The sequence below is a fragment of the Falco peregrinus genome, chromosome W (assembly GCF_023634155.1).
Source record: "Falco peregrinus isolate bFalPer1 chromosome W, bFalPer1.pri, whole genome shotgun sequence".
Taxonomy (NCBI): Eukaryota; Metazoa; Chordata; class Aves; order Falconiformes; family Falconidae; genus Falco; species Falco peregrinus.
Genome location: NC_073743.1, coordinates 8,972,483 through 9,044,571, shown reverse-complemented (window position 1 = coordinate 9,044,571; position 72,089 = coordinate 8,972,483). Strand labels below are relative to the sequence as shown.

Below are 72,089 nucleotides of genomic sequence, written 5' to 3'. Positions count from 1 at the left end.
ATAAAGAACAATTTCACACCTGAGACTGAAGGAGCTGATTACGATCATTTTGATGTGCCTTTTATATATTTGCAGTGGTTAAGAAATACTTTATGGTTTGGAGCATGAGCACTTTAGAAGGAATCAAAATTACTGAAGAGCTACAAATTTTGTGAAGTGCTTCAAATTGTTAATGACTCAAGAAGCACTGTAGTGAGTTTTGTCGGGATTTTAGTAAAATCATATGCATAGCCTATACATTTTCTTGTAATCTTCCTTAGGGTTTTTTTTTCCCCTTCTCTATGTCTTTGGTGCTGTTGCTAATAAGACTCCCTCTGTTAATATCAGCATTTCTATTCAGTAGGTGCACACTGCATACAGCCTTAGTCTGGACCAGGTGAAATGGAGGGAGATCATTGCAATGCTACCATAATAAAAATAATCAGAAATTGGTGTTGGCATAAGTCGCATTAAAGGCAATCACCCCCTTGCTGTGAAAAAAAGAGGGTACATTTTCACTCTTGTGTTTAAAGACTAAAAAGTTTGAGAAACTGAGATCAGGAAAAGCTTTTACTTTTAAAAAATATCCTAGGAAAATTATTGAAAATAAGTGTCTACTAAGTTGTCTCTGCTTTACTAAGACTTATGGGCATGAAATTACTTTTTTCGACAATGGACAAAATCTTATTCAAAGTGGTTTTAGGTATTCTAAAGGAACTGTCTCCTTATAGGACAATATGATTTGGTTATTTTGAGCATAAATTGTAGTTTGTGTGCATTCTTTCCCTTATTTTTTCTCCTCATTTTGCAAAGCAACTTGAGAATTGTGGATAACTGGCTAGCTGAAAAAGTTCACATAGACATAGTCCAGCTGGCTGGACAAAAATGCACATCGTTCTCAGCTTATCTGAAGTAAAGCAAAAATACACTGTCTTTGGCTGTTCTTGTTACACAGTAACAGGAAGATTTCAGTGGGAAAAGAATGTTGCAGGTGGGAACAGAAAACTACAGAAGAGAAACTAGGGGCGGGCTTGGTATTTAGGCAACTAACCAATAATGAGCTTAACTTTTGTAATATGTATGAGCTAATTATAACAAGGCATAAAAGGTGACTGTAAGGTACAATAAACGAAGTCTGCTGATTGGCTAAGCTCTAAAGGGTTACATTTTCATACGTCCTCCTACTTGCGGTTTCTGCGGATAGCTAGCTACATATTTTTTTTTCCTCTCTTGTCTACGCGAATTCCTCAAAGTTATTTACAACATTAGGCACAAGGTCAGTGTGTTTTCTCAGCTTCCTTATCAGCATGCCTCAGCATAGCTGCAAGGCCTGCTTCAGCTAACTTACGCTAACTTTGTTTCACAAAGATCTTTAAGGGAGTCATGGCCATGATCACACAGCCATTCTGCAACAGAGAATAATTCAGTTTCCTTAGCAATCTCAAATTTTCATTCTAGTAAGGAAGTAAGGCTTGAAAGTTGTGGGTTTATAATGGAAAAGTTTTGCCTTAAAATAACAAGGGAACATTCATGTATCGTATCCCACTTATCATATTTGTCTTTTAGTTTAAAACCATTACCTCCTGTCCTATTGCAGCAGATCCTAGTACAAAGTCTGTCCCCATATTTCTTAGAATCCCCTTTAAGTACTGAAAGGCCACAAAAAGGTCTCCCCGGAGCCTTCTCTTCTCCAGACTGAACAACTCCAACTCTCTCAAACCTTTCCTCATAGGAGAGGTATTCCGGTTCTCTGACCGTTTTTGTAGCCCTCCTCTGGACCCACTCCAAAAGGTCCATGTCTTTCTTGTGCTGTGGACCCCAGAGCTGGATGCAGTACTCCAGGTGGGGTCTCACAAGAGCAGAGTGGAGGGAGGACAATCACCTCCCTTGACCTGATGGCCACATTTCTTTTGATGCAGCCCAGGATTTGGTTGGCTTTCTGGGCTGCAAGTGCACATTGTTAGGCAATGTTGAGCTTCTCATCCACCAGCACCCCCAAGTCCTTCTCTGCAGGGCTGCTCTCAATCCATTCTCCACCCAACATATACTGATACTGGAGGTTGCCCTGATCCAAGTGAAGGACCTTGCACTTGGCCTTGTTGAATTTCATGAAGTTCACACAGGCCCACCTCTCAAGCCTGTCAAGGTCCCTCTGGACGACATCCCTTCCCTCCAGCGTGTCGACCGCACCACTCAGCTTTATGTCATCAGAAACTTGCTGAGGGTGCACTCAATCCCAGTATCCATGTCATCAACAAAGATGTTAAACAGTGCCAGTCCCAGTACCGACCCCTGGGGAATGGCACTCATCACTGGCCTCCACTTGGACACTGAGCCATTGACCACAACTCTTTGAGTGCAACCATCCAGCCAATTCTTTAGCCACCTAGTGGTCCACCCATCAAATCCATCTCTCTTCAGTTTAGAGACAAGGATGTCATGCAGGACAGCGTCAAATGCTTTGCACAAGTCCAGGTCGATGACATTAGTTGCTCATCCCTGATCTCTCAACGCTGTAACCCTGTCAAAGAAGGCCACCAAATTTGTCAGGCATGATTTTCCCTTAGTGAAGCCATGTTTGCTGTCACCAATCACCTCCTTATTTTTCATGTACCTTAGCACAGTTCTCAAGACAATCTGCTCCATGATGTTGCCAGGCACAGAGGTGAGACTGACTGGCTGGTAGTTTCCCAGGTCTTCCTTATTTCCCTTTTTTTAAAATGAGGGTTACATTTCCTCTTTTCCAGTCTGTGAGAACTTCATGGGACTGCCACAACTTCTCAAATATGATGGACAGTGGCTTAGCCACTTCACCTGCCAGTTCCCTCAGTACCTCATGCCTCTCATCAGGTCCCATGGACTTGTGGACCTTCAGGTTCCTTAGACGGTCTTGAACCTGATCTTCTTCTACAGTGGGTGGTTCTTCATTCTCCCAGTCCCTGCCTTTGCCTTCTGCGACTTGGACAGTGTGGCTGAAGCACTTCCTGGCGAAGACCGAGGCAAAAAAGTCCTTGAGTACCTTAGCGTTCTGCATGTCCCAGGTAACCAGGCCTTCCGTTTCCTTCCAGAGAAGGCCCACGTTTTCCCTAGTCTTCCTTTTATCACCAACATGCCTATAGAAGCTTTTTCTTGCTGCCCTTGATGCCCCTGGCCAAATTTAATTCTATCAGGGCTTTAGCTTTCCTAACCTCATCCCTGGATGCTCGGACAGTTTCTCTGTATTCCTCCTAGGCTACCTGTCCTTGCTTCCACCCCCTGTAGGCTTCCTTTTTGTGTTTAATTTTGTCCAGGAGCTCCTTGTTCATCCATGCAGGCCTCCTGGCTCTTTTGCCCAACTTAATCTTTGTTGGGAGGCACTGCTCCTGAGCTTGGAGGAGGTGATCCTTGAATATTAACCAGCTTTCTTGGGCGCTTCTTCCCTCCAGGGCTCTATTTCACGGTACTCTACCAAGCAGATTCCTGAAGAGGCAAAAATCTGGTCTCCTGAAGTCCAGGGTAGTGATCTTGCTGTGCACCATCCTTGCTGCCCTAAGGATCTTGAACTCCATCATTTCATGGTCACTGCAGCCAAGGCTGCCCTTGAGCTTCACATTCCCCACCAGCCCCTCCTTGCTGGTGAGAACAAGGTCCGATATAGCAGGTCTCCTCATTGATTCCTCTAGCACTGGGAGAAGGAAGTTATCACCAATGCATTCCAAGAACCTCCTGGATTGCTTATGCCCTGCTGTGTTGTCCCTCCAACAGATATTGTGGTGGTTGAAGTCCCCCATGAGGACCAGGGCTTGTGAAGGTGAGGCAGCTCCTATCTGCCTATAGACGGCCCCATCCGCTCAGTCTTCCTGGTCACGTGGCCTGTAGCAGACCCCCAGTATAATGTCACCTGTCCCTGCTCTCCCTTTAATCCTGACCCATAAGCTCTCAGACAGCTCCTCATCCATCCCCAGATGGAGCTCCATGCACTCCAGCTGGTTCTTGATATAGAGGGTGACACTCCCTCCTTGTCTCCCCTTCCTCTCCTTCCTAAAGAGCATATATCCTTCCATCTCAACACTCCAGTCATAAGAGTCATCCCACCACATCACCGTGATGCCAACAAGATCAGAGCCCTGCAGGCATGTGCACGTCTCTAACTCCTCTTGTTTATTTCCCATGCTACATGCATTTGCATAGAGGCATTTAAGTTGGGCCCCTCGATGAAGCTGACTTACTGGCTGGAATGGCTGGAATTTCTTTGTGCTGCTCTTCAGGTGCTCTCCTGCTGCCCTGCAATTCCTCTCTGGGCTCTGGGCATCTCTTGCTAGCACTGGCACCAAACTCATAGGAGTGGGAGGGACTGAGGTTCCTCTCCCCTGGCAACTTTAGTTTAAAGCCCTCTTCACCGGCTTGGCAGGCCTATGACCAAAGATGCTCTTCCCCTTCTCTGTCAGAAGAACCCCGTCAGCCCCAAGTAGACCAGGTTTCTCAAAGCAAGTCCCATGGTCTAAGTAGCCAAACCCCTGGCTGTGGCACCAGTCTTGTAACCAATTGTCGATTTGCCAGATTTGGCTGGTCCTTTCAAACCCTTTCCCTTTGAAACATGCAAAGGAGCAGGCAAAACAAATGTTAATAGCTGCCCACCATGATATCACAGACATAAAATAAAATCCTGGAATGTGTTCAAAAAATAGTCAGACATATCTGGTGGGAGTCCCTTTTAGGATGGTCTCTACTGCTACAGGGATATTGAGCATCACACTTCATCCCTCTAGTTGTTAACCTAATTTTGAACGGTTTCTTACTTGTTCTAGTCATCATATTATATATTTGTACTTGGGTTTTGGCCTGCACTATTCTGATGGTTTCTAAACACACCACATTATTGACTGCCTGTTGCGACGGAGGGAAGACGCAGTCACTCAATATGAGTGATCAGCCGACTTCCTTTATTGTACCTTACAGTCACCTTTTATGCCTTGTTATAATTAGCTCATACATATCACAAAAGTTAAGCTCATTATTGGTTAGTTGCCTAAATACCAAGCCCGCCCCTAGTTTCTCTTCTGTAGTTATCTGTTCCCACCTGCAACATTCTTTTCCCACCAAAATCTTCCTGTTACTGTGTAACAAGGACAGCCAAAGACAGTGTATTTTGCTTTACTTCAGATAAGCTGAGAGCGATGTGCATTTTTGTCCAGCCAGCTGGACTATGTCTATGTGACCCTTTTCAGCTAGCCAGTTATCCACAATTCCCCCGTTTTTATTTTGGGTGACATAGGCCTGGTTGACCATTTTCAATAACAGCGTTTTAACACAGGAAAATACACAGCCAACTTATAAAATCTCAGTTCAGAAGTATAATTCCTGAAATACTTGAAAAATAAAGTTAGCTTGAAGCTTTAATTTAGATGCTCTTTCTGTTCCAGTGATATAAAAAGTTTAAAAAATTCAAAGGTAATTTTAAAGTTCTGAACATGGACTAATGCAAGCTCAAAACCCAAAAAGAAACCAAACGGATGTTTGACTAGGAATATTTGCAAATATTTTAGTGGAAAATCCCTGACCATTAACAATTTTCTGTCCAAATAACAACTGCCCTTATGCAACCAACCAGTCCATACATTTTCTGAAGAATACCTCATTGATATCAAAGAATTAACAAAGGGGAAAAATTAGTTCTAAGCTATATACATTCATAAGTGGATTTTTCAATAGTTACATACAGATTTACACACTAAGCCATAATGGCTTGTAGGCGATACACACAAGAAGAGTACGTTGCTTATCTGTCTGAATGTCTATGCTAAATTTGACAACTATGCCACAAGCCAAGCCTACATGGGTGCTGTATGCTATGCACGTTCCTTAACAAACAGAAGTATAATAGACAAATTCCCAAGATCTAGTCCCCAACCTAATTATATTATTTTGTAGCCAATTAAGGAAAATAACACAAATGTGCATATCTACATGTGCACACACCTTTTAGTTCAGAACCGATCTGTGATAAAAGGCCTTAGCCTTATGGCATCATCGAATCTTAACGAGTACAGTAATTAAAAATGCAGTCTTACTGTAAGTGCGATTTATGCTGACATTCCCTCAAATGCTACACGTGAGTATTTCTCGCTCAACTGCCTCAAGTTAAAATAGTAGTATTTGTTAATATGTATTAAAAAATCATTAATTCTCTACAATAGCAGTTGACTTCCATAACACTATGTAAGCAAAAGAGGCTTAAGATGGGTTTTCTGAATACTAACAATTTATTTTAGACTGTCTAAACTCAGGTCTTGAAAGATTTCACTCTGCCAGACGTAGAAACACTGTTGCACTCCAGTTGTGATATCCCTTTTCCCAAGTTGTCACATGCACATCTCGCTCAAGCAACATTATTGTTAAAGTTTCTCTCTGCTACATAAAAGCATATTGCACTTGTAGATACAAAAGACAGCACCCTTACTTAGATTATTACCTTATTACCTCATAACTCTTAGTATACCTTGTATCTCTGATTTCATCACTTCAAAAATTCACCAGAAGGAGATAAAACCACAGCATCAGACTAAACTACATCTTAACTGCTGATTCAAATAAAGGCATTCTCTTCAGATATGCCTAATGCTTACAAATAGTGTTGGCTGGTTTTGATCAAGAAACTATTATTACAATAATGATCAAAAATAATAATCCCGTTTGCAAAATGCCTTTAAGCCAGCCTCCTAGTCCCAACCAATTTCCACATTCAGAATACAGCATAAATACAGAATACAGAATAAATTATCTCCATCAAGGCAAAAAGGCTTCTCGTTAAACACAGAGATGTTTGCTAGTTCAAGGCAGAAACCCATTTCTTGTAGGGGACATCTGAAGCACTTTTTTTTTTTTTTTTTTTTTTTTTTGTGGGTTTGTAATCAAGTCCGTATTTTTCCTTGAGAAGCTTAAGCTGTTCCTCTTGTTTCAGGAGAGTTTCCAACTCTGATTTGTCGAATAGGTCCGTATTTCCCAAAGATATCATACATTTCCTCCGCTGTGATTTTATACGGCAGGTTCCGAATATAGAGGGTCCGATTGACCTCTGGGGGCAGCCAGATGTTAGCTCGCTTGGCCGCTTGCATCGCCATGGCGCCGATCGGAGGGGTGGGGTGGGGGGTGGGGTGCCGCCTTGGAGAGAAACCGCGGCCGGGAAGGGGCCTGCCGGGCCGCGCGCCGCCGCTCGCCGCTGCCGCGGGGGTCACGGACGCTATCCCATACGCTAATAACCCGAGGAATTCCTTTTTACAATCTATGTCCTGAACGCTCCGCTTCTCTAAAAAGCATATGAGCGAATCGTACGTCGCTTGTCTCTCCATACCTTCGTCAGCGCTGTTGCAGCCTTTGCGAGACTTCGGCGACGCGTGGCCGGCGGGACCCTCTGTAGGTGCTCCCGGGCGCGGGGACTGTGCCCTTCCGCCTCCTGCGCTGCTTTCAGCACCGGTACCCGAATCTCCGTCGAACCGTGGCTCGCAGGTTCAGCCCTCTCTAGGGTCCCTGTTCGGGCGCCATTTGTCGCGACGGAGGGAAGACACAGTCACTCAATATGAGTGATCAGCCGACTTCCTTTATTGTCTCTTACAGTCACCTTTTATGCCTTCTTATAATTAGCTCATACATATTACAAAAGTTAAGCTCATTATTGGTTAGTTGCCTAAATACCAAGCCCGCCCCTAGTTTCTCTTCTGTAGTTATCTGTTCCCACCTGCAACATTCTTTTCCCACCAAAATCTTCCTGTTACTGTGTAACAAGGACAGCCAAAGACAGTGTATTTTTGCTTTACTTCAGATAAGCTGAGAGCGATGTGCATTTTTGTCCAGCCAGCTGGACTATGTCTATGTGACCCTTTTCAGCTAGCCAGTTATCCACAACTGCCTTGACTCAATTTAACCCTTCATCACTCCATGACCAAAGTCCCCTCTGTGCCTCACACCCCCGGGGAGGTGGGAGGTGTTGACATCAGTGTTGGCCTTGCGGCACCATGACAAGATGACCACCCTTTCCCACACTGAGTCACATAAGCAAGAGGTGGAAATGTGGGACTAGTATTGCCTTATATTTCCAGGACTGTGCACACCAAGGGCAGAACTGGCACAGAGGGGGAGCAGAGGTGGAATGTGTCAATTGGTTAACAAGTCCAGATAGTGCTTCCATGACTCAACCAAGGAGGAAAGTCTGATCAGGGAATTTGGAATTCCCCAAGCGTGTTAGCTGGTCCAACTCACTCATCTGAAGAAGTCTCACCATGCTTCCTGCCAGCCTGCCTCATAACCATGCTTATATGTCTTTGCACATCTTGATATTAAGATTAGCCCAGTATTGGTGAATTACTGGACTTACTGTCATTTTGACATGGTTAATTGTACTGATGATTTGTATTTGTTACTGTGCCGTTATTCTGAAATAACAGTAAATCTAAAGCTGTTGGTCTGCTGTCTGTAACAGTATCCCAAACCTATAAATTGACTGGGATGCCTTAAGGCCCTACACAGGATCTTCACAGAGACCTTGCAGAGATAAAAGTCTAAACCCCTAACTGCCCAGAAGGCAAAGCAATCAGAGATTGTGTTTGAGTGGCAAATGGAGACTCACAGTGTAGAAGGCTGGAGGCATATGACTTCAGGCAACAAGAGGAAGGATGCTTCTCCATCTGCAGATATGCAGTGGCAGACTAGGTTCAATGCCCTGGTAGGGGATGATGGAAAGCAAGCCATGTCTGGAGAGATATCAGAGCCAGCCAAGCTCTAACCATGCACTGGCACCAAGAGGAAGCAGCAGGTGGTAGTAATTAGACTCCCTCCTGTGAGTGACAGAGGCCCCCATCTGCTAACCTGACCTGCTGTCTAGGGAGGTTCATTGCTTGTCAGAAGCTTAGATTTGGGACAGTATGAAGAGACTGCCAAGGCTTGTTTGTCTCTCAGCAGTCTATTATCCCCTGTTGCTTATCCATGTAGGCACCAATAATACTTCCAGGGGAGACCTGGAACATAGCAAGAGTGATGACGTGGCTCTGGGGGCCAGGGTCAAGGGCATGGGGGCCCAGGTGATTTTCTCTTCCATTCTGCCAGTGAAGGAGAAGGTCCTGAAGAGTGGATGGATCCTGTGGATTAACTCCTGTTTGTGCAGCTGGTATAGTCAACGGGGATTTGGCTTTTACAACCGTGGGACCTTTGAGGATCGAGGACTGCTGGGGAAAGATGGGATCCTGTAAGGGATGAAAAAAAGTTGACCTTGTAGAGAAACAAGGCTGACTTGGCAGAACTGTTAGTGTACAGATAAGCACCCAAATTTGTCAGTGAAACTGCAAAGCAACTGCTTTGCTACACATAGACAAATTCCCAGGTGCTCTGCTGCACGTAGGCACGTTCCAGGGCAGAACGTGGGTAGATAAGCGATTATATATAACCAGCACTTATGTATGCAATAAATGATCTCACTTCTTTACTGACTTGGGGTCCATGTCTTCATATGCCACAGGATCCAGCTGAGAAAGTGGGGCAAAAGCATCTTTGCCAACAGTCTGGACAACCTGGTAAGAAGAACTTTAAAGTAGGAATGATGGAGCAAGGAGATGCTGCCAAGTGAGGAATTAGTGAACCAGGTTGGCAAGCAAAGGGTGCAGTGTGATGGGTACAAGAAAGACCTTGGGAACAATAAAACAGGGCAAAAGGGGGCTTATCTCAAGTGTAGATACAGAAATGCATGCAGCTTGGGTGTACTGGGTCTGGTTGGGATGGAGTTAATTTTCTTCATAGTAGCCAATATGGTGCTGTGTTTTCGACTGGTGATGAAAACAGTATTGATAACACACTAATGTTTTAGCTATTGCTGAACAATGCTTGCATAGCATCAAGGTCTTCTCTATTTTTCACTCTGTCCACCCTGGGGAGTTGGGTAGGTGTGGGCAAGAGGCTAGGAGAGGACACAGCTGGGACAACTGACCTGAATGGACCAAAAAGATATTCTATAGCATATGATGTCATTCTCGTCAATAAAACTGGAAGGGGATTTTTTCCAAGGTAGCTGTTGCTCAGAAACTGGATGGGCATTGGGTGGTGACTGATTGCTTTTGTATAACTTTTTTCTTCCCCCCCCCCCCCCCCCCCCCCCCCCACACACACACACATTGGCTCTATCACATGATCACATGGGGGAAGCTTCTAGCAATTTGTCACGGAAGCGACCCCTGTAGCCCCCCTTCTACCAAAACCTTGCTAGAAAAAACAAATACAGTGAATCAAAGATCCTGGTTCTTATGGGGGACTTAAACCTCTCTGACATCTGCTGGAAGAGCAACACAAAGGAGTGCAAGAAGTAATCTCTCTTCCCACATCTCTCAAGCCCCTGGAAACTCAAGACAAGGACTGGAAGAATTAAGTTCCTCCCATCATAGGACAAGATCAGGTTTGAGGTCCACCTGAGGAACCTGAACATACATAAGTCCATGGGACCTGATGACATACATCCCAGGGTCCTAAGGGAATTAGCTGATGTAGTTGTCAAGCCACTCTCCATCATATTTGAAAAGCCATGGCAGTCAGGAAAAATCCGCAGTGATTGGAAAAGGGGAAACATTACACATTTTTTAAAAGGGTAAAAAGGAAGACCCTGGGAATTACCAGCCAGTCAGCCTCACCTCTGTGTCTGGGAAGATCATGGAACACATCTTCCTGGAAGTTATGTCAAAGCATATGGAAGACAGGGAGGTGATTAGAGACAGACAGCATGGCTTCACCAAGGGCAAATTGTGCCTGACTAATCTAGTGGCCTTCTATGATGCAGAGACTACATCAGCAGGCAAGGGAAGAACCATGGATGTCACCTACCTAAACTTCTGTAATGTCTTTGACACAGTTCCCCCCCAACATTCTTTCTTCTAAATTGGAGAGATATGGGTTCGACTGTTAGATAAATAGGAATTGGCTGGATGGCCGTATCCAAAGAGTTATAGTCAATGGCTCAATGTCCAAGTGGAAACCAGTAACGAGAGGTGCCCCTCGAGGGTCTGTACTGGGACCAATAATAATATCTTCATCAATGGCATAGACAGTGGGATTGAGTATACTCTCAACAAGTTTGCAGACGACACCAAGCTGAATGACGCAGCTGATTTGCTAGAGGGAAGAGATACCATCCAGAGGGACCTTGACAGGCTTGAGGAGTGGGCCCATGCAACCCTCATTAAGTTGAACAAGGCCAAGTACAAGGTCCTGTACCTGGGTCGGGGCAATCCCCAATATAAATGCAGACTGGGGGATGAATGTATTCAGAGCAGCCCTGCAGAGAAGGACCTGGTGGATGAAAAATTGGACATGAGCCATAAATGTGTGCTTGCAGCTCAGAAAGCCAATCGCATCCTGGGGTGCATCAGAAGAAGCGTGGCCAGCAGGTTGAGGGAGGTGGTTCCCCCCCTCTACTCCACTCTCATGAGTCCCTGCCTGGAGTACTGCATCCAGCTCTGGGGTCTCGAGGTCAAGACAGACATGGACCTGCTTGAGTGGGCCCGGAGGAGGGCCACGAAAATGGTCAGAGTGCCAGAATACCTCTCCTATGAGGAAAGGCTTGAGAGAGTTGGAGTTGTTCAGTCTGGAGGAAGGCTGAAGGCTCCGGGGAGACCTTATTGCGGCCTTTCAATACTTAAAGGGGGCTTCTAAGAAGGATGAAGAGAGACATTTTACCAGGACCTGTAGTGATAGGACAAGGGCCAGTGATTATAAACTGAAAGAGGGTATATATCGATTGGACATAAGGAAGACATTTTTTATGATGAGGCTGCTGAGACACTGGAACAGGTTGCCCAGTGAAGTTGTGGATGCCCCACACCTGGAAGTGTTCAAGGTCAGGTTGGATGGGGCTTTGAGCAACCTGGTCTAGTGAAAGGTGTCCCTGCCCATGGCAGGGGGGGTAGACTAGATGATCTTTGAAGGTCACTTCCAAGCCAAACCATGCTATGATTCTGTGAAGCTCCATCACACGTAACCTGGTTAGGCAACCAGGTTAGTACCTAAAAGTACCTGGTTAGGTACTTTTAATCCTTAAAGACCTGATAACTTTCCTGAATTCCTTTGCCCTTCAGAGATGCCTCCCACAGGATCCACTTTCCAATTTCCTGAATAAGCCAAAATATACTGTGAATTCCAGAAGATTTCTGGAGAGTGTCAGGTATGCCTTCTTGATACAAGTACTAGATGAACCAACCAGGGATGATGCACAGCTGGATCTGTGTGGTGTGTTGATCTTGGCTGGCTGCCAGGTGCCCACCAAGCTGGTCTATCACTCCCCCTTCTCAATAGGACAGGGGGGAGTAAATAAGATGAAAAAGCTCACGGGCTGAGATAAGGACAGGGAGATTACTTACCAATTATTGTCACAGGCAAAAAAATTACAAATATTTACAAATAAATTGTCACAGGCAATTAAAATACATTTGGGTAGTGAGAAACAAAGACAAAAAGTTAAACATCTTCTTCCCCCTCCCCTTTTCCCAGTCTCAGCTTCACTCCTTTATTCCTAACTGTGCCTCTTTCATCCCCTCCCAAGCAGCACAGGGGGGATGGGGAATAGGGGATGGTTACGATCAGTTCATAACAGTTTCTCTCTGCTGCTCCTTCCTCCTCAAGCATTTCCCCCTGCTCCAGCGTAGGTCATCTCCATGAGCTGCGGTCGTTCAAGACAAACCTGCTCTGGCATGGGTCATCTCTACAGGCTGCAGTCCTTCAAGAAAAAAACCCAACTCTTTTAATTGTCAGCGGAGGGTTTTAACATCATGCCAGGGATACAGATCAACCAACTGCCCCCAGTCCTCCTTGTCCCCTGGAATGTTTGACTCTCCAGTGGGGGGTCCTTAGCTGGGGAGTGGGGCATCCCGTCAAGGTTCAAGAGGTCGTGCAGAAGGCTGAGCTGCATCCTCTGGTGATTCTACAAACCTTTGCTGTCTATGACTATTTACTTTCTTGGTTTGTCCAATCCTCGCTGTTTATATTACCTCCACATCTCATTCATAGGAATTCCATCAATCTTATCTTGAGTCACCCCATCCTTTAACAAGGCAGTAATCATTCCTTTCTGTGAAATCTTATTATTTTCAGCTTTATTTTAATTTCTATCACCACGCCCTGCATTTTGCTCCAGGCACCATTCTCCTAAATCTCCCAGTTGTTGTACCTTCTCAATTACTTCTCCTATGGGGCTCCCCGTCTCATTTATTAAAAGCATCGTAATGACATTCTTATATGCAGGCAGAGCAGTTTTGATTATTTCATTTCTAATAGGTGCAGTTAACCCGGTCTGTATCATTGTGTCAACGTCTCCTATAAAAATAGCATTTTCATCCTTTCCTCTTTAAGACGCTGTATGCAGTCTCGTAGTGTGTACCAGGGGCAATCTCCTCCTGGCCAATCCCCCTCCATGGGGTATTTGTGGTTGCAACCCGCAGCTGCCAAGGCTAACATATTAGTATTTCCCTGATCATGCTTTCGAAAAGCATCTTGCACAAAAGAATCAGAACTCAACATTACAAACTTCTTGCTGTCTACAGCATCCAATGCAATTCCAGATGCTCCTAAATCATACAGCTGCACCATCCAAGAGAGCAAAGGTTCCCCTGGTTTCTGCTGGAATCGCTCAATCACATCATTAATTTCATGCTGAGTATAATTCTCAATTACATCACGTCTCACTTGCTCTCCATCCGGCCCTTGTTCTAATTTTCTCCTAATTATAGGTTTTATCTCTACATCCTCAGAAACAAATACTCCCCCTACACTCACATCTGAATCAGTTGAGTCCCATATATCACCATCCCACTTGTCAGGATCCCACCATGTTCCTGCTTCAGCAATAACTGTATGCACCTTTTTCGTATTCACTCTACCCTGCTGCTTATGATACTTATACTGAGCAACCCTAACAGCCAACTTCTCCGCCACAGTCTGATAAGTATCCAACCTATCTGTCAACAAACGATTCTGGCACTGCAACAGGACCACCTTACTTTGCAAATCACATGTGTATTTGTTTCTCTAACTCTACTCTCTCTACACAAACCTGCTTTCGCTGCTGATGCTGTTTCCTATAAGCAGTTAACAAAATCCATCCACGCTACCCTAATGCAGCCACTTTCCCCCCCCTTTTCAACAGGTATCATTTGCATCATTTTGCACCTCCTCCCCCTCCTTCTTCTCTGACTTTGGTGTTCACAGAATTGTTTCTCGTGCTTTTTCTTCATCATTCCTCACTGTCTGTGCAGTTTTGCCATTTCTTAAATATGTTTTCACAGAGGCACCACCAACTTTGCTGACTGGCTCATCTTCAGCCAGCAGTGGGTTGGATGCAGAGCTGGCTGGAACCAGCTGTCCCCAGCACAGGACAGCCCCTTACCTCTTTTCATAGAGGCCACCTCTGCAGTTCCCCACCCAGCTACCACAACCTTGCCACATACATGCAGTATAAATCCAAACTTTTATTCAAAGCGGATCTTTAAATCTAGTCTGGTTTGTAAAATAACATGGGTAACATTAGAATAGTAATAGATCACCATAGAAAGGCTGGTGGATACTTATCCTACCCAAATAAACTGATCAGAAAAAAAAACCACCTCAGCATCCTAAAGTGACTGTATTTACCTGTGTTTCCACATATTCCACCTTCATTCTATTCTACCAAAAGTGAATCTCAAGGTAAGTTGGTTGCAGAAAAAGTGTGTATTTATACATTTTTGATTGATTATAGTTTTTCCTGATGTCAGTAGCCCTCTGGAGTAAAAAATGCATCAAGTCACAGCAAGAGATAGGCCTAAACTGTTACTACTAGTAATAAAATACTTTAAAGTTAATTGTAGTTACTAGAACTACTTCAAAACAACTCAGTTGTACTCAGTTCACTTATTTGAACTGATGCATCCTTGGGTACTTCTATGATCTTGGAGGTTTTGTCATGACCTAAAAGGTTACCCAGTCTGCAGGTGTGTAGAGATCGTGACCATGGATTCATAGGATTCCATAATATACAATAACACAGAGGCTTATATCCTCTAAATTTCTCTATTTTATTACAGATTACCACAAATATCACACAATTCACTAGCAAGTATACCTATGACTAATAAAATGAATATATATATATCAAGCAATTACAAATTACAATCAGCAATCAATAAAACCAACAATCAATAATATAACAACAACCAATAACAGCAACAGCCAAGTAGATGTATACACTTACAGGTTACTACAGACTTATCCTTAGTGAAGCAAACTTATCATAAATATAAAAGCAGATATAGTTATGAAAGATTATTTATTTGTATAATAATTGTATCAAGTGATTTAGATCTCAGAAGGGGCCAAACCATCCCAGAAGTGGAAAGACAAACCAAACTTCCCCCAGAAATGGGCGCAGAGGGGGATCAATAAGATAAAAAAGAAAGTTCATGCAGAGAACTCAAGCTGTTTAGGTGGTAGTTTGACCCTGGCTGAATACCAGGTGCCCACCAAAGCTGCTCTGTCACTCCCCTCCTGTCCTGGTTTCTGCTGGGATAGAGTTAATTTTCTTCTTAGTAGCTAGTACAGTGCTGTGTTTTGACTATGATGTGAGAACAATGTTGATAGCACACTGATGGTTTTGGTTGTTGCTGGGTAATGTTTATACTAAGTCAAGGACTTTTCTGTTTCTTGGGCCCTGCCAGCGAGAAGGCTGGAATGGCACAGGAAACTGGGATGGAACACAGCCAGGTCAGCTGACCTGAACTAGTCAAAGAGGTATTCCATACCATATGATGTCATGCTGAGTATATAAACTGGGGGAAGAAAGAGAGTGGGGTCATTCGGCATTATGGCATTTGTCTTCCCAAGTAACCATTATGCGTGATGGAGCCCTGCTTTTCTGGAGATGGCCAAACACCTGCCTGCCCGTGGGCAGTAGTGAATGAATTCCTTGCTCTGCTTGTGTGTGCGGCTTTTGCTTTACCTATTAGATTGTTCTAATCTCTACCCTCGAGTTTTACATTCCTTTCTGATTCTCCTCCCCATCCCTCTGGGTGAGGGGAGAGTGGGCAAACAGCTTCATGGCACAATTACCAGCTAGGGTTAGACCACAACACCTCCTCAACCGAACAGGGGGGAAAAAATATAACAAAAGGCTCATGGGTTGAGATAAGGACAGGGAGATCACTCAGCAATTACCATCACGGGCAAAAAAGATTCGACTTGAGGAAATTAATTTATTACCATTCAAATCAGAAAAAGAAAAAATCACCAAAAAAACCTTTCCCACACCCCTCCCTTCTTCCTAGGCTTAACTTCAATCCCAATTTCTCTACCTCCTCTCCCTGAGTGGCACAGGGGAATGGGGGTTATGGTCAGTTCATCACACATTGTTTCTGCCACTCCTTACTCCTCATACTTGTCCCCTGCTCCAGTGTGGCGTCTGTCCCATGGGAGATAATCCTCCATGAACTTCTCCAACATGAGTCCTTCCCACATGCTGCAGTTCTTCACACGCTGCTCCAGCACGGGTCCCCTGTGTGGGTCCACAGGTCCTGCCAGCAAACCTGCTTCAGCATGGGTTTCCCATGGGTCGCAGTCTCCTTTGGGCATCCACCTGCTCCAGCGTGGGGTCCTCCATTGGTTACAGGTGGATATCTGTTCCACTGTTAACCTTCATGGGCTGCAGGGGTCAGCCTGCCTCACCATGGTCTTCACCATGGGCTGCAGGGGAATCTCTGCTCCAGTGCCTGGAGCATCTCCTTTTTCCCTGACCTTGGTGTCTGCAGACTTGTTACCCTCACATAGTCTCACTCCATTCCCTCACTGGCACAAAGTTGGGGTTTCCCCCCCTCCTCCCTTTTTAATATGCTGTCACAGAGATGCTACCAACGTCCTGATTGGCTCAGCTTTGGCTAGCAGCGGGTCTGTCTTGGAGCCAGCTGGCATTGGCTCCGTTGGACATGGGGGAAGCTTCTGGGAACTTCTCACAGAAGCCACCCTTGTAGCCCCCCAACTACCAAAACCTTGCCATGCAAACCCTCTACATTAGGAAAAGTATATGCAGCACAGGAAATTCTCAGAGAGAAAAGCTCCATTTTTGGCAAAAATTAAGTGATTTTTATATCACAGAGACATAAGAAGGCTTAGGACATACTTTTTTGAGCCACCAATAGATACTGTAAATTTCTGGGTTTCACCTGGAATAGCCAAAAGATGATATTTTCTGTTCTTTCCAACTAATTTTTATTTTTCTAGACTATTTTCCTGTTCTTGCAGTTAGAACAGCCAACGGCAGTTACTGATTCCTACTTCCTCAGGATGCTTTCCCCTTTTTCCAGACTATTTTTTACCTTTTCAGATGATAAATTGCTGTTACAGTTCCATGTTTATGCTCTTATCTATGATATCTCAGGAAGTCTCTGGTTTCAAGATACCCAGCTCTACTTCAAAGATGCCAGCTGCACTTTTCAAGGAAGCTTTGGGTTCACAGGCTTAGTTCCCAGGCTATCAATTTCTTCTGTTCGGTAATTTCCCCCTTCTAACGAGGTTGTCTTTATGGCTGCTCATATCAGGTGTAAAAACTACAGTATTTGGCCCACTCAGAAATATTTAGTGTATTGACAGTCTTACAGAAAAAATTGTATTTGAGGAATTAGTGATCTTGGGCAAGCCGTGTCAGCCATATTAGGCCTAGTAACCCTTGTTAGCATAAGTGACTGCTATATAGCCCTATGTATGTAACAGTGCCAGAGAACATGGGACTTTTTCAAGCAGATCTTTGAAGAGGCCAAAGCCTGCTATCCTGAAGTCCAGAGTTGTGGTCTTGCTTTTTGCTCTCCTCCCTGCTCTCAGGATCCTGATCTCCCCCATCTCATAATCACTACAGCCAAAGCTGCCTTTGACCTTCACCCATAAACTCTCAGTTGAATGCAAAAAGGCTTTATGCACAAGGAGAGACAAGCTACAAAGGTAGATTAAAGAAATATTGCCTGGGCATGTAAAGATGGTGTCAGGAAAGCCAACTGTGGTAGGTTTACCTTGGCTGGCTGCCAGGTGCCTGCCAAGCCACTCGCTCACTCCCCTTCCTCAGCAGGACAAAGAAAGAAAATAAGGTGATAAAAAGCCCGTGGGTCAAGCTAAAGACAGGAAGATCACTCACCAGTTACCATCATGGGCAAAACAGACTCAACTTGGGGAAGATTAATTTAATTTCTTGAAAATGAAAAATAGAGTAGGATGGTGAGAAACAAAGACAAAACTGAAAACACCTCCTTCCCCACCCTTCTTGCCAAGGTCAACTTCACTCCTTCATTCCCGACTCTTCTGTCTCCTCCTCCCCATTTTAAGAACTACTCCAGTGTGATTACATTCCATGGGGTGCAATCTTTCAGGAATGGATTGCTCCAGTGTGGGTCCCCCACAGGCTTCAGTTCCTGCCAGAAAAACTGCTCCTGCGTGGTCTTCTCTCCATGGGCTGCAGTTCCTGCCAGGAGCCTACTCCAGCATGGGCTCTCCACAGGCTGCAGCTTCCTTCAGGGCACACCCATAGCTCTGGTGTGGGGGTCCTCCAAGGGTTGCAGTGTGGATATCTGCTCTGAGGTGGTCCTCCATAGGCTGCAAGGGAGCAACCTACTTCACCATAGTCTTCTCCAGAGGCCGCAGGGGAATCTCTGCTCCGGCGCCTGGAGCACCTCCTCCTCTGACCTTGATGTCTTCAGGGTTGTTTCTCTCACATTTTTATCACTCCTCTCTCACAACTGCTGTGCAGCATTTTTTACCCTTTCTTAAATAAGCTTTCACAGAGGTGCCACCAGCTGCACTGATTGGCTTATCTTTGGACAACAGTGTGTCTGTTTTGGAGCTGGCTAGAATCAGCTCTGTCTGACATGAGGGCAGCCCCTGGTCTCTTCTCACAAAGGCCACTCCTGCAGCACTGTGCCCCCCCCCCCCCCCAACTTTGCTATGCAAAACCCAATACACCAATACTCACCTGAACTTTAGACTTGCAAGGAACATCAAGGACAAAAAGAAGAAGCTCTACTGCAGAAAATATCATAGCAACATTGTATCAACAATGTAGCAAAAATCAATGGGAGACCTTATAGGAGGAGAAGGTTGTAGAGCAGGGGTCCTCAAACTTTTTAAACAGGGGGCCAGCACGCAGATTAAGTGGCAGGAAGTCATCTGCGGCTACTTGGTTCCCCCACCCAGCCCCCGGTGTGTGTGGGGGGGGGGGGGGGTGTGGGAGGGTGTGTGTGGGGGGGTGTGTGTCTGTAAATACCGGGGGCCAGATTGAGGACCCTGGGGGGCCGTATCCAGACCACGGGCTGTAGTTTGAGGACCTCTGTTGTAGAGGATTGAAGATGGGTTAATTAGCATTGATAATATACAGCTGTGGGCTGGCTTCAGGGGCTGCAGGTTGGCTGATGTAGATAAGGTGCAGCTGTGGCTGGATCTGTTAAGTGGTTGGGCAGCCAAGGAAGAGAGAGGAGGAAGAAGGAGAAAGAAGGGAGAGTACCCTGGATGAGGAGAGACTAGGAGAAGGCAGCAGAGGGACTGGCATGAAGAGTATGTTGGTATGTGATGGTAAAAGACCTTGTTGCAGCTAGCTAGTCTGGAGAGTGCTGTGACAGAAGGTGATTTTATTTAAAATAGAAACTGAAACAAAATAAGTGTCAGTCATAGTTTCACACTCAAAAGCAGCACAGTAAGCATCTAAGAAGTCTGTCCAGCAGTCAGGCACATGTCAAGGTCCTGAGTGCAGTAGTAGGCCTTAATGGCCCTGACTAGCCTCAACTGAGGTTTTCACCCATGGGCCCAGGAGATCCATTTAAACTCAGCCATGAGCTATGTTGTAGAAGTGCCTGTCTCCAGCTCAGCCACAGCCATGACTGTGCCAGGAAATGGCTGCCTGTTGAACTGGATCCTGAGCTGCAGACTCACTTCCTGGCTTGACCTCGGACCTGCCCTATCATCATGAAATTGCCTGATGATGTAGACTTTTGGTTGATCCTGGCTACCCTTCTCGAGTCTGCTTTGGTTGGGTATTGTGGGACTGGGCCCTGGCTGGCAAGGCCTCTACCCTGCTGGTCTTGTTGTCATGTCTAGCTCCTTGCTTCCCATCCCTTAGGGAGAAGCAAGTCCTCCTTGCTCCTGACAGCACCAGGTCTATGCATGTTCAAGCCATCCATCCAGCAGTCAGGCAGCAAGATGCCAGATGTTAGGTGATGACATGGAGGACAAGGGATGCCAGCTGTCAAGTCTTTCTAATGTATCCTGGGTTATTCTTAGGTTAGTGATCACGTGCAAGTTTTGGATATGCTTTTTTGTACCCTTTTGGAGCTGACAGTGATCAGTGTCTCCACCCTATCCCACCCCTGTGACTGTTACAGGTGAGCAAACAACCCATACTGGATCTGGATACCGGGGTTTATTTGAGAAACAATGAAATTAGAGCTTTTTACCCTACTTGGTGATCTTACAAACACATTCACTTCCCCCCCCCCAGCAGTACATTCACTATGTCTGTACTTCCTATCAGGAAGATCACTGCTGGTCCAGGAGGGTTGAGCAGATGAAAGTCATGTTGGTTTTGTGCTGTGCAGCTTGCTCCCAGTTACCAGTCTCAGGCATTATTGGCCAAGATTCCTGCATGTCCCCCTGCATTTGTCTCCACACATCTCCCTGATCTTCCCCCACTTCCAGGATCTTTCCTCCAGCCAAGATCTTCACTTTCTTTTTGCCAGGCCTCCTTCTTCTTTTTGGTAACCCAAGCCCCCAGTTTTCCCAATTTAAATAGTCCATGTGCAGAAGCACAACACGTGATCAGGCTCCTAATTGGTGGTTCTGTTTCTGAGTTGGAGGAATCAAGATGTGACACACTTCTTTAGTCCAAGTATTAGTTATCAAAATTTACAAACAGTCTGTACTGGTTGCAGCTAGCAAGTCACAGGCTTGTGCTTGAGAGTACTAAAGTTCAATTTTGGATGTTTACCCACACATAATTATCTGCAGCCTGTCAGCATTCACAATTTAAGCTCACAATTCTTTCTGCCTACCACAGCGAGTCATCAGGAATTGTTCACTGTTCTTTGTTTCCAGACCTGGATGTCTTCTGTAATGGCTGGTGGATGTGCTGAGGTCTTGATGACCTGCTAATCTGGGTGCCATTAACGTATACAATTGAGAGCCTTTGTTCTGCTGTGTGTTCCTTCTGGTGTCTCCACACACAAAGGTTCCCATTCCTTCTCTATTCACACTAATCTTAGCCTTTCTATAAAAACTCTCTATGCTGCTGCTACAACAGCAGCAAAAGGCTGACCAAGGAAAAACTGGGACCGGTTGCTGAATAGGGCAGACGATTTAGTGACAGTGGACACAGATAAGGTTGAGGCACTCAGTACCTTCTTTGTGTCCATCTTCACTAGCAAGGTCTCCCATGCCTCTGTGCTTAGTGAAAGGGTTCAAGAGGGAGAATTACCAGAAGCGGATGAGGATCAAGTCAGGGATTACGTGCGTGAACTCTACCCATACAAGTCCATGAGACCTGACAGGTTGCCTCCAAGGGTGCTGAGAGAGCTGGCTGATGTCCTTGTAAGGCCATTCCATACCATCTTTGAAAAGTCATAGTTGTCTCATTGGAAAGGAGGAAGTTCCTGATGACTAGATGAAGGCAAATATTGCATCCATCTTCAAAAATGGCCAAAAGGCCAATCTAGGGAACAACAGACTGGTCAGCCTCACTTCAGTCCCTGAGAAAATAATGAAACAAGTCCTCTTGGACAACAGTTCTGGGCATATGGAGGAGAGGGCTACTAGAAACCGTCATTAAGGATTTACCAAAGATAAATCGTGCTTGACTGACTTGGTTGCCTACTTTGATTAAAATAGTTATGGTTGTGGACATTTACCTCAACTTTATCAAGGTTTTTGACACTGTCTCCCATCCTATGCTTGTATCCAACTGTTATGGTCTGGATGGGGGCGAAGGGGGGTGCAACTAGATTGGTGAAAAAGTAGCTGGATGATCAAGCTCAAAGGATAGCGGTTGATGTGTCATATTCTACCCGGAGGCCAGTGACAAGTGTGGAGTACTACAGGGGTCTATCCTGGAACCTGTCCTGTTGAACACCATTTTCAATGACCTGGAGGTGGCAACAGAGTGCACTCTTCTCAAGTTTGCAAATTATGCTCTTAAGGACAGGGCTGCCATTCAGAGAAACCTAGACAGGCTGGAGAAATGGGCCCATCCGAACCTCATATAACTCAACAAGAACAAGCACCTAGTCTTGTACCTGGGAAGGAAGAACCCCTTGCAAAGATACTGGCTGAGGACTGCCTGGCTGGGGAGCAGTTCTGCTGAAAAGGACCTGGGTGCTCTTGATAGGCAGCAAGCTGAACATGAGCCAGCAGTGTGTCCTGGCAGCAAAGGCGGCCAACATAATTCTGGGCTGTATTAACAGTAGTGTAGCCATTAGATCAAGGAAAGTGATTATCCCCCTTTACTTAGCATTCATTAGACATGGAATACTGTGACCAGTTTTGGGTCACGTACAATACAGGAAAGACATTGATCAACTGAAGCACATCTAATGGAGGGCCACTGAGATCATCAGGGGCCTGGACCACATGCCCTATTAGGAGAGACTGAGAAAACTGGCCTTTTTCAGCCTGAAGGCTTTGGAGGGGACCTGACAGCAGCCTTCCAGTACCTACAAGGAGGTTATTAAGAAGGCAGAGCCAGGCTCTTCACACTAGTGCATGGTGGGAGGACAGGAGACAATGGGCATAAGTGGAAATAAGAGAGGCCCTGACTGGATAGGAGAAACTTTTTCTCTATGAGGATGGTCAAGCATGGGATCAACGCGCCCAGAAAGGTTGTGCAGTCCCCATCTTTGGAGGTTTTCAAAACCAGACTGGATAAATATATTTAGTTATCTGCAGTTTGCAGCTGAGACAGCTACTATCTTTGCAGGTGTAGGGAAAAGACTCAAGATATTTGTTATCACAAGGAGCTAGTGGCCTTGGACAAAAGTCTGGCAACATGTTTAGTGCTAGTTTGCTCTGTATAAGAAAGGGACATAAAACCAGCGTGTGATGGAAAAAAAGTGAGGAAGCCCCTGTCAGTTTGAGCCTTGATACAGACAGGACTATGCAGCATGCTGTACACCAGATGAGAGATCCATCTGATGCCATCACCTTGGGCTCCTGGTATCAGAAGGGACGTAAGACATTCTAATTCAATTACTATCATCGGTTCCATATAGCTTCTGGTTTTTGAGTCAATAAACAACCTCTTTTTCTCACATCCTGGATGTGGTATGTTGTTTCCTTGAATCCTCATTGTCTGCCCAATAGCTAGACAGAACAGCAGATAACCTGAGGATAAAACACAAGTGTTCCAGACATTAGTACTAGGGCCAAGAAAGGAGCTTCCATCAGCTGATCTATTGCTTATTTTTTACTAATACTTATCCCACTGTATACTACAACAGACTTAGACTTTACTATATCATAATTAGAGCCTACAAGAAAAAAATAGCTAGTGTTGCATAACAGCTAGTTTATCTGTGTCAGCAACTGCTGGTAAGATCTATGAGAACTATTTATACCAACTCATTTACTTGGGTTAGTCAAACTATTATTCTAAAATGCATTCCAAACCCTGTGTGCGATCAGAGCAATGCAGCAGAGGGCCAAGTAAACAATAGATCTGGCTCAAGGAGCATACAAATAATAGACTCCTGTAAAAACACGTGACAAATATTTATACTGATATTTGAGGTACAGACTCTCCCTTGAAATAGCTCAGCTACAGAGTACATGTTTATGGACAGAGCTGCTATAGAAAGAGCAAGTTTGAAAAGTTTCATAGAAATTTTGGATTGCAGAGGCTCTGACACCAGGCTTGTTCTGGGAATAGCATTTGAACCCAAGATCCTAAACCACAAGGCTTTTAAAGATCGTCCTATTTCTCAGTACTTAAGTTGATAATTTCAGAAATCATTCACTTAATAAAAAGTTTTAGTTTAGCAGTGTATGAAATACCTGCCAAAACCAGACTTACAAGTGCTTGGCTCTTGACTGTGATCAAGCTTTGTTGAAAGCAGAATCTCATCCCACCCACTGTACCTGAAAGTCTCCTTTTGTTCTCTTCAACTAATAATTTTCACTCCATTATAGAACTAGCTTTAAAAAATTAGTTTTAAAAATTTAGTTAATTTAAACTAAAGTCTTAAAACCAAAAGTTTCTCAGTGACCATACAACCCAAAGATCATATGTAAGCAATTGTTAGTTATATGGGGGGGAGGGGAACAACACACAAGACTTTTTTTATGAAAGCAAAATGTAACATTTAAATCCTCTTAGAAGAGGTAGAGAGCCAGTGTTTTAATTGATGCCATTCAGATCTGCAGTACTGATGTCATACCAATTTATTGCTAATGATAAAACCAGATTTAAGAGCTATGCCAGCAATATAGCAGTATAACTGTGATCTTCAATATTCATAGAATAAGACATACCCATATCTAATAACAATAGCAGATTCCACCAGAAATCCATCACTTATTGTAAACATTGTATTTGTGCAAGTTCTTTTTCAAACTTTAATTCCCAAAATCATGAAAGGCAAATTTAGTAGCATAAAACACATTCAGTTTCATGTTTGGCAATGAGAACCCCATTCTTCATAGACAACCAAAAACCTAGCAGCACATTTTCAAACATTATTACAACTGTTTCTGGATTACCCTCCGTCCAAATCCCTCCCCACTCAAAGCACCAAAAATAAAGTGCGATGCCCATAAAAATGTCTTAAGAAAATAGCCACGTTCTTTTATTTGCAATAATAATAATAAAAATAATAATAATAATAATAATAAAAAGAGCACTTTGCCTCAGTCTTAACAGTGCTATACTGTGTCCATCATTTTGGGTTCTTCATCTTTCGGTAGCATTGAGTTTAAATTGGAAACACTTCTGTTTATGCAACCTTGTCGATCATTTGCATTCTGCAACAAATGAAGAATTCAAAGCTTAATCTCAATGCATACATACACTTACAGATAACTAAATCAAGCTCTTTATTTTGCTTGTCTTAAGATGAGATAAGTTTGTAATAAAATAAAATTTCTTAAAAAACAACAACCCAGACAGTATTGTCATAATGTGAGTGTCAAGAAGCTTCTTTAAATTTAGCTAGCATACTATCACCTTATTTACTTAGGGTTCAGTTACCAGATCTTATCAAACAGGTACCTTGACCAAAATTATTTCAAAGTACTTTAAATTGTGTCTCCTTCCCCAACATCCAGCTTTTAAACCCTTTTAAATTTTAATCTTCAGCCCAAGATGTGATCATCACCAGCACTGAAACCAAAGGCCCCGGTGTTCCAAAATAAAGATAAAACCAAGGGCAGAATATCGTAACACAGTGTAAATTTTCCTTAGACTTGACTACCTGTAGGTTTCCATTAATAGGATTAGTCATTTTCAGTTGAAAGCTCATTTCGCCTCCTGTGATGCAAAGTATATTTAATTCTAGCGCCTGAACAGGTTAATGATGCAGTTTTCCATTTAGCACAATTATTCAAGGGCACTGAACTAACATATGCCTTTTAATGCTATAAATTGTGAGAGCTTTGAGAAACAATCTCTCTTGCATATTGCTAATAGTGCATGTTAGAAATGACAGTGCTTCACGTATGGAGAGGCCTATTCCTAGATCTCAAAAAGTACATCTTCTCAAGAGTGTAGCAAAAATCTATTCCTAAAAGAGTTGTTATATTCATTTTTGGAAATAAAAAGCCTACCTGTGACAAAGACTCCAGTCCTACAATACCAGTATAGACACTGGGATTCTGTACTGACGTAGGTATAAAGGCTTGAGACTGTGAACAGATTCTCACTCTTGATTTGAATGCTTCAAGCTCAGTTTTAAAAGCTTCCAAATAGCCTTCTTCCCCTGCCTGTAAAAAGAAGAGTGAAATATTTTTCATCTCAGCCAGATTTACTTCTAGTTGTAAGCATACATACTGCTAAAGAGAAGTCTTGCAGTAATGCATATTATACTCATTAAAGGATAATGGTTTGTACAAGTCAATAACAATATTACCACCAGTCAGCTTAAAAAGAAGATTCAGGTATGCTGTTTTTTGTTTGTTTGCTTTGTTTCAAAGAGAGACTTTAGCATTTGATGGGTATAGCAACTGAGTTATTCATCTGAGAACATGTAAGAACAAAACAAATATAATTTTAATCCTTCCTTTATGCCACCTCAGAAGCCAATACCCTTAAGAGAAAAGGTACTAATGGCAGCACTCAATTCAAAAGCAAAGCATGATTCAAAGTGGGTGTCAACTGAAGTCCTTAAAGCAGCATTAAGATCAGCATGATTTGATTCTTCAGTCTTGGATAACTTAATATAGAACCTGCATCAAACCACAGCTTCAGTCTTCTCACATCTTTCTCTCCCTCTCAGCATTCCAGAGCTAACTATGACTGACTGAAGAGAAACAGACTCCAAATTGGGCCCTGCCATAAACTGTATAGAGAGGAATTATGATAAACGAAATAGGACACTTGGTTCTTAGACACATTCATGTTTGCGCTGTAATTTAGGTGGCACTTCACTTTTCCACACTCCTGTAGTTCCCATGCTATGTTCTGCTTTCCCTCTGGCCTAACAAAAATCCATGGAACTTCCATTCTCAAGATCAGAATTATGCAAAATGTTCATCCTAGAATGAACTGCCAACAAAACACCACTTCCCCATAAGCTTGATTCAGTTGGTAACATATTTAACCTCCAACTGTCAGGAAGAAAGCTCCTTCAGAACACTGATCCCTTGCAAGGGTATCAAGAGTTTCAGTGTTATACAAGTTCTGACTTACTTTGGCTTTTTGGAAAAATAGACGAAAACAGCCTCTTGGATCCACATTGCAACTTCTGGCCATTTCTATAATAAACTGCATCACAACTGCTTGGTGTGCTATTTGTTCCATCAGAGCTCTTTTCTGAAAAGAGAAATTACATAATTACAGAAAGTATCTTTAAAAGTATAACTCTATCTAGAAATCAGCAACATCTTTGCATTTGATTCCTAAAGAGGAAAGAACTGATACTGACAGAAGCAAAGGGACTGTTAATTAGCTGAGACTAGATCTAATGTAGTAATGTGTTTTGGAGGCTTCCTTCAATAAGATAACATAGACATGAGAAGACAGGGAGAAGATTAATTAAATGGCTCATCAATTTGGACAGCTTTTCTGTAGTGTAAGTGGGAAATTGCATACTTTTAAGCGGTTTAAAGGTCTTCCTAGTACCTGTTCAGCTTCTAGATGAAAACACCATAAGATGAGATATTTAGCTGTTTCTTCACATACAAGATATGGATGGTCAGACAAAAATCTTTGACTGTCATCCCATCTGCCCAGCATACCTGATTAAAAAAAAACCCAACAACATGAATTAACACATTCAATACGGAGAAGTGATTTAATGCAGTGAAGATGTTATTCAAATTTACATACCACTACAATCTCCTTCACACTTCATTGTTACCTTAGAAGAACACCATGCAAATAAAACTGAACTCTATATTTTTTGGTTATTAAAACACCTCCCAGTGCTAAAAGAACATTACCAATAAGGTATGCTCAGACTAAAGATACTGAAATATAGTTAGCTGCTACTGTTAAGATCTTATTTTTATTGTATCTCTGGCAGCGTTAAAAACAGGTTAACTGTAAATGGTTTTCACACACTGTAACCAAGTAGTATCTATACCTATTTATTAAGAATTTGATAGTATAACAAAATTGATGGATGGAGATTTATAGTCAGTGATTTTGACAGAAGTGCTTGCAAGTTAAGACAAATAGAAATGAAAGCATAATCATAGTCTAAAATTAATATGCTTTGACATGGTTTGCTAGGGTTTAGGAAATAAAAAGCTATTTTTATAACCAAGTTCAAGCATTAAGGTCAAAAACAGGAGAGCCAACTCAGTGGTTGAAAGTTAACTAGAAGACTTAATTGTAGTAAGTAGCATGAAACTACCTTCATGGAAAGACCTGCAGGTTAAAAGTCAGAACTCAAAATTCAAACAGTGAGATGATCACCTCCCCCTCATTTCCTTCATATGATTTAATTGCCCTAATACACATATTAGTAATATTTTACTGCTTGCCAGTATTAGATACAAAGTTTTACCCTTCTATCACTCATATATTTATATATTTAAAAACAAAAGATCGGTTCCATCTCTACATAGTCTTAACAGCTGTTTTGCAGATATTTACCTTTTATCATTCACCTCCCCTCATGGATTAACAGACAGAAAACCCCCAGCTATTTATTGGAGGCAGGTCCCAGGCACTTTTACATGCAGGAATTGCATCTCCATTAATGCCCCTGTCATTTCCCATGGAACAGCAGAAAAAGTTGCTAGAATTTTAATTTTTATGACTTGAAAAACTTTTTCAGTTCTATGTTGACTCAAGAAGTTCTCATTGATCATAGTAACCAACGGGCTTCTGTGCTTTACAGCTTCCATTACTTTGAAATGGTTATTTGTTATGATGCCACATCGCCTGTCCTGAGAAACAAGAATCTAGATACTCTCCTCGCCAGATGTTTCATTTGTTAGCATCCATTTTCTACAACAGTAATAACAATAACGAAAAAAAGAAATAGACCTACACAAATTCTACAGGAGATTAAACTGCAAAATGTTGGAAGCAACATACTTACCAAAGTATCTAATCTTTTGTTCATGTTTCTGTATAAATGATTTAGATATATCTTCATCTTCTACTTCTTTTCTTTTATATTGACTAATAAAACTCTAAAGATGAGAAAAAACTATTATAGAATCTCCACATATACCTTTTTTGACCTATAGGATTATTTTAATTCATTACTACTTAAAGGGCAATGTTCTAGTTTTAAACACAGCCCAGCAAACACACATGTACCCAACACTTCATGTACCCAGGAAGGTTATTTACTAAAACACAGCTCATCTAATTAATAATAGGGTGAAAAATGCCTTATCATATTATTCTTCTGAGCAATAATATATCTCAAAGTTCTATGCACGAGTAGGAACTTACTGATCTATAAACAATGAGAAATATCTATACCATCTAGCCCTGATGAAGCTAACTCAGTGGAATTATGAAAAATGATGGTTCATATTCAAGTTAAGTGCTGAAAACAAAACTGACATTTACTATGAAGACAGCTTGTGCTAACATAATCTGTATTAAGAAATTAACGTTATTAGAGGCAAACTGTGCATGTTTCAAATGTGAGAATTTAGCATAACAAAGAAACAAACTTAATGTGAAGAACTTTTTCTCATCCTTGGTTTTGGCAACAGTTGCTATAAGGGACAAATATAAGTTCTGACTCCCAGTTAAAGGAGGTGTCATACACATTCATGATATCAGTGCAACATGTCCTCTTCAATAGGACAAATTAAGAAAGAAAAACATTCAAGACATTACAATAAGCACTATACTAAATATAGAAAACACTCAAGAAGAGAAATAAATGGAATAAAAAAGGCTTATAATTGTTTTCATACACATTTATAGGCCATACCTTATTAAATACCTCCTTACTAAATGAATCTGTATTCCATATTTTCTGTCTTTCCCTCTGTATTAGTGCTGCTTCTTTTCTTCTCCATTCTTCCTCTCTCTGTCTCAGTTCTGAAGCTTCAGTCTGTGCTTTGGCATATTCCTGATCAATGGATTCCGAATTATGCAGTGCTAAACTACCAAGTTTCTGCTGGGCTTCTGCTAGATTCCATTTGGATTCTACAGAGTTCTTCACAAACTCTTTTTGGTTTTGACAGATTAATTCAATACCTTGAATATACGTCTGTGTCTGTGTGGAAAACAAAACATGCTGTTTATGGAAGGAAAATTGATAGAATTTATGAAGCATATAATTCCCAAATAGAACACTGACATGGAAGGCATCGTAAAAACAATATTATATTCACAACAGTGACTAAACACAATATTGTTCAGCTAAATTACTTTTAACGGAAACTTCTACTTCAAGCTTTCTAAACCTAATTGAAAGATACTTACAGAATCATGGATCAAGTATTACCACCAATAATACAGTCTCCAGACTGTATATCATAAAAATATTTTCTAGATAAAAGGATTTTCCACACTCTCCTCTGGCTATCTTTATTCTGCAAAATTAGCAATAGCCAAAATAGCAGAATACTTGCAAGACATACTTCTGAGAAGAAAGCATCTGCTTTATGATGTTGTGGTTTAACCCCGGCCAGCAACCAAGCACCATGCAAAAACTTTGACTGGGCAGGACCAGCTCAGCTAGCAGATCCTCTGGTATTAACCAACCAGGTAGCCTTTGCTAAATGTTTATCCCAATGTTTGAAGGTCCCACAACCCATTGCTTTCAGCGTAGTCTTTAACAATCCATTACATTGTTCAATTTTCCCAGAGGCTGGTGCATGATAGGGAATGTGATATACCCACTCAATGCCATGTTCTTTGGCCCAAGTGTCTATGAGATTGTTTTGGAAATGAGTTCCATTGTCTGATTCAATTCTTTCTGGGGTGCCATATCGCCACAGGACCTGTCTTTCAAGGCCCAGAATAGTGCTTTGGGCAGTGGCATGGGGCACAGGGTATGTTTCCAGCCATCCGGTGGTTGCTTCCACCATTGTAAGCACACGGTGCTTGCCTTGGTGGGTCTGTGGGAGTGTGCTATAGTCAATCTGCCAAGCCTCCCCATATTTATATTTCTGTCATCATCCTCCATACCACAGAGGCTCAAACCGCTTGGCTATATTGCAATGCATGTTTCACATTCATGGATTACCTGTGCGACAGTGTCCATGGTTAAGTCCACCCCTCAATCTCAGGCCCATCTATATGTTGCATCTTTTCCTTGATGGCCTGAAGTGTCACAGGCCCACTCAGCGATAAATAATTCACCTTCATGTTGCCAATCCAAATCTACTTGAGCCACTTCAATCTTGGTTGCTTGATCCACCTGCTGGTTGTTTCAATGTTTCTCAGTGGCCTGACTTTTGGGTACATGAGCATCTACATGACGTACCTTTACAGCCAGATTCTCCAACCGAGTGGTGACATCTTGCCATAATGCAGCAGCCCAGATGAGTTTACCTCTACATTACCAATTGCTCTCGCTTCCATTGCTGCAGCTACCCCCACAGGGCATTTGCCACCATCCATGAGTCAGTATAAAGGTAAAGTATCAGCCACCTTTCTTGTTCAGCAATGTCTAAATCCAGCTGGATAGCTTTCAATTCTGCAAACTGACTCAATTCACCTTCTCCTTCAGCAGTTTCTGCAACTTGTCATCGGAGACTCCGTACAGCCACCTTCCACCTTCAATGCTTTCCTACAATATGGCAGGACCCATCAGTCAACAAGGCATATTGCTTCTTATGTTCTGGCAGTTCATTATACAATGGGGCTTCTTCAGCACGTCACCTCTTCCTCTGGTGACATCCCAAAATCTTTACCTAGTGGCCAATCCATAATAATTTCCAAGTTACCTGGATGATAGGGATTTCCTATTTGAGCTCGTTGTATAATCAGCATGACCCACTTACTCCATGTAGCATCAGTTGCATGATGTGTAGAAGAAATCCTCCCCTTAAACATCCATCCCAGCAATGGCCACCAGGGTGCCAAGAGGAGCTGCGCTTAAGTACCAATCACTTCCGAAGTGGCTGCATGGTGCTTGGTTGCCGACTGGGGTTAAACCACGACAGATGTCAAATAACAATAGAGTAACTATTACTACCTACCTTCCAGCATGCATTAATATTACTGTGGTGGGTTGACCTTGGCTGGCTGCCAGGTGCCCACCAAGCCACTCTCTCACTACTCCTCCTCAGCAGGACAGAGGAAGAAAATAAGATGAAAAAAAGCTCGTGGGTCAAGATAAAGACAGGAAGATTGGTCACCAATTACCATCACAGGCAAAACAGACTCGACTTGGAGAAGTGAATTTAATTTATTTATAATTAAAAATAGAGTAGGATGGTGAGAAACAAAGACAAAACTGAAAACATGTTGTTGTTCGTTTCCCCCCCCCCCCTTCTGAAGATCAACTTCACTCCATTGTTCCCGACTCCTCTGTCTCTTCCTCCCTGTTCTGAGCAGTGTTGGGGGGATGGGGAATGGGGGTTGCACTCACTTTGTATCAGTTCCTCTCTGGCGCTCCTTCCTCCTCACACTTTTCCCTTGCTCCAGTGTGGGGTCCTTCCCATGGGCTGCATTTCTTCAAGAACTGCTGCAGTATGGATCTGTTTCATGTTATACAGTCCTTCAGGAAAAGACTGCTCAAACATGGGTCCCCCACGAGCTGCAGCTCCTGCCAGTACCCTGATCCAGTGTGGGCTCTCCACCAGCTGCAACTTCCTTCAGGGCACATCCACCTGTTCCTGTGTGGTGTCCTCCATGGGCTGTAGTGTGGATATCTGCTCCAGCACGGTCCTCTCCATGAGCTGCAGGGAACAACTGCTGTGGCACGTGGTACTCTCCATGGGTTCCAGAGAATCTCTGCTCCGATGCCTGGAGCACCTCCTCCTCCTCTTTCTTCTCTAACCTTGATATCTTCAGGGTTGTTTCTCTCAAATTTTTTCCTCACTCCTCTCACAACTGCTATGCAGTATTCTTTTGACCTTTCTTAAATATGCTTTCGCAGAGGTGCCACCAGCTTTGCTGATTGGCTCAGTTTTGGCCTGCAGTGGGTCCATTTTGGAGCTGGCCTCTGGCCAGCTCTGCCTGACGTGAGGGCAGCCCCTGGTCTCTTCTCACAGAGGCCACCCATGCAGCCCCCCCCAACATTGCCATGTAAACTCAAAACAAATGCTCACTGCATGTCCTCTGATCTTATCCTGGACTATTAGTGAAAGTGGAATTTAAGCTATGAATTAGTTGGGGCACAAGATAAGCATCCCTTTCCTTCTTCCAAACATACTGAGAGTCACTAACAAGTAGGAGATAGAAATGATTTCTTACACCACAGTATTTATATTGCCTACAGATGTACACTAGAAACTCAGCAGTTCCAGATTTTTTTTCTTTCTCTAAACCATCTGCAGGCTACAAACAGGATGCAGGCTCTCTCTTCAAAAGGAGCCCCATGGACAAGACAAGGGCTAATGAATCATAAAATCATTTAGGTTGGAAAAGACCTCTGAGATCAAGTCCAACTGTTAACCCAGGACTGCCAAGTCACCACTAAAATATGTGCCTAAGCGCCACATCTATGCATTTTTTAAACACTTAGAAGGATGGTGATTCCATTACTTCCCTGGGCAGCCTGTTCCAGTATTTGACCACCCTTCCAGTGAAGAAATTTTGTTGAAGCAGGAGGCTCGGACACAACTTATACGACCAATATGATCAAGTTAGTGCCACTTTATTAAAAGACTTACAGCAATTTATACTCTCAGCAAGAGATACACACGCTACATAGGCTTTGTTATGTAAAAAGTGATAGGTTAAAACCACTCGTCCACACGCTTCCACCTCCCTTATGATTGGTCCCAGTGTGGTGCCCACACGCTGCTCCCCCCTCGTGCAGGCATCCTGTTTTTTCTCATCCCTCTGTCCAACTCCCCCATCTCTCAGTGAACACACAGCCTCCCTATCTCCCCTGGCCTTGCACACGTCCTTCACAACACCTGCAGCTTGTTAGGGCTGCGGCCTGTTATTACAACCAAGTTATGCGGTCTGGATTGCTCGTAATATGCCCGTTTTCTTCCAGCCACTCCACAAAATTTTTCCTAATATCCAATCTAAATCTCCCCTGGTGCAAATTAAGCTGTTTTCTCTTGTCCTGTTTTTTGTTATATGGGAGAAGAGACCTACCCCCACCTTCCTTACAACCTCCTTTGAGGTAGTTGTAGACGGCAATAAGGTCCCTCCTGAGTCTCCTTCTCCAGACTAAACAACCACAGATCTCTCAGCTGCTCCTCATAAGACTTGTTCTCTAGACCCTTCACCAGCTTCATTGTCCTTCTCTGGACATGCTCCAGCACCTCTATTTCCCTCTTGAAGTGAGGGGTCCAAAACTGAACACAGTGTTTGAGGTGTGGCCTCACCAGTGCCAAGTACAGGGGGACAATCACTTCCTTTGTCCTGCTGGCCACACTGTTTCAGATCTAAGCCATGATACTATTGGCCTTCTTGGCCACCTGGGCACACTGCTGGCTCATGTTAAGCCAGCTGTCAACCAGCACCCCCAGGTCCTTTTCCACCAGGCAGCTTTCCAGCCACTCTTCCTCAAGCCTGTAGCGTTGCGTGGGGTTGTTGTGACCCAAATGCAGGACCCAGCACTTCTTGATGAACCTCATACAATTGGCCTCAGCCCATCAGCCCCACCTGTCCAAATCCCTCTGCAGAGCCTTCCTGCCCTCAAGCAGATCAATACACACACACCCCCCTACTTTGTGTAGTCTGTAAACTTACTGAGAGTGCACTCCATCCCCTCATCCAGATCACTGATAAACATATTAAACAGAACCAGCCCCAATACTGAGCCCTGAAGAACACCACTTGTGACCAGCCACCAGCTGGATGTAACTTCATTCACTGCCACTCTTTGGGCTCATCCATCCAGCCAGCTTTTTACCAAGCAAACAGTATATCCGTCCAAGCCGTGCGCAGCCAGTTTGTCCATGAGAATGCTGTGAGAGACAGCATCAAAGGATTTACTAAGGTCCAGTTAGACAACATCTATAGCCTTTCCCTCATCCACTAGGTGGGTCACCTTGTCATAGAAGAGATCAGGTTCATCAAGCAGGACCTGACTTTCATAATCCCATGCTGGCAGGGCCTGATCCCCTGGTTGTCCTGCACACGCTGTGTGATGGTACTCAGGATGATCTGCTCCATAACTTTCCCCGGCATCGAGGTCAGGCTGACAGGCCTGTAGTTCTCCAGATCCTCCTTCCTGCCCTTCTTGTAGATAGGCGTCACACTGGCTAACATCCAGTCTTCTAGGACCTCCCTAGTTAGCCAGGGCTGTTGATAACTAATGGAGAGTGGCTTGGTGAGCTCTTCCACCAGCTCCCTCAGTACCATTTGGTGGATCCCATCTGGCTCCATAGACTTGTGCATGTCCAAGGGGAGCAGCAGGTCGCTGTTTCCTCCTAGACTGTGGGGACTTGTCCTGGTTTCAGCTAGGATAGAGTTAATTTTCTTCTTAGTAGATGGTACAGTGCTGTGTTTTGGATTTGCTGTGAGAACAATGTTGATAACACACTGATGGTTTTGGTTGTTGCTGGGTAATATTTACACCAAGACAAGGACTTTTCAGTTTCTTGGGCTCTGCCATCAAGAAGGCTGGAGGGGCATGGGAAATTGGGAGGGGACACAGCCAGGACAGGTGACCCAAGCTAGCCAAAGAGGTATGCGTTACTATATGACATCATGCTGAGTATATAAACTGGGGGAAGAAGGAGGAAGGGGGAGGATGCTCGGCATTATAGCATTTGTCTTCTTGAGTAACTGTCACACATGATGGAGCCCTGCTTTCCTGGAGATGGCTGAATACTTGTCTGCCAATGGAAAGCAGTGAATGAATTCCTTGTTTTGCTTTGCTTGCATTTGTGGCTCGTGCTTTACTTATTAAATTGTTCTTATCTCAACCCTCAAATTTTACATTCCTTTCTGATTCTCCTCCCCATCGTTCAGCAATGTCTAAAGCCAGCTGGATAGCTTTCAATTCTGCAAACTGACTCAATTCACCTTCTCCTTCAGCAGTTTCTGCAACTTGTCATAGGGAACTCTATTCCACCTCCAATGCTTTCCTATAATATGGCAGGACCCATCAGTAAACAAAGCATATTGCTTCTCATGTTCTGGCAGTTCATTATACAATGAGGCCTCTTCAGCACGTCACCTCTTCCTCTGGTGACATTTCAACATCTTTGCCTTCTAGACAGTCCATAATCACTTCCAAGATTCCTGGATGACTGGGATTTCCTATTCGAGCTCGTTGTGTCATCAGCACAAGCCACTTTGCTACATGGAGTATCGATTGTATGATGCACAGAGACCCTCCCTTTGAACATCTCAGCGCTGGCAACCGGGGCACCAAGAGGAGCTGTGTTTCAGTACCAATCACTTCTGAAGCAGTTTGAACGCCTTCATAAGCTGCCAGTATCTCTTTTTCAGGTTGAGTATAGCAGGCCTCAGATCCTCTGTATCCTTGAGTCTCCCCCTGGTGCTTTCTGCCAGAGGCTCCAGGTAGGGCCATTCTCCCCGGCTACAGCGTAGACCACATTTTTTACATCTTGTCCTGTCCAGACTGGCCCAAGGGCTTGAATTATCTCCCATTTAATTTGTTCAAATGCTTGCCATTGCTCAGGGCCCCATTCAAAATCATTCTTCTTCTGGCTCACCTGATAGGGCTTACAAACCAACTGTAACTTGGAATATGCATTCCCCACAACACCTAAGCAAGCATGAGTTTCTTTCTTACCAATCGGTGGAGACATATTATTTTGTTGATCACATCCATTGGGATTTCATGACGTTCACCTTGCATTTTATTCCCAAAAACTGGGTCTCCTGTGCGGGTCCCTTGACCTTACTTTCTTTTGTGGCTAAACCAGGTTTCAGAAGGATTTGGACCGTTTTCTCCCTTTTCTCAAGAACTTCTGCTGCTGTATTGCCCCATACGGTAATGTCATCGATGTATTGCAAATGTTCCAGAGGTTCACCCTGTTCTAGTGCAGCCTGGATCACACTGTGGCAGATGGTAGGGCTGTGTTTCTACCCCTGGGGCAGTTGATTCCAGGTGTATCGGACACCCCTCCAAGTGAAGGCAAACTGTGGCCTGCACTCTGCTGCCAAAGGGATTGAGAAAAATTCATTTGCGATATCAATGGTGACATACCACTTAGTTGCCTTCGATTCCAGTTCACACTGAAGTTCTAGCATGTCTGGTATGGCAGCACTCAATGGCAGTAAGCCTTCATTCAGGCCATGATAGTCCACTGTTAATCTCAATTCTCCATTAGGCTTTCGCACTGGCCATATGGGGCTATTAAAGGGTGAGAGGGTCCTGCTGATTGATCCTTGGCTCTCTGGGCGAATCACCTTATGGATTGGAATGAGGGAGTCTAAGTTGTTGCGGTATTGTCACCGGTGCACCGTTGTGGGAGTGACCGGCACCTGTTATTCTTCGACCTTCAGCAACCCTACCACAGAAGGGTCATCCAAGAGGCTGGGCAAGGTAGACATGGGGCCTCTGAGCCAGTCACAATGGGATGTTTTCATCTCTCATTCCCAGTCAGACTTATTTCAGCCTCCAATACAGTTAGCTGTTGAGATCCCCTGTCACTCCAGAAATACTAATGGGTTCTGCCCCCTCATAACTTGATGACATTAGGGTACACTGTGCACTGGTGTCTACTAGAGCTTTATACTCCTGTGGGTCTGACATGTAAGCCATCAGATCCACGCAGTCTAGTAAACCTGGTTATCCCTGTCCTTCACCTCGCTGGAAGCAGGGTCCCCCTAATCCTGATCATAGGGTTTCCCACCAGGATGGCAAGCAGTGCAGAGCAGATGTAAGTGTGGAGTAGTCCTGCCCACTTACATCTTGCAAGAATGGATTAGAATTCCTTTTCATAGGATTGAGAGTAATGTCAGCCTTTCCACTCTGTCTGGGAAACTGCCCACTGGGGACTAGAACAGCAGCCTTCCTGAAAGACCCCCTATCTATGATTGTTTTTTCCTTGAAATTCATGTACCTGTGCCTCCAGGGTCAAGGTAGGTGTTCCATCCCACCTCCTCATGTCCTCTCTGTGATCCTGCATGTAAAACCACAGGGCACCCCATGGTGTGCATCTCCTATATTCTCCCTCTCAAGCAGAAGGGCACTTACTGTTGATGGCTGAGATGCAGGTCGTACAGGTGGGGAGCAGGATATGTCCTTGTCGAGTTGCTGTACCAGTTTCTCCACAGCCAAGATGGAGGTAGAGATGTAATCTTCATATTCCCAGAGTTCATCCACTTCATCCACCGTTGGTGGCACACTGTCTTTCCAGCTCATTATTGGCAATGATTTGGCATATGACGATGGTGCGCTCCATACAAATTTCTACCACATGGGTCACGTGTATGTGACTTCGTCTGGATCTATGGTTACTGCATGCTGTTTGGGTCATAATAAATCATCTCTTTCACAGCTAGTTCCCTCAGGTACTGGATACATCTCTCCATTGCAGTCCACTTGCCTGGACAACATATAATATCTTCCTTGAAGGGATACCCTTTCCATCACGCTTGGCAGGAGTCGCCTCCAGAGGCTGAGGACTTGCAACCTTCTTCCAGTTGCATTGTCAATACTACCTTCCCTAGAAAGTGATCCCAGCTGCTTGGCTTCCCCACCCTCTAATTCCAAACTATTATCCCTGTAACTGCAGCACTGGAACAGCCAGGTGAAAACGTGCTCACCTGGACAATGGCTGAAATCTTTTTGCATATCCCACAGCTCATTCAGAGATAGGACTCGAGAGGTTACCTCTTTTTCTGCCTCTTCCTCTTGTTCCTGTGATGGTCCTGGTTTGTCCTCCTTTAGTAAATGAGCTGACTTTCGTGTCTATTTCTTCTTGAATATAGGGGCAACTGATACTGGCATGGGTGGGTTCTCTGGTTGAGCTGCAGTGCCGGTTGCCAAGACTGGAGTAGCTGCAGCAACTGTCAATTTGCCATCAGATCCAGAGACTTTCTTTTCCCCTTGAGGGTACGGCTAGGCCCCAGCACATTGCAGTAATTTATGCCTCTCTGGAACTGCCAGGGTGACAGCATACTTTTTCCAAATATTTTACTAGTTTTTTCTGGATTCTGCACTTGTTCAGGGGTGAAGTTCCAAAACACTGGAGGTGCCCACTGTTCTAGGTACTTGCCCATACTATCCCACACACTGTGCCACTCATAACGAAACAATTTTGGGGCAGATCTCTGGGTGGTATTGTAAAATAGTTGTTTAACCTTAAACAAGACCTGGAACACATTCAGTATTCCTAGCAATAGGATCATGCTGGTTTCAACATCCCAAGGATATTGACAATTTTCAGAGTTCTCAAATGCTACTGTAATTAACCTGTCAGGGAGGGGGAAGATGTGGGAGGATGTCTACTCCACAGGTTGACTCTCTGAGGAGAAAAGGCAAAAAGGTATAATTATTAATAGTTCCCATTAGATGACTCCTGAAGTACAGAGGTGACAGCAACACTGAGCACACAGACCAGGTTAGTTTCACAACCAGCAAATCTATCATATCACAAGCCAGTATTACAAATTACAACAAAATTATAACCTTAGCCCGGGCTGCAGAGATGAGAAACAGCACAACAGGGAACACGTACTGCAAGTAAGGTGTTAGATAATGCAACTCTGAGAACAAGCGCAACAACTCCAAGAGCAAGTAAATCAACATTGTGACCAGCAACTATTAAACCAACACAATGAATGCTTAGAACAGTTTTTTTTTAACACGCTCTGGTCAGATCTGTTGTTATCGCAACCCTTCGTGCCCCACATTGGGCACCAAAAAGAACGTCTAAAACGCAAAAAGGATTTTAGGAAGAAAATTAACTCTGTCCCAACTGAAACCAAGAAAGACTCCATGAAGTTCAACTAGGGCAAATGCCAAATCCTACATCTAGAATAAGCCTGTGCAACAGTACAGGCCGGGGGCCAACTGGCTATGAAGCAGCTGTGCAGAAAAGGACCTGGGGGTCCTGATGGACAAGTTGAACATAAGGCGTCAGCGTGCCCTTACAGCATGGAAGGCCAACTGCATCCTGGGCTGTATTAGCAAGAGTGTAGCCAGCAGTTCCAGGAAAGGGATCCTTCCTCTCTGTTCAGCACTTGTGAGACCACACATGAAGTGCTGTGTGCACTTCTGGGTTCCCTGGTACTAGACAGGCATGGACATACTGGAGCAGGTCCAGCAGAGGACTACTAAGATGGTCATGGCCTGGAGCATGTGACATATGAGGAGAGGCTGAGGGAGCTGGGTATGTTCAGCCTTCACGAGAGAAGACTCAAGAGGAATCTTATTGTTGTCAACAACTGCTTAATAGTAGAATGTGGAGAAGATGGAGTCAGACTCTTCTCAGAGGTGTACAGGGACAGGATGAGAGGCAATGGACACAAGCTGCAACAAGGGCAATTCCAGTTAGTTTTTTTCCAGAAGGGTGGTCAAACTCTGGAACAGGGGCCCAGAGAAGTTGTGAAAACTCTGTCTGTGGAGATATTCAGAACTCAACTGAACAAAGCCCTGAGTAACCTGTTTTGAGCAGGGGGCTGGACTTGAGACCTCCAAACATCTCTTCCAACCTAATTTGTCCTATGACTATAATTTAGTTATTTAGAGAAGACTTTTCACCTACAGAGAAACGTACTGTATCAGCATTTATTTTTCAGTCATGATAATGTTTAAGTAACTCCTATACTCCAGCTCTCGTAAAATGCTCAGCTGTTACTGTGGGTGTATTACGTATAAATTACAGGGTTTCTGTAGCAGCAGGTTGCAGGGGTGACCTATATAGGAGGAGACCATGAACTGCCTTGTGCCAGTCACAGTCTGTTCCAGCCAGCTCTGAAACTGATGCAAACAACCCATCGCGTGCCAAAACTTCAGCCAGTCAGCAAAGCACATGGCATCTCTGCTTACACATATTTAAGAGATGAGCAGCAGCTGCTGGAGGAAGAAAATTGTATGGGACACATGGAAAAAGACATTGCTAGGGACGCGGCTGGAGATGCACCCTTGGAAGGAGGTATTCCATGCCAGAGCAGGCACTTCCCCAAAGGGACTGCAGCCTGCGGAAGAACCCAGAGTAAGAAGCAAGGTACAGTAGAAAGAAACTATTATACAACAACCCCAACCTTCTGTGCCACCTGTCACTGCATCGAAGGAATTGTTAGGGACTGAGGGTAACATGACAAAAACAAGGGAAGTTGAGACTTGGAAGAAGGAAGGAGAGGTGTTTGACTGAAGCTCAATCTGGGAAAGGGCGAGGAAAAGTGTTCCCTTAAGTGTTCAACAGCTTATGTTTTCTTCCTTCAATACTGAATCAGTAATTAAGTTTATGACAATTGGCAATAAATTATATGAAGTAAAATACACTGAGTCAAGACTGTTTTGCATGTGAAAGCATTGGTGGAGAATACAGGCAACACTCAGACCTGTCACAGCCCGGGATTGGAATAATCAGAGTGATTTAGAAAGTTACAGTGTTTAAGCAGAGCTATGGAAATGGGAGCATTGCTCCCCAGCGTGAGCACTCAGCAATCCTTTACTTGGAGTGAAATTATAGAAATGCAGGACACCTACAACTGCTGCCTCAGGGAGATGCCCCTGAAGTGGCTATGATGGTGCTGAGAAACCAGAGCTGCTGGGATACAGCCAATAGTTCAAGTGAGCAGAGCTCTGGGGAGTTTGGGGCCTATGCCACTTGCAAACACAGCCCTGTGCAAAAGAGAAGGGCTTTGAGATTGGCTGATGGAGGGATAGGCTGGGCAGTGGCCTGATCCTGAAAATGAAATAACCCCATGGAGGACCTAGGAAGAAGGGAGTAATCAGTTGCAGTTGCTTGGGCTGCTGGAGTGTATTTACAGGTGAGAAGGGAGGGACCCTGAAAAGGTGATCATTACTGACACCATGGCCCAAAAGCTCTGATGGCTAGACACAGTTACTAACACTCCTCTAGTATCACCTGATAACCTGGTGGGATGCCTTGTTGATCAAGGAGTGACCTATATATACTGTACTGGAGGGAGCATGCCAGAAAAACGGTGCAAGATTAGCAGCATGGACAAGGATAATGCTGAGGATCTGGTAGTATGGTTAACCTCAGGAAAGAATGGGAATTCTGCATACCCCCCCTCCTACACTCTGGGACTTATGGATGTTGTTGAAAGGAAGAGGATATGACAGAGCAGGATGGAAGGCCCTTTAGAGATCTAGCACTGCAAGCTAAAGAATTGCAAGAACAGGGGAGAGGTCAGAGTTCAGTTAAACCACTGCCTTCTCCTACCTCCATCTCTGGACCACATACTGTTCTGACAACCGATTTGAATTTACTGCGGGATGCGTGTATGTGTGCATGCGCAGCATTGGCCTGGTAGGGGATGGGGATAACTGAATTTATTGGACTATCTAGGTAGGGTGGCCAAGCACCCCTTTGCCTCAACAATTTAGTAGCCTAGTGGATACTGGCACCAAGTGCACCTTATTGCCCTCATTGTGTAGCGCTGATTGAAGTACAGCCATTAATGGAACAACTGGAGGGGAGACATGCCTACCTCTAGTGGAAGGGAGCCTCAGTTTGAATAGACAGGATTAGTACTCACTACCTGCTGCCATTGGCCCTACTGCCCCTGCCATCATCAGGACTGACTTTCTTAACCACTGTAGATGGACAGGCAGGACAGGAAAGCTTTGGGTTTTTTGGAATAGGAAGAAGAGTGGTTTGCACAGGAAGGAACCAACTACAGCACTCTCTACTAACCCCAATGTTGTTGCATGTACTCAAAGAGACCCAGTTATCATTCCCTTGGCAACCCAAGTAATTTGCTGTATGTAGAGTTTATAATGTATGTATATTAAGACTGTGATGATGTTGAAAGTAAAGTTTATAATGGATGTATGTTCAAACAGTTCTTAAATATGTGTTTCACAGAGGTAAAGGGTGGAAAGTAAAGGGTTTTGGTAGCAGGGGGCTGCAGGGTGACCTGTGCAGGAAGAGGCCATATACTACTATGTGCCAGTCACAGCTGGTTCCAGCCAGCTCTGAAAATTATGTAAATAATCCATTGCATGCCAAAACTTGGCACACCTGGTGCCTCTGTGTCCTGGTTTCAGCTGGGATAGAGTTAATTTTCTTCTTAGAAAACTTCCTCAAACATATTTAAGAATGGCAGCTGTTGGTGGGAGGAGGCATGGAAGGAGACAATGTAGGTACCAGCTGGAGATACAATCTTGAAAGGAATTACTCCACTCCAGAGCAGCCATGCTGTGAAGGGACTGCATCCTGTGGTTAAGCCATGTCAAAGTAGGCACACTCAAAAGGCCTGCAACCCATGGAGCAACCCACGCTAGATCAGAGAACAACAAGAAAGAAGCAAGGAGTGGTGAAAGAAAATGAGTAAGCAGCAAGGAGCTGCAGAAAGAAACCATTATGCAGATGACCCCAACCTCCTTTGTGCCACCTGTCACTAGATCATAACCCAGCAAAACCAAGGGAAGTTGAGACTAAGAAGCAGGGAGATGTTTGATTGAAGTTGAACCTGGGGAAGGGGGGAGAAAAGGTGTTTCCCTGTTTGTTTAATTGGGGGGGTGGGGTAGTGTCCTCTCTCAATACCTGAATCAGTAATTGAGTTTGTATCGATTGGCAATAAATTAGATGAAAAAAAAATCCCCAACTTGAGACTGTTTTCCTTGTGACAGTGGGATGATGACAAATTCCAATATTACCTATAGCATTACTACACACGTTCTTTCTGACACGTTCAAAGATAGCTAAACAGATCCAGGATAACCACACAGTTATGCATGCCTGTTTATGCCAATATACTAGGCTCAGTGATTCCATTTATGAAAGAAAGAAAAGTTTAATCATTCTCAGACTCACACCTTTGCACCTCTTCAGTGGTTTCATTTTATATTTTACACCACGCAGCACAAAGAAAGTACACATGTATGAACCCAAAACACGTCCCGCTCTCTGTAAGTTGATTCTGTAAACTGATAGTCATAAGCCCTTCCCTGAGAACCCAGAGGTGAAATCAGGTACGACCCTGCAGGTGCAGGGGCTAGCAACGTAGAATGCCTCAGCGGTGGGAGTCACGCATGCTTCCACCTAAGGCTCAGTAGAACAACAGAAACCCACACCACTGACACGTCTGGCTGAAGACCTCCCGCCAGAGGAAGAAAGAAGCACACGGAGCATAATAAACTCAGCAGAACAAGAAAACGGCACGACAAGCAGTATAGGGAGAGACGTACCTGTGACACCTGCGATTCTGACAGGCGCTGGATAGATGTGAGAGTTAATTCCCGTTCCTCATCTTCCTCAACCGAACCAAGACCCTGAAAGGAGGAAGACCACAATGCCATCCTCACCACAAACTACACAATACCGACAGAACATCCCCAACCCTGAACCGGATATTCCTGTTGCTTGAGGCCGCTACAAGCTTCCCCGGAAGTGACACTGCACCCGACCTCCTACGGCAAACGTAAGGCTTATTTCCTCTCCCTCACCCTACACGTTACCCCACCACTGGTCCAGGTCACGTGGGGTAGAGCCAGCCCTGCCTCTTCCGAGCTAGGGGGGTCTCAATTCAGTGTAACATGGGAGGTGGTGGTGGTGTGTTCTGTTCTGTTTATTATTGAGCCTGTTTTGTTGGATCAGTGACAGAAAACTATTTTTAGGGAAATAGCCTTGCTGAAGTTGTTGCTGGGTGGAATGTGATCGGTTGTGATCTGTTTGCAAGCAGCCAAGGGAAAGCCTTCAGTGCAAAGTTCCAGGAGCAGCTCAGTCTGCTCCACCTAGTCCTCTGCCTTCTGAGCTGGTTGCTGTATGTGTATCTCAGATCTGCTTCACAGTCACAGGTTTGGATGTTGTTACAGAGCAAGAGGTGATGGTTGCATCAGTGTGGGAAATGGTTCTTTATGCTGAATCAGTTTTGTAACATACGCAGGTCAATGTTTAGCTTTGCTAAAAAGATGTTTCTGTGTTTTCTTTTTCAGAGTTCCATGGAATTTTTCTGTAAAGGTGGAGGGCTAGTTAGCAGTCTTTGTTCCCTCATCTTCATCTAGAGGCTACTCCAGGAATTAATCAAATGTGTATACACGTACAGGTCTGCTCTAGTGTTGTAACATGTGTGTGGAGGTTCTTTGAAGGTATATGCATGTAACCAAAGGATTGCCCGTGCAGACAGCACTGCTAAGCATGTTATACACATACCGTTGGGCTGGCAGATGTCTGAGTTCACGTCTCTCCTTCTTCTCTGCCACTGCGAGCAGCACTCAGTGAGAGCTCCCTGAACCGCGCACCTAGTTACACCGAGCCGCAAAATTTGCGTGCTGGCAGCCGTGGCGTTCTGGCATGAAATGCTTGAGTCTCCATAGCAACGCGATGCGTCCCCATGAGATGCCGCAGAGGCTGTAATGGCAGCTCAGTGAGCTGTGCGCAGCGGCTGGAGCCGCAGGGCTGAGAGCAGCCGGGGTCTTTTTTGCGCCCTTTTCTTCTATATCCCGGCCCCCTTGAGTTGCTAGGACCTTCCTCCCCCCCCGTGGCTGACACTGGGACCAAGATGCTTTTGAAGTACGTAGTGAGCTGCAGATTCACACCATGAAGTGGGAGCCACGTCTGAGAGAAGGAGCAGGGAGAGCATGGACAAAGTTCAGGGACAGGAGAAAGGAGCTGGGGGAATGCCTGGAAATTCTACCTCTGATACAGGTAGGGTAAGGTCATAGAAATCTACCTTCAATACCACAGATCCCTGAAATGCGACACTCCTGTGAAATGCAAGAATATATGCACATATCTATGCATTTATAAATATATGTGTACATATATATGTATGTATGTATGTACATACAAATATGCGCCATTGAAGAATTTGTGTCACCAAGAGCTCCTGGAGGAGTTCTCCATTTTATAACAGCTTAGTTTCAATTTGGAAGTGAAAGTTAAGGGAAAACAAAAGTTTAAAGGATACTGTGAGGCAGTACATTTGAGGGAATAATAACAAGTATAAATTTTAAAGGGCCATATGCTTTTCTGTGCCCTAGGCAGTTTTAAAAATCCTTTTTCAGAAGATCAATTTTGTAACTGCCCCTGGCACATCTGAAGACAGAATTAGATTTATCTGGCACCCTTGCTGACAGCTTCAATTAAGAAGCCAAAGACCTACTAAACTCCTTTCTGAGAAAGAGGATAGTTCTATAGACTGTGTGTGAGGCATGGGTGTAGGAGAGATTAGAGTAAAATAATTTTATTTCACTGTAAATGATGTGGGGTTTTTTTCAAGGTCATGTGTTCGGGTATGTTCCTGCCAGAGAAACATGACCTTTATCTCAGTGTTTAATGTGCAACTTGATGATGAATTAAGTCAACTGCTATGAAGGAACAGATTTTAAAATGTCTTTAAGATTTTGCAGTCTAATTTTTTTTGATAGCAGTGGTTATGGGAGGACAGACAATAGTATGTAAGGATACTTGCTCTGGATTTATTCTGTTTCAGATTTATTTTTGTGGGGAAAAAATTGTGTTCTAATATGGCTATCATCTGTTCAAGATTTGTATAATATCAGCAGGCATATGACTTAAAGATACAAATCAATAACTAATGCTTTTAGTAACATTTTAGATTCCATCTTAACATGTGAAATCAGTGAGAAGACAAGTCTTCAGCTTGATTATTCCTGTACTGTATGCTTATTAGTTATGACTGATGAGTGGTGATTTATGTTTGAAAAATGTTTTGAAAAAATGGTTTAGCACAATATGGTTTTGTTTCTAGTGGTTAGCAGAACTATGCCAAACCCATTATGAAACAGGAATAGACACTGTTGAGGAGAACTGTGTATTTTTCTCCGTATTTATTTTTTACTGATTCTTCCTTTGCCTCCAATATGAGACTTCTTTTCCTTCTTTACCTCCCTCGATCGTAGTATCCCAGAGGCAATTTCCCACTTCTCTCCATTCCGTAATACTAAACAGTAATGTGGGCGCGGGAATCTTATCCTTTTTTTGTGCCCAGCGAACTAAAGCCTCCACTTCTCTTTATTTAGTGCTCTCACCTCTCTTAAAGAGGATACTAGTTAAGAGTTTAATTGCTGCATCTAATTCCATCACGGTCTTCCTTAGTGCTCTCCCCTCTCTCAGAGAGGATATTAGTTGAGAGCCTATTGCCACGTTTTTTTTTGTCATGGTCTTACTTCGGCAGGGGTGCAATCTGCAGCTCTACACCAAACTCTGGACTCCGCTTTTCACCTTGCAGGTTCCGCCTGCCTCCGACTTCCAGCCCCCTAATTGGACAACTTCCTTTCGCGTATGATGCACGGAGACTTCTGCATTTAAGCGGACCGTATTTAAGCGAACCGCATTTAAGTGACTTAAAGGGTCCCTGTTCGAGCACCAGACAAAGAGGGTCCCCTGTGGCGAGTCAGCCAAGTCACGACAATCACACCAATATGGCTACATGCCGTGCTCACTTTATTAAACAAACAGGTCATAGTTATAACTTAAACCAACCGCTGGTCACGCGACTCTACACACAGGTGATTGGATAAATGTTTCTGGTCACGCGGGTGTCCATATTGCTGATTGGTGAGCATGCTGCAGGCGCCTGGTCAGAGTGTGCTGATGAGAGTGTGTTGATTTCGCGATTCCCAGGACTTGCTCTGCACCTGGCTTCTTGTTTGTGCACAGCTTGTTTTCTTTCTCCCACTGCTTGTTTCAAGGACAATTTAAAGTTGCTCTGCAGCTTCAACTAACAGGCCTGGGTTGTCCAACCCGGACAATGGTAACATATGTCCTCGGTCCTTTAAAAATCCCTCTACATATCCCCCTTTTTCTTTTTGGACAACCCATGTCTGTTTCACAATAGATGGTAAACCTTTCTTCACACAAGAAAATAAACAGCCAAAAATTAAAAACATTACAACAATGATTATAACAAAGCGTATTCCTTCCATCAATAATGTCTTTAACCAACCTGTTATCCCCAATCCTCTCAACCATTCATCAAAGGGATTATCATCAGCAAAAACATGCTTCATGTTTCCCTGCAGTTGCAACAACTTCTTGTGCATAGATATGGAATGATCGGAAAGGTTCATACAACACATCCCTTCAAAATCCTCTCAACCATGTCCATGTGCTAATAGCAAAAAAATCTATTGCAGCTCTATTTTGTAACGTAGCATGTCTAACACTATCTACATCAAGCAATAACGAACTTAAAATCTGCGATGTAAGATTAAATTGTTTCTCTCCCCAGCACGCTAACCTTTGTATATTCTTAGCATTTAATGCTGCCATTGCCCCCAGCATAAATATGGAGGTCAGGACATTTGCTGTTACTGAATGTAGATCAACTCGGTCATTACATGTTTCATCAAAGGTGCGCAGTGCCCTCCGTGATCTATGAGATTGTGGAGTCATTTTCAATAAGTCTTTCATATGCAGAACAAACAAAGTCTAGCGCCCTAAATAACATGGTCCACCGACAGGATTCAAAGGAATCCCTGGCCACGCTCTGTCCCCACATATCAAAAAGACTCCCAGTGACAACTGATAACCCCCTGATACATCTACATGGAAACCCCCAGTTTTCAATTCACCCCAACTAGGTGAACCGGTTAGATTTTGAAACCCTGTATAAAACCCCCGTTCACCTTGACGTATTAGCCATAACTGCCACGGGTCAACAAACCAAATTACTCCAGTGCTATTCACGGGTTAAAGTGGTGATGACATGTGGGTACAGTCCGCCATATCAGTTGCAGTAACATTGACATATCTGACAGGTACAACGCTAGCCAATAGGTCTAACTCCTGCAAAAGTAAATGATGTGGCCGATTTAAATTCTCAAAAAATTCTCTTCTGCCATGCTGCATTACGCATAGAAGGCCAAACATATTGCCCATTTGGACTCATACATGTACCATTCTGATTGAAAGTCAGATTCACTGTCTTAACATTTCAGAAACCATCAAAATTTTTTTCATTCTCTTGCAGGGGAATACCAATTAAACAAGTTCTAAAGGGGTTATCTGCCTCTTGCAGACTTAAACAAAAGTCTGTTATTCCCATGATATTTTCCCATGTCACCCATATGTTTGTTCTAGGCAAAACGTCGAAAATACTTTGGCCAATGGGTAAAAAATTCATCAAGACCGTAAACCAAGTCCACCACTCAAGCATGTTTATTCCTACAATTTCCACAAGTATTTTTTTTTACCGCCAAATTGTTTAAAACAAATTTTTTAGTTTCTTCCCAATCCTGCTCTAAAACAGACCAAATTTCAGATACAAAAATGGGTTTACTACGTTCCACACTGATGTGTACTATCTCCAATCAGCATGGCATTACAGCAGTCGTATGTTTCCTCTTGCTTCATACCTGGTTACTAATCAAATGTGCAGTACTCAATTTACTGTCCACACTCTCTTCACATCATTTACATTTAAACTTTGGCTTACAGTACCGTTTTACCCCACATTACATACATTGGCATAATACCCGCGGTTTACATCCTTACAACATAGTTTATTTTGTCTGCTTTCTCTGAGTCTTCTCTTCCATCTTCTGATCTTGACATACAGGTCTCACAAACTTGCTAGGGACCCATATAGGTCCTTTATCTGCGGAGATACAAAAAGAACCTCTACCGATAAATAACACCGGATTAGGTCCTTCCCATACACCTGAAGCCAAATTTTTATACAAAACATTCAAACCAGGAACTGTAGTTGTTTGGTTCCCTTGCGCTGTTTGGTGATGTATAACAGTGCTGTACTACACCAATTACGTAAAATGAGTCTGATACTATGTTTACAGGTGTGTTATTCCAGCTTCCTAATGCCCAACACACTGCTTTCAGTTCTAAGATTTGAAGGTTGTCCCGTGGTTCACCGGTGATCATGTATTTCTGCCACTGATTATCAGATTGCCAAACACACGCAGCCGCCTTCATCTTTCGTCCTGCATCTGTGAACACCGTTGGCCCTTCACCTGGTCTTTTTGAGCATAACGGTCTCGCAATCCACTGGTAATGCTCTAACATCTTCCAGAGAGGTCCTTTTGGCCGGTTGTTGTGTACAACACCTGTATAACCCATCAAGGCTTCCTGTATGGCTGTTGAATGTCTCAGGAGCCACTCATAATCATCACCACGGACTGGAATACTGATATCTGCCGGTTCAGTCCCATCAATTTCAACAATCCTGTCTCTTCCTTTTCTCACCGAGGCCGCTACTGCTGCAGGAAAACTTAAAATACAATGTCTGGGTTGCAATGGCAAAAACAACCACTCTAAAATGATCGCCGTATTTTCCCCCTTTTTCTTTTGCCTTTGTAGAATAAGGGCAAAAGGTGAAGTGGCAACGTTACAAACCAAAAAAGATAACGGATGATTCGCCATTCAGCGACCACACCAGCCAGTCTGAATCTTGTGGGACACAACTTCTAGGGCAGCCCGCTGTTCTGGTGAACAAGTTTGAGGACAGTTGGCTTCAGAGCCATGCAAACAGGATCGGAACAGTTGCAAATCATCGTTAGTGAGCCCAACTATATTACGAAATAACTGTAGATCTCCTAAAAGCCTTTGAACATCATGCAGATTAGTTATTTGTGTAGTAAGAGTTACCTTCTGAGGTTGGATTTAAAAGAAACAGTCTTTCAAGTCTATCACGACAATTTTCCAATTCTGAGGGATCATCGTAGTAGTTGGAAGACCAGGTTGCAACGCGCCCATCGCTAACATCTGATCATTAACCTTCGGCAAATCATGTAATAAACTGTATGATCTGTCACGCAGCCTCTGAACGCAGACCATGAGTAGTGATCATTTGCTTTGCCTGTTGCAATATTTTCCAATCATGAGGCTCCCATTGTGCACCAAGGATATTAACCACTACTGGACAAGCTAACGAGCTAGTCACCTGCCTGCTAGTCACCCTCCAAAATAGCATCACAAACAACACTGAATCAACGCTGTAGAATTGGATCTTTTCTCGAGTTCAGCATTGGAGGGGTAGTTGGGCTAACTGGAGGAATTACAGGTATTGAAGTAGTAGGCAGGTTCATTTCAACTCACTTTTCCAGTTCTCTTAAGTTATCTATTACCTCCTGTAAATATTTCTCTGTATTTTTATCACAAGGTTTCTCCCCGCCTTCGTCCTCAAATTCTTCCGATGATGTTTCAGGAAGAGGAGGATACAACATCAGACAGCGCTTTGGCCCCCTTGATTTGATCTGCGAGCTGTAGCCACCCTCCTTTTTGGTCTTGCTCCACCCACAGCTCCAACTGATGCAGCATGACTCGCTGCTCCTCCTGCCTCAGGAGGCTCAGCAGCCTCTTCCGGTTTTGGCTCAGTTACAACAGACCCCCAAGCAGTAACTTCCCGTTTGTCTGCTGTCTTATCTAAAAACTCCTGCACTGTTGAACACGCAGAGGCTGACATACCCTTCATAGGATGAGTATGCCCAACTCCGAAAAATGTAGCCAAGAGAGAAGGCTTAGGTGAATCACCCTTCTGCTCTATTGGCTTTTCTACCACATCTCCTCCCAATGCTTCTATAGCTACTGCCGCTACGTTTTTTTCCGCCGTCATAGTTTCGAGAGTGTTAATTATAGACCACCACGTAGCTCCTAACGCTTTAGTGCGACGAGCGAGGGAAAGCAAGCAGCTGACTCAATGTGAGTGATAAAGCAAGCTTCGATTTATTACGGCGTAATTATGTCTTATATACAGTTCCAGTTAATTATGCCTACTAGTCATCTGCTGATTGGCTAAGCTCTAAAGGGTTACATTTTCATACGTCCTCCTACTTGCGGTTTCTGCGGATAGCTAGCTACATATTTTTTTTTCCTCTCTTGTCTACGCGAATTCCTCAAAGTTATTTACAACATTAGGCACAAGGTCAGTGTTTTTCTCAGCTTCCTTATCAGCATGCCTCAGCACAGCTGCAAGGCCTGCTTCAGCTAACTTACGCTATCTTTGTTTCACAAAGATCTTCAAGGGAGTCATGGCCATGATCACACAGCCATTCTGCAACATTTCCCCCTTTTTCTCTTTGCGCAAGCAAAACTTGTGCAGTTACACGCTCGAGTAATTTTTGAATACAAGAGAGAGCACAGCTTAAACATATGAGTGCAATGATAACAATTATTACTATAAGCAACACACTTTACAACAGCCCTTTCAAACTACCAGAAGACCGCCCTAATAATAGAGCACCATAGCTTTGTCCATTTACTATCAGAGGTCCTCGGACACGAGTTGTGATTTTTTGTGGTTGGTTGTCAATTAATGTTGTATCTACTGCTGTTGCCAGGTCCAGGCTGAGGCTCCTTCGGGTGGTGGGTTGTAACACGGTGTCTGCCGATAAGAGTTGGTCATGTCTCCTGGAGGGGGTGTCGTGAAGGTGACAGGAGTCGCGATTAGGGTCGACGCGCTGCGGCTCCTCGCGCTCGGTTTCCCGTTTCCCGTCTGCCAACAGACATTGGTGCTGTGGGTCCCTCGCTGACAATTATGGCACCACACTTGACGTTGTCGACATCGGTCACGGGTATGTCCTGGCTTCCCGCCTCGATAGCAGGGGAAGTCTCGGCGCGTGGTGGTCGCTGGCTTTGGGGGCGCGGTAGCCCCAGGGGGGCGCAGAGGCGCAAGCGCTGCAAAAGCCTGACTTTGGGCTTGCACTAAATCTCTCCCTACTGCTTGGATTGCTTCCACTAGCAAGGCTTGCTGACCTACTGGCACCCAACTCATTCGCTCTAGCATTGTTTCTACAGAAGAATCTAAGGGCAGGGTTACTAAAATGCCTTTGGTGTAACTGTTACTATTCTCCAGAATACACTGGCACAATAACGGCCCTTTCATAAAGTTAGGTGTATCTGATGGGCTCACTGTGGAGGCCTGACTCATTCACTGTACTACGTAACTGACTTAATATTTTCCAATCAAAGCCTCCCAGGTTCCCTGTCTTTGGTTACCGGCATTTATCTGATACGTTACAGGGAAAGCTTGTGGGGGGTTGACTTGCTCAGCAATATCAAATATTCCCTGAGCAGCTGCTTCTTGTGCTATTTTTTGCCAATTAATGTGCGTAGAACACACCAGTTCGTTTACTGTATTTTTTGTTCCTTTTTTTTTTTTTTTTTAAATTTTGTATTGACTGCCCACTGCTATTTTCTTCCTCAGCAGCACTTTCGTCAGATGTGTCCCCGCCCTCTGGCCCCCCCGAGGCTACTGCGCCGGGGGGGGGGGGGGGCTACTTCGCCAGGGGGGGGGCAGAGGACACGAAGGGTCTGGAGGTGGTGCAGTGGGCTCTATAGGTGGTACAGAGGGCACTGTTTGTGATGAAGGGGGTATTGGAATGTAATTTTCACATGGCATAAATTTTCCTGCATTAGGATCTGCGCTTGCAAGTCGGCTTGTTACTGCTGCAGCAAGGCGCTTTTCTGCTTGATGTCTTTTTATACAATTAGTTACTTCATGCCATGATTTCATCAATTTTTTTGCTGCCTTATCATCATCTATTACTAAATCCCATAAACAATCCCCATAATTACGCCATTCTTCTACTTCAAACATATGCTCAGGATCTGCAAAATATCCTTTTGCTTTACCCATAGTAATTAATCCGGCCAGATCTTTTAAAGGGCCTACTCCCCGCTTTTCTAAAAAGCATTGTAAAAGTGCTAGCGCTACCTCTTTTTCCATTGTGCACTCGTTAAAGTCCTCTTTGTTGCAGCCTTTTCCCTTGGGTAGCAGCTCACGGACGGCGAACCCCTTCTTGAATTATCCTGGGCTCAAGCACGGATCGGGTACGATGCCAGCATCAGCCGATCTTCTGCTCTCTGGTCGCTGCTACCAGTGCTTCTCCGTCCTCGCTGTCTGGTGAAGAACAAGGTTAGGGGTCCCTGTTCGGGCGCCACTTGCGACGAGTGAGGGAAAGCAAGCAGCCGACTCAATGTGAGTGATAAAGCAAGCTTCGATTTATTACGGCGCAATTATGTCTTATATACAGTTCCAGTTAATTATGCCTACTAGTCATCTGCTGATTGGCTAAGCTCTAAAGGGTTACATTTTCATACGTCCTCCTACTTGCGGTTTCTGAGGATAGCTAGCTACATATTTTTTTTCCTCTCTTGTCTACGCGAATTCCTCAAAGTTATTTACAATATTAGGCACAAGGTCAGTGTTTTTCTCAGCTTCCTTATCAGCATGCCTCAGCATAGCTGCAAGGCCTGCTTCAGCTAACTTACGCTAACTTTGTTTCACAAAGATCTTTAAGGGAGTCATGGCCATGATCACACAGCCATTCTGCAACACTTTAGCTTCTTTTCCTTCTTTACCTCCCTCGATCGTAGTATCCCAGAGGCAATTTCCCACTTCTCTCCATTCCATAATACTAAACAGTAATGTGGGCACGGGAATCTTATCCTTTTTTTGTGCTCAGCGAACTAAAGCCTCCGCTTCTTTCTTTAGTGCTCTCACTTCTGTTAAAGAGGATACTAGTTAAGAATTTAATTGCTGCATCTAATTCCATCACGGTCTTCCTTAGTGCTCTCCCCTCTCTCAGAGAGGATATTAGTTGAGAGCCTATTGCCGCATTTTTTTCGTCACGGTCTTACCTTGGCGGGGGTGCGATCTGCAGCTCTACACCGAACTCTGGACTCCGCTTTTCACCTTGCAGGTTCTGCCTGCCTCCGACTTCCAGCTCCCAATTGGACAACTTCCTTTCGCGTATGATGCACAGAGACTTCCGCATTTAAGCGAACCGCATTTAAGCGAGATAAAGGGTCCCTTTTCGGGCGCCAGACGAAGAGGGTCCCCTGTGGAGAGTCGGTCAAGTCACGATAATCACACCAATATGGCTACATGCCATGCTCACTTTATTAAACAAACAGGTCATAGTTATAACTTAAACCAACCGCTGGTCACGCGGCTCTACACACAGGTGATTGGATAAATGTTTCTGGTCACGCGGGCGTCCCTGTTGCTAATTGGTGAGCATGCTGCAAGCGCCTGGTCAGAGTGTTCTGATGAGAGTGTGTTGATTTCGCGATTCCCAGGACTTGCTCTGCACCTGGCTTCTTGTTTGTGCATAGCTTGTTTTCTTTCTCCCACTGCTTGTTTCAAGGGCAATTTAAAGTTGCTCTGCAGCTTCAACTAACAGGCCTGGGTTGTCCAACCCGAACAATGGTAACATATGTTCTCGGTCTTTTAAAAATTCCTCTACACAGGGCCATCACAGGAACAGGATGAAAAGGCAGAAAAAGAGGTAACCTCTCGATTCCTATCTCTGAATGAGCTGTGGGATATGCAAAAAGATTTCAGCCATTGTCCAGGTGAGCATGTCGTCACCTGGCTGTTCCAGTGCTGATGACCGTCTTAGTAGTGCTCTGCTGGACCTGCTCCAGTATGTCCATGCCTGTCTAGTACCAGGGAACCCAATAGTGCACACTGCACTTCATGTGTGGTCTCACAAGTGCTGAACAGAGGGGAAGGATCCCTTTCCTGGAACTGCTGGCTACACTCTTGCTAATACAGCCCAGGATGCAGTTGGCCTTCCATGCTGTAAGGGCACGCTGACGCCTTATGTTCAACTTGTCCCAATTGTTGTAGCAATTGGGATCTATCAATGCTAAGTCAATTTATTTTCTACCAGTAAACTTTAAAAAAAATGTATAAACTACTGCAGTATCTTTAACAACAAATGATGGTTAAAGGTACAAAATGGAAGAGACAGATTAAAATAGGCATAAGAGATGCCTTGTGATATAGATCTAGGACTGTTGAGCTCCTCTTTGGAAAAGAGGAGGAAGGTGGGACTAGAAATCTGATATACCATTTCTGACCCATTGCAGTCAAATGTAGTGAATAAAGTAGTGAGAGTATGGGCAATTCCACCCTCACTGTCTTTTAGAGTTGTTTTAAAAAGAAAAAAGTTTACAGTTAATTGATAGACATACTGATGGGAGATAAAATGGCCGTGCCTCTGCTTTGTTTCACCCAGGTGCTCTTTGTCACTTCTCCGCACCAAAATTTATCATCGTGGTGGTCATCACCATTTGGCCATCTGAACATTGGCATGCCAATGGGTCTGTGTAACCAGCCAGCCTTCCCAGGGAAAGGATCCCAGTCTGAGAAAAGCAATATGCTTCTATCTCCTACCCTCCACTCCTTGCTCCTCTTTTTCCCTCTCCCCCTACCTGGTCCTGAGACCCACCTTGCAGGGGCAGCATCATCTAATGAGAATGCAACAGGGATTAACTTGAAAAAAGACCAGTGAAGATGACCTGACTAAACTGGACAACGATCTTTGTAGTTTCCATGTCTATTTTTCCCATTTCAGACAGACATTTTTTATCAAAGGCTGGAAAATTACATATCAGTCATAACAGAATTAAACAACAGAACTAGTTCTTTCTTCCTCAGGAAAAGAACTACTTAACATAATCAAATATATATATAAAAAAAGATACTTTGATAAGCTTTGAATAAGTTTGTGCTGCTTGATATTGAAATACTCTGCCACGTTTGATTCTTTTGCTTTTCTTGTATACTAAGATATAAAAACTTTGGCATATATTTACTAGTATGTTTGTTACGATAACCAAATATGCTGAGGTCTCTGTAGCTGAAACCAAATCCTGTTAGTTAAACACCTTTTACTCTCTGTTCCTATATAATTTAGTCTGTCAAAATTTAACATTGAGCTACTCCTGCCAACGAGTGGTTTTGATAAAACCTGGTAATTTGAGTGTTTCAAATGTACTAAATTTTATTTTTTAAATATCATACAAGCAAAAACTGTTTCCATCTTTATACATTTTGTAAAATTATTAATATGTGGAAACAAGTGCACATACTGCAGCACAAAGATTGCCCAAGTACTATGTACATGGGAACAAGGATCCCATCCTTGTCATGGGATTGGCAGAAATGCAATTAGGAAACATGATTCAGGAAGAGTCCTGATGTCCTTCAGTTAGTGGATAATGATTATAAATTGAAGGTGATACGTTTGGCCAACAAGAAAAAAAGCTGAAAACTTCTTGGAGGAGAGCCCAGACAGAACCTACCCATCTGGTTTATACACAGTATAACAGCAGGAACAAACTAGTAGGACTTAGAGAACAGTTTATTATGTGAAAATGTTACTGATTGTATTGGGTTTATGTGGCAAGGTTTTGGTAGCAGGGTACAGCAGGGGTGGCTTTTGTGAGAAGAGACCATGAGCTTCCTCCATGTTGGACAGAGCCAGTTCTAGCCAGCTCCAATATGGACCCACTGCTGGCCAAAGCTGAGCCAAACAGCAATGTTGGCACCTCTGTGAAACATATTTAAGAAAGGGTAAAAAACACTGTGGAAGAGCAGTTGTTCCCCTGTAGTCCATGGAGGAACACATGCAGGAGCAGGTGGACATGCCCTGAAGGAAGCTGCAGCCTGCAGAAAGCCCATGTTGAAGCAGGTCTTCTGGCAGGACCTGTGACCCCATGGGGGCCCCATGCTGGAGCAGTTCTTGAAGAACTGCAGCCCATGGTGTCATGGAAATCAGAAATAAAACTCCTTAACACCAAGGTAGCATTAAGAAGCAAGCATTTTTTATTGTAGCGCTGCATGCACGGGGGATTGTTCCACCTAAATGTGCATGGCTTCCTTCTCTCAGGCAGCTCTTTTTATGTAGTACATATATACGTAGTCAACAAATTTCCTGAAAACACATACATATTCACGAGATTACCCAAAACTAATTATAATATTTGCCCTCCTCCTCGTGCATGCCCAGTTGTACAGAGCAGGGTCCTTCGGTGGTCTTGAGAGTCTGCAAATCCACCCACTCCTCTCTCTGTTCAGTTGGCTGGACTTCTCCTTTGTAGTCCCCATATGTCCTGGTTTCAGCTGGGATAGAGTTAATTTTCTTCTTAGTAGCTGGTACAGTGCTGTGTTTTGGATTTGGTGTGAGAACAATATTGATAGGACAGTTACGGTTTTAGTTGTTGCTGGGTAATGTTTATATTAAATCAAGGACTTTTTGGTTTCTTGGGCCCTGCCAGTGAGAGGGCTGGAGGGGCATGGGAAACTGGGAGGGGACACAGCCAGGACAGGTGACCTGAACTAGCCAAAGAGGTATTCCATACCATATGACGTCATGCTGAGTATATAAACTGGGGGAAGAAGAAGGAAGGGGGAGGACATCTGGCATTATGGCATTTGTCTTCCTGAGTAACTGTTACATGTGAAGGAGCCCTACTTTCCTGGGGATGGCCGAACATCTGCCTGCCGATGTGCAGTAGTGAATTAATTCCTTGTTTTACTTTGCTTGCGTGCTCGGCTTTTGCTTTACCTATTAAATTATTCTTATCTCAACCCCTGAGTTTTACATTTCTTTCCAATTCTTGTCCCCATCTCTCTGGGTGAGTGGGAGTGAGCAAGCAGCTGCATGGTGCTTGGTTGCCAGCCAGGGTTAAACCATGACACCATATATGGTCTTAAACCGGGTCATCTCGGTCTCTTACTCTTTCTTGGCCTGGAATTGCTGGCCTTTGGGCTGGTTTTTCTTCATCCTCCAGGGCTACCCTTTTGTTAGAACCTGAATTTATTGCTTGCAAGTATACAGAGATTAGTTTCAAACAAACAAGGTGCCTTAACAATAACTGTTTGAACCTAGGATGTATGACTACTTCTAAATTCTTAAGATTAAACCTTAACCCTTCTGTAACAATGGGGAGGACCTACACTGTAGCAGTTTGTGAAGGACTGTATCCTGTGGGAAAGACTTCATGCTGGAGGAAGGGGAAGAGCGTGAAGTGGAAGGAGAAGCAGCATGAAGTGTTATGGACTGACCGCAACCCCATTCCCCATACTCCTGTGCTGCTTGGGAGGCAGGAAGTCAAAGAATCCGGAGTGAAGTTGAAGCCTGGGAAGAAGGGAGAGGTGGGGGAAGGGGTTTTTAGTTTTGTTCTTATTTCTCACCATCCTACTCTGTTATTAACTGGCAATAAATTAATTTAATCTTCTCCAAGTTGAGTCTGTCCTGCCTGTGATGGTAATTGCTGAGTGATCTCCCTGTCCGTACCTTGACACAAAAGCTTTTTCATCTTACTTTCTCCCCCCCATCCTGTTGAGAAGGGGAAGTGATGGAGCAGCTTGGCTGGCACCTGGTGGCCAGTAAAGGTCAACCCATCACACTGTTATAGATAGGATTTCAGTAAACACTTCCAGTAAAAAACTAGCAACAAATTTCTATAAGGACAAATGAACTATAGTCTTACACAGCCTAAGTTCCTAGTAAAAATGATCACAGACTAGCCTTACTTAAAATAACAAATAGAGCTGAGGAGATTGTTCTGTCTGAGGAGAAAGGAAAACACAGATGAAGAAGCTGGAATAGCTATTTTCTGATGCAGTTTTCAAGTTTTTAAAAGCAGGTATGTGTACTTTTATATTGATTTATCTTAAGGTTTTCTGTGGTGGGTTTTCCCTGGCTGGACACCAGGTGCCTACCAAGCTGCTCTGTCACTCCCCTTCCTCAATTGGACAGAGGAGAGAAAAATATAATGAAAGGCTCATGGGTTGAGATAAGGACAGGGAGAGATCACTCACCATCATTGTCATGGACAAAACAGACTCAACTCAGGTGTTGGAGAATGGCTGGATGAGAAGGGTCACAGATCATTAGAGCATTTGTACGAGCAGAGCTGAATCTAACTGGTGTGCTATCAAGACTAGGCCTCAGCTGAGGTTGCCAGCTGTGCTGATGGCTGCGGAGTTGCAGGGACACCACGGCCTTAACAGGCTTCACAAACAACTCTGAGGAGGTATGTGCAGTAAAGATAAAGAAGTTATGTAAGCTAGCTAACCGCAAGTAGGAGGACCATGTAAATGACTAAGTAGTGATTCTAGCCAATCATAGACTGCTGAGTATGCATAATTAGATACACTGTATAAATAGGAGCTATTCGGGCTAATAAAGTGAATCATGCTTTATCACTCATATTGAGTCGGCTGCGTGTTATTCCCCGCTGCTTGCACTCAGGGAAATTAATTTAATGTATTAACAATCAAATCAGAGTAGGGTAATGAGAAATAAAACCATATCTTGAAACACCTTCCCTCCACACACACACCCATTCTTCCTGGGCTCAACTTCACTCCCAGTTTCTCTACCTCCTCCCCTGAGTGTCGCAGGGAGACAGGGAATGGGGATTGTGGTCAGTTCATCACATGTTGTCTCTGCTGCTCCTTCCTTCTCACTCTCTTCCCCTGCTCCAGTGTGGGGTCCCTCCCATGGGAGACAGTCCTCCATGACCTTCTCCAACATGGGCCTTTTCCATGGGCTGCAGTTCTTCATGAACTGCTCCAGCATCATTCCTTCCCATGGGATGCAGTCCTTCACTAACAGGCTGCTCCAGTGTGTATCCCCCATGGGGTCACAAGTCCTGCCAGCAAACCCACTCCAGCACAGGCTCAGTGGGGTCACAGCCTCCTATGGGTGCATCCACATGCTTCAGCATGGGATTCTCCATAGGCTGCAGGGGAACAACCTGCCTCACCACGTCTTCACCACGGGCTGTAGGGGAATCTCTGCTCCAGCACCTGGAGCACCTCCTCCCCCTCCTTCTTCACTGACCTTGGTGTCTGCAGTTGTTTCTCTCACATATTCTCACTCTTCTCTTCTGACTGCTGTTGCCCAGCAGTTTTTTCCCCCTTCTTAAATATGTTATCCCAGAGGTGCTACCACTGTCACTGATTGGCTCAGCTTTGGCCAGTGGCAGGTCTGTCTTGCAGCCAGCTGGCATTGTTCTATAGGACATAGTGGAAGCTTCTAGCAGCTTCTCACAGAAGCCACCCCTGTAGCCCCCCCTCTACCAAAAGCTTGCCACTCAAACCCAATACACTGTCACTTCCAGCTTTTTTTTCCCTAGAGTATGAAGCAAATTTTTAATAGCTGAGGTAACTAATACTGGAACAGATGTGTTCCCCCCCTGCCCTGAGTCTTCAAATCAAGGCAGGATTCATTTGAAGGAAAAAGGTGTAGTTGGACCCAGGCTGTTGAGTTTATGCAGGAACTATTGTGTAAAATTAGAGGCATGGGTATTGTGGATAACTGGCTAGCTGAAAAGGGTCACATAGACATAGTCCAGCTGGCTGGACAAAAATGCACATCGCTCTCAGCTTATCTGAAGTAAAGCAAAAATACACTGTCTTTGGCTGTTCTTGTTACACAGTAACAGGAAGATCGCGGTGGGAAAAGAATGTTGCAGGTGGGAACAGATAACTACAGAAGAGAAACTAGGGGCGGGCTTGGTATTTAGGCAACTAACCAATAATGAGCTTAACTTTTGTAATATGTATGAGCTAATTATAACAAGGCATAAAAGGTGACTGTAAGAGACAATAAACGAAGTCTGCTGATCACTCATATTGAGTGACTGTGTCTTCCCTCCGTTGCGACAGGGTATGTCAGAGACCAGATAATTTGGTATTGTGATTATATTTGGCCTTTAGCAGTTTGTTGGCCTCAGTGCAAATTACTGTTGACTGACTATAAACATAGCTAGTAATGGTAAAGTTACCAATCCTGATTTGGCACCAGATATGCATGAAAGAGCAAAGATTTGACACAATCAGAATCTGGATCATAAAGACTTTATTGTCAACATGGGGAAACTGCCACCTTGTGCACAACCAGTGGACAGAGCACAGACTAGTGTTAATACAGCAATACCACTTTAGGCCAGGAAGGCAAGAACTTTCTTAAATGTGTTACAAAATGGAATGGTTTGCAATTATACGGAGTACAGTAAATACATGTAAATGTTATAAGCACTGCACTTAACTTGAAGGTTTCTGCAGATAATATTTGTATAGCTTTCTTGTGTGTTCAGGGTCTAAATATTAGTTAGGCAGATAATTTTATTGTGATGCTAATAGATTAGAATAGCCAATTGTGGAGATTTGTTCCAACTTCAGGATTTTTTTTAATTTAATTTTTTTTTTTTGCATGTATGTTTTGCAGAATTCAGCAAGGAAACATGTCATTTTTCTACTGAGCTTACCTTGAGGTAATGTCTCCTGTGAATATTTACTTTTTGGGGTGTCTGAGTCAGAGTAGGAACACCACTGCTGCTTGGCAGCCTGCATGTGCACTCAGTTCCACAGTACTGTTGCATGGTACCTACCAGATCACTAAAACTGTAGACTTACATGACTGAAGTTCATGACTGAAGCAGCAAAACATGATTTCACTGCTTATTTTTGCTCATTCATCTACTTGTTTTGTCTCTGGCATTTTAATATGGAAATGAAACAGAAAGCACCACTTCAGATTTAACTTCTAGTGGCAAGACCTGCATTTTCCATAAGGAGGAATACAAAACCTTATCCCACACTTTTTCAGGGACCAGAACTCTGATTTCTCCTTTTTCGGAAGTGTTTTTCAGGCATTAAGTCACAAGAGTAATTTTCCTTCTCCTTCTTTGGCCTGATCTGTGAGAGTCATGTTTTAAGAGCAAAAGTTGGAGGGCAGACTATGTTCACTGTACTGGTATTGGCTGGGATAGAATTAATTTTCTTCATAGTAGCTGATATAGGGCTATGTTTTGGATTTGTGATGAAAACGATGTTGATAACACACACCGATGTTTTAGCTGTTGCTGAACAATGCTTACACAGCTTCAAGGCCTTTTTTCTGTTTCTCGCACTACCCCTCCAGTGAGTAGGCTGGGGAGGCACAAGAAGATGGGAGGGAACACAGCCAGCATAGCTGACCTCAACTGACCAAAGGGATATTTCATACAATATGATGGCATGCTCAGCAATAAAAACGGGATGGTGGAGGAGGAAGGGGGGACGTTCAGAGTTATGGCAGTTGTCTTTCCAAGTAACCATTATGCATGATGGAGCCCTGCTTTCCTGGAGATGGTTAAACAACTGCCTGCTGATGGGAAGTAGTGAATGAATTCCTTATTTTGCTTTGCTTGTGCATGCAGCTTATGTTTTACCTGTTGAACTGTCTTTATCTCAATGTACAAGTTTTCTCACTTTTACCCTTCTGATTCTCTCCCCCATCCCACTGTGGGGGTGCGGCGAATGAAGAGACGGGACGCAGCTTGATGCAAGCAAATGTCAATTTATTGTACAGAAGTACGAGTTTATATACACTTTCAGAAGCTGCGCGTTTTAAACAGATTGGTTCTTGAAGCTAAGCATTGCATACTAGGCAATCCCTGATTGGTGGTTAACTAACATCAATCAACAGCAAGGTGTTACCTTTCCTTGGTGGTCTCCCACTCCCCTGTGCTCTGTAAAGATGTCTCATCATGTTAATTGTTGTCTAGACAAGCTCCAGCAAATTCCCCTCAGCTAACTGATTGCCATGCATGGTCCTAGTTTCCAGCCCGCTCCTGCATCTCCCCCTTCCTGTTGCACAAGAAGAACCTTTGAAACCGAATGAGTAAAAACAAGGTATAAGTAATAGAACAAATAAAAAACCAACTGAGACATATTATCAGTGTCAAAATAACCCACTGTCTCTGTTCCGTACAATTATACAATTTCCCCTTTTTGTTTTTGAACAGCTAGTACCAGGTTTGCCATGTTCTGCAGGGCCCTTGCAAACATGACAGCAACCAAGGTAATAGCAAACAAACAATACTGCCAATTGAGTGAATGGATGCCAAAAAGGCTGACATTTTCTCAGATTTTGATAACATGTTGCTGCAATGGGGCGCCTAAAATCCATTCAGCACATACCATCCAAATCCTCACAGCCATGTCCTTGAACCAACAACAAAAAGCAGTGGCAATTTTGACTCACATTCTGAACTGCCTACCAAACAAGGTGATTTAACTCTTTAATGATTTCCCTGATGTTACTCCGGATAAGAGAAGAACCGCTGCAATACGTTCCCATCATAGCCTCCTACTACATTAGCATCTACAGAAAGACAATTATCGACATTCAAAGTGTAAACAATATCATCTTCTTTTGGATTAACATTATGCATAGGTGGAAGAGCACACCAAACAAGAACTGGTTCAGTCAAAAAGTTCGAAACATAGCATGCCTTCTCTGAACATACCTCTGGGGTCATTCCCTTCATTCCCTCTTTTTTTATGCAAAGAGAAACACTTCCACCAAAACAGAGAAGCCCCTATTTACATCTCTGAGCCTGGACACAAACTGCAGCTGTATGCGCCACCAGGCTCAGGGCAGAAATCATTCATGCAGTTACATAGCTATATATCACTACAAGCATGCAGACACCTATTAAACACTAGATAACCATGTTTATCTTTCCTATTCTCCTTCACAATACCTAGCTGTTCTCTCATCTCTTGTTAGGTCAAATATTCTCCAGTTTCCTCTCCTATCTCTCTCTTCAGACATTCTCTATCCTCTTTTTTGCTTAATTGCGACAAGGCAAAGCGTGTGTGTAGCTGGGTGACCATGACCTGCTTTATGTTACAATCAACTAAACACTGAATACAGGAAAAAAAAGGCATGGGAGACATAAGGCAAACATCAATAAGGTGGTTAAAGATAATTATAATAAATCCTGTAATACTTTTGAGTCATGGTCCAAAGTTTCCCAGCCGTGAGAAGAGACCAAAGGCATCCCGCCCGTGACTCTGCTGCAGGTCTTTGTTTTAAGGCTTGTAAGTTTTGTATACTTTTGTAAATTAATTCACAGTGGTCACTCAGATTCACGTAACACATCCTATCAAAGTCTTCACACTTGTGTCCCTGTGCTAATAATAAAAATCAATAGCAACTCGGTTCTGTAGCAACATATGATGGACAGAATCAACATCTGTTAATAAGCCAGAAAAAAAAAAAAGAATAGTATTTGTAGTATTACTTTGTTTAGCAAGCTAGCAGCCTAATTTACTAAGCAAGTTAAGAGCGTGTACTATTCTTACAGAAGAGGTTAGAGAAGCAAAAATCTGTTATGCTGCATTCCAGAACTCAGCCTGAGAATTACAGTCTGCTGTGAGTTCTGCATTAAAATCATTTGACACATGTTGGGGTTGCGATTGTGAAAGTTGCCCATTTACAATTTTCATTGGCATTATCATGGCTAGTTGTTTTAAAAGCAACCCTTGAGCTTCCTGATGTTCGACTTGTTGCAAAATATTCTGAAGCCAATCAATCAAGTTAGTATTAAAGTTAGTGACTCTCTAGGACCCCGCAACACTGTGGCAAGACTCCCGCATCCTGACTGCCTTAATAGCCATCTCATTCATTTGCAAACAGTTGTCCCTGGGATACCTTGCCTGAGTCACAGAATCGGCACAATTATTTTCTCCAGCCAACTGCTCCTAGTTAACAGCAATTCCCCGATTAAGGTTTTCAGTCAAGGCCACTACACATAGCTCACAAAAATCAGATAACCACATCATATACTGTATCAGTTAGTACCATACAAAGCAATAACTTCCAATCATGCAGTGTGAGCGTATAAGGCTCTGCCATCACTTCAAGAAGGGACATAGCAAATGTATTATGAATCCTCCCTTCCCACTTGCATTCCTGCCACCAGTCCCTCAGACCCCCTTTCACCCTCCCCAAAAATACAATCAATGCATCAGGAGAGACAAGGGGGTGGGGGAAAGGTCTAGCTTCTTTTCCAGATCTATAGGACCTGGATCAAAAGGTTTATCAGTGTCATTAAAATCATTGTCCGAGATGTCCTGTTACCGTGCTTGCTCCTGTGTTGTGAGGGTCGCTGCAATCAGTGACAGCTTTGGGGGCAGAGGAGGTGTGGACAGAATTGCCATCGCTGACTGTGTCTTGAGAAGAGTCGCGCTGTCAGTGGAATTTACAGCTTCCTCTGGTTTAGCACCATTAGTAGAATTAGTCCACACTTGGCAAAGAGTAGTCAGAATTTGCCACCAAGGTGCTAAATGCATTCCCGACACGGAGTTCCCCTCCGCGGCAGCATCATACAATTGGCTGCTGTATGTACACACTTTCATTCTTTCAAAGTCTCTAAAGTTTCTTGACTGCTCACCTGTCTCGATGAATACAGGTGTTATCCTCAGGGTTTAGGTTGTCCGCCTGGTCCAGACAGCAAGACGATCGTTCAGCCAAGCCGTCTCCTCTGGAACGCAGCCCTCTTCCACGAGCTGTCTTTTTTCCGTCCTTATTCTTCCAAGGCTTGGGAACACCACCATAGGGGTCACCATTTGAGGAGACTGAGGCACGGACTCCCGGATCTGACTAGAAGACCCTTTATGAGTCCATATACGTCTCTTTCTGGGGACGAAGCCTGATTCCCCATTGCGGATTTCCCACAGCTCACCTCTCAACTCCGGAGGGATTTAAGGCCGGCTCCTGCTTCCTTTCAGCAGATCATTCAAAGTTCTGTGGGATTCGCTGCATGTCGCTCAGATAGGCGATTCGAGAGCCCTTCATGTTAGATCCTTAAACGCATCACGTCGGGGTCACCAATTTGCGGCGAATGAAGAGATGGGACGCAGCTTGATGCAAGCAAATGTCAATTTATTGTACAGAAGCACGCGTTTTTATACACTTTCAGAAGCTGCGCGTTTTAAACAGATTGGTTATTGAAGCTAAGCATTGCATACTAGGCAATCCCTGATTGGTGGTTAACTACCATCAATCAACAGCAAGGTGTTACCTTTCCTTGGCGCCATCCTTGGCGCCATCAGTCTCCCACTCCCCTGTGCTCTGTAAACACGTCTCATCGAGTTAATTGTTGTCTAGACAAGCTCGAGCACATTCCCCTCAGCTAACTGATTGCCATGCATGGTCCTAGTTTCCAGCCCGCTCCTGCATGGGGGAGTGAGCAAGTGGCTGTGTGGGGCTTAGCTGCCTACTGAGGTTAAACCCCAACACCCACCCTTCCTGTTTCACAGCCTAGTTTTGATAGTCCTCATGGACATACTGTCACCTTATATATCGTCAATATACAGAATTCAGAGTTGTACAAGATAATACAACTGTAGCTCTTCGAGTCAGGAAAAGATCTTCATAGCAAGCATTGCAACAAGAGGCCTGGTTCCCAAGTGGATCCCCATCTGGCAAAGGGAAACTGAATAGGAAGCATCTGTTTCATTGGCACATCTTTAGCCCTGTGTCAGAGGAAGTGTTATGTAATAGACATTTTCTCTTTTCCTACCTCATGGAAAAGTGCAACAGCAAAATCTTCTTAATTATTTTAAAATAAGATTGTAATAAGTAACTAAGGGTAATTTGCTGATCAAATGGGCTTTTAACAAAAGGAATGATCTTGCTGCAACAGATTTGAGAATGTTCTGTCTGGCAAGAAAAGAGTTAACCATGAGGTTGTGAGATGTACTTTCTCAAGGCAAATGTTAAACCATAATCTCATGTTACTATGACAACCTTTGTCTTCGTCTAGAGCTTAGTGTAAAAATAGATTAGTTTTGTAATATACAGCTTCTTGCTACGGGACTGAGAGCATAACTGTTTGCTTAAACCGGCCTTGAAGTTGAGGATAAAAGGGCTGTGTTACTTGTCGGAATTTGCGAGCCTGGATGGAGCTGCGACTCCCCAGCTGCCCAGCGCTGTATTTGCTTTCCTGCCTTAATAAATGCTTAGTGAATTTATTTCGGACTCTAGTTATTTCAATTTCAACTATAACAAGATGATGGGTATTCATATTTGGGAGGTGGTTTTGGTAATGGACCCCATGAGGGTTCTACCTTCACCATGCTGAGCACAACGTCATATGGTGTAGAGTAGCTCTTTGGTCAGCTGTCCTGTCTGTGTCCCCTCCCAGCCCCCTGCTTACTCCCAGCCTGACTGAAGAGGGGCAGTGTGAGAAACAGAGAAGGCCTTGATGCTGTGCAAGCACTGTTCATTCAGTAGCTAAAACAGTGGTGTGTTATCAAAACTCTTTTAGCCACAAATGCAAAACACAGCACCATACAGGCTGCTATGAAGAAAGTTAACTCCATCCTAGCCAAACCCAGTACACCTTTGTAATGATATTAAAACAGAAAACTTAATTAAGGCTGTTAAGTACCCAATTGTTTGCACTGCTCAGTGATAACACGGTTTGCTTCACTACCAGATTCCCTTTCATAATTATATGAGGTGAATAAATATTTTTTTATTATAATTTGTTCCTTTGTTCTTTTTATTCTGGAAACTAATTTTCCAGACTTTTCTGAAGAACACATGCATTTTAATCATGGATGAAAGAGCAGCAAAATCAGTGGAAACTGATCTTTTACAGTGCCAAACCCACAAACAAATCTGGTGTTGTATTGTCTCTTCAGATTTCCTTAAGAAAATGATCCATTCTGAAATGGAGGAGGGTGGGACTTGCAACCATCTCATCCTTAAGCCCTAGACCCAGTGCACTGAGCTATTTTCTCAGTGAGTCCTAGATGAAAAAATGATTCACCAGGTCTTTCACCCAAGGTACCACTTACATGTCTATAATGTCTAGCCTGAAAACTCTATGTAAATTAAACTAATTTTCACTAAATGGTGATTTTTGCATGATCTGCAAAAAAGTTGAGAATTCTCATGTGAACTTCTTTTTTAAATTTTTTGTTAACTCTCAGTTCAACAGTGATGGCTTAAAAAGCTGATTGTACTTGCAAACTAATGACTTACTACTGTTTCTCCATTCCAATTTTTGTGGAACTCACTTTGTTAGCAGAATAGATTTGCATTTAATATGATTATACTCAAAATTTAAAATAACAAAAAATAACTGAACTAAAATTTTAATATTGATGTTTTGCTATAATGTTTTTTCTTTCCAGACAGAATGTCAGTGTTGGAAAATAATTGCATCATTTGTCAGACTACATACCATATCTCAGTGTTTCATGCAATGAGGCTCTATCTTACTAAAATTGACTCAGCATTACAAGTCTTTTGAAAGACTGTAGTAAAATATAATTAAAAGACTATTAAATTTTTCTTATCTCAACCCTCAATTTTTACCTTTTTTTCCAATTCTCCTTCCCATCCCACTGAGGGGTGGAGGGGAATGAGTGAGCGGCTGCGTGATACTTAGTTGCCTGCTTGGGTTAAAACATGACACCTGGGCAACCTGTTCCAATTTTTGACAATCCTTTTGGTGAATAAATTTTTCCTAATATCTAGTCTAAACCTCCCCTGGTACAACTTGAGGCCATTTCCTCTTCTTCTATCACTTGATACTTGGGAGAAGAGACTGACACCCACCTGCCTACAACCTCCTTTCAGGTAGTTGTAGTGAGTGATAAGATCTCCCCTCAGCCTCCTTTTCTCCAAACTAAACAACCCCAGTTCCCTCAGCCGCTCCTCATAAGACTTGTGCTCTAGACCCTTCACCAACTTCATTGCACTTCTCTGGACATGCTCCAGCACCTCATTGTGATTAAAGATGTCTTAGTCTGGAAAGGATTCATCAGATTAACAAATTTGGGAAACTGCAGATGGAGGCCTTTATCTGAAACCGTTAGCCCACTATTTCCTCTGAAATTGCCTACACTTTGTTCTGAAATTAACTTTCCCCATAGCAGCCCTCATAGTGCTCTGCTTTGTATTTGTAGCTAGAAAGGTGTTGATAGCACACCAATGTTTTGGCTAGTACTGAGCAGTGCTTGCACAGCATCAAGGCTGTCTTTCCAACCCCCTGCTCCCAAAGGCTAGTAGGCTGGGGGTAGGGAAGAGATTGGGAGGTGACATAGCGAGGACAGCTGACTCAAACTGACCAAAAGGATATTCTGTACCATGTGACGTCATGCTCAGCAATAAAAGCTAAGAAAAAGGACAAGGAACACCATTCATTGTTAAGGTATTTGTCTTCTGAAGCAACAGCTATGTGTACTGAGACCCTACTACCCAGGAAGTGGCTAGATATCACCTGCTGATTGGAAGTAGAGAATAAATTATTTTTTTTTGTTTCCTTTGCTTCCATGCGCAGCCTCTGCTTTTCTTTTATTAAACCTCCTTTATCTTGATGCATGTGTTTTTAATTGGTTTTTCTCCCCCTGTCCTGCTGAGGAGGGGATTTATAGAGAGGCTTGGTGGGCCAGCCAAGGTTAACCTAACCATAGAATCATAGAATGGTTTGGGTTGCAAGGGACCTTCAAAGATCATCTAGTTCCAGCCCCCTGCCATGGGCAGGGACATCTTTCACTAGATCAGGTTGCTCGAGGCCCTGTCCAACCTGACCTTGAACACTTCCAATGACAGGGCATCCACAACTTCACTGGGCAATCTGTTCCAGTCTCTTACCACCCTCACTGTAAAAGAAATTCTTCCTTATGTCCAATCTAAATCTACCCTCTTTTTTTTAATCCCCCTTTTGCCTTAGTCTCCTTGCTGTGTCACTCACAATGCACCTTTGGTTGCACTGTGACTCCTTTCCAGAGGGAATTTGTACCAACAGGTTTCCATGTCCAGCACTGCATTAATGGAAAACAACACAACAGGCAACAGATAAACAATGCTTGCTAGAATATCACCTTACACAGCAATGCAAAAGCATGGTCAGTCCACCATAGTGCTCCAGGGTCACATGCTTTTTGCCATGATTCTAGAAGACAATGGCCACATTCTCATCAATAAAGTCACAGGACACATAGTAAGCTGGAGAAAAGAAGCAATCATGATATTAATCTGGTTCTCTTACAGTGGTGGTGTTGGGTAGGCTGAATCTGTCCAAATTCCCCACCACCCTAAGAATTTAAAAACAGTTTTGCAATTTGGCATTTCGCAGGGCTTATCTGAATAAGTTCAGGCAGCAATATGACATCTTCTTTTTGACTGTAATCTTCAATGTATTTCACATTTTTTTTGTCACTATCTGTGCCTGAAGCTTCCTGCTTCTGGTTGAGGTGGAGTTTTATATAACCTGAGAAGACTTGTACTCCTCTGTACAAAATGCCAAACCTCACAGATTTCATAAACTCTGTAGCTCTTCTTTAGAGCCTTGTTCAGTTCCAGGGAGCATCAGGTACCTACAGGGGCTCTTTCTTCATTTCTGTGGGTGCAGTTGAGGAGGGGAGTGATAGAGTGGCTTGGTGGACACCTGGCATCCAGCCAAGGTCAACTCACCACAGATCCTCTCCATATTGAAACCATATGCCGTGGTTTAACCCCGGCTGGCAACCAAGCACCACACAGCCAGTTGCTCACTCCACCCAGAGGGATGGGAAGGAGAATCAGAAAGGAATGTAAAACTCAAGGGTTGAGGTAAGAACAATTTAATAGGTAAAGCAAAAGCACCTCCCATGGGCAGGCAGGTGTTCGGCCGTATCCAGGAAAGCAGGGCTCCATCACGCATAACGGTTACTCAGGAAGACAAATGCCATAATGCCAGATGTCCCCCCCGTCCTTCTTCTTCCCCCGGTTTATATACTCAGCATGACATCATATGTTATTGAATACCTCTTTGGCTAGTTCAGGTCACCTGTCCTGGCTGTGTCCCCTCCAAGTTTCCTGTGCCCCTCCAGCCCTCTCACTGGCAGGGCCCAAGGAACTGAAAAGTCCTTGACAGTATAAACATCACCCAGCAACAACTGAAAACTTCAGTGTCCTATCAACACTGTTCTCACATCATAGCCAAAACACAGCACTGTACTAGCTACTAAGAAGAAAATTAACTCTATCCCAGCTGAAACCAGGACACCATATGAATGAAATGATGGAATTGGTTGCTCCCACAAACAACAAGATTTCAGACAGGCAGATAGGATAAAATACTAATCCCCAAATACCAATAAATGCTGTATTTTTGGTGATCCTCACTGATTCAATAATTATAGAATTTGAAGAGGTAATTTAACATGCAATGTTTGAATATCAGGGCTACAAAAATACAATTTTTGATGCCTTCACTGCATACAGATAAACCATCAGCATGCCAAGCAATAAACATAATGTAATCTAGCTCTGGTTTTCAAGCTTAACCTAAATGGATGATTTTACTCTCTCGAGTTTATGCTGTATTAGCTTATACTCGCTGTTTAGCTTTGGCTAAAGGCCAAATGTCCACACAGGTGCTCACTCAGGACACAGGGAAAAAATGGGATGAGAAAACTGGTGGGCTGTTGTTGCAATTTGAGTTACAGCAGTCAGGAAATACAACACAAACTAGCAAGCAGCAAAAAGCCTGTTTATTTGAATCTCCTGGTTTATATAGCCTTTCCCCCAGCTTCTGTGATTGGTTATCCTTACAGTTAACAAGCTCAGCAACAACTATTGATTGGCTAAGATGTGTGGGTTTCATATTCTTGGCCAGCTGCTGATGTGTCACCCGCATCATGCTCTATCCTTGTTTCATATCCTGTTTTTTCTCTC

The 72,089-nt window shown here is 43.7% G+C and overlaps 1 protein-coding gene across 1 annotated transcript; it reads right to left on the bottom strand.

Moving 5' to 3' along the window:
- Nucleotides 1-20,384: 20,384 nt before the first annotated feature.
- On the bottom strand, nucleotides 20,385-44,229 carry LOC129783159 (hsp90 co-chaperone Cdc37-like 1). Its single transcript, XM_055793009.1, has 8 exons — nucleotides 44,043-44,229; nucleotides 29,586-29,867; nucleotides 28,731-28,824; nucleotides 27,302-27,417; nucleotides 26,870-26,992; nucleotides 25,789-25,944; nucleotides 24,873-24,987; nucleotides 20,385-23,352 (listed from the first exon to the last, which is right to left on the bottom strand). Exons 1-7 carry the CDS (start codon nucleotides 44,151-44,153, stop codon nucleotides 24,889-24,891), a joined length of 981 nt encoding a protein of 326 aa, XP_055648984.1. The 5' UTR covers nucleotides 44,154-44,229; the 3' UTR covers nucleotides 20,385-23,352; nucleotides 24,873-24,888.
- Nucleotides 44,230-72,089: the final 27,860 nt, after the last annotated feature.

Excerpts from the sequence above, each read along its gene's own strand:
- LOC129783159 (XM_055793009.1), bottom strand. The coding sequence starts at position 44,153 with ATGGCATTGTGGTCTTCCTCCTTTCAGGGTCTTGGTTCGGTTGAGGAA. Across the intron at positions 26,993-27,301 it reads TTCATCTAGAAGCTGAACAG|AAAAGAGCTCTGATGGAACA; the intron begins GTACTAGGAAGA and ends TTCTCTTTTCAG. Across the intron at positions 25,945-26,869 it reads TATTTTTCCAAAAAGCCAAA|GCAGGGGAAGAAGGCTATTT; the intron begins GTAAGTCAGAAC and ends TTCTTTTTACAG.